This window comes from Paracoccidioides brasiliensis, assembly GCF_000150735.1.
Source record: "Paracoccidioides brasiliensis Pb18 unplaced genomic scaffold supercont2.3, whole genome shotgun sequence".
NCBI classification, from domain to species: Eukaryota; Fungi; Ascomycota; class Eurotiomycetes; order Onygenales; family Ajellomycetaceae; genus Paracoccidioides; species Paracoccidioides brasiliensis.
Window position 1 is genome coordinate 3,130,479 of NW_011371360.1, and position 70,134 is coordinate 3,200,612.

The window sequence follows — 70,134 nt, forward strand, 5'->3', positions numbered from 1 at the left end:
TACTCTACGTATCATTGGGTGTGAATGTCAAACCAACCATAAGCCAGTGCCTCTTTTTTTTTTGAATCATTGACTTTGGCAACTCACTTGTCCGCTTCCTTTTTTCTTTCTTTCTTCTCGTCTTCCTTCGTGCTATTTTAATTTTTTTTTTCTTATCGAAATTTTTTACCCCTGAAAGCTTGTATTGGCTGCAAAACTGACGGTATATTTCCATGTTCAGTGGGTACTATTTAAAATCCAACATGTCTAGTCCAGCACGGCCTCCAACCCCTGAACGCGGTTCACCCCCTGAAGCTCTTCCAACTGTTATAGAGAATGGCAACTCCAATCTCAACTCCCAAACCGCTAGACGAACGTCATTGGCATTCCTCCGTCGTTCAAAATCCACTGAACCTCTAGCTGGGGATGGCAAAGCTTCAGGAGGAAAAATGAATAAACGGCAGAAAGAACTGGCTAGGGAAGAACATTTGCGACGACAGCGCGAAGCTGCTGCGGTCCCGAAACACGCTCCCCGTCTCCCAGACTTGCCTTCACCTCCCCAGCTCAATACCTTTGGTGGTGAAAATGCTCGACAAGATAACTCTCGCATTGCGTTGAGGTCTGTTGGTAGTTACATCAATCCAAACGCGCCAGCATCCCTGCAACCTGGCTCCGCGGGAGCAAGAGAAAGCGAGTACGTTGACCCATATGCAAGAACAGAGAGCATGACGCACCGGGGTAGATACAGTTATGCGAGCAGCGCGGTCAGTACTATCAACAGCCCTCGAAGAGTGAGAAGACGTAAAGACCCAACTCCCTACAAGTAAGTATCCATTTTCTCTAACACTCTTGAAACTATATCATGAAACCCGCCCGCTAAAACCACCCCCCGTTAATAGCATCCTCGTTATTGGTGCCCGTAACTCGGGGAAAACATCCTTTCTCAATTTTCTGCGTACCTCGCTTCAACTGCCACCGAAAAAACGCCCCACGCGATCTCCAGATGAATTCGATGAACCTACGCAAGTGTCATCAGCCAACAACACTTTCACCTCACATTATCTGGAAACCGAAATTGACGGGGAGCGCGTGGGCCTGACGCTATGGGACTCACAGGGCTTAGAATCAAATGTGGTTGATCTGCAGCTTCGTGGCATCACGAGCTTCTTAGAAAGTAAATTCGAAGACACCTTTAACGAAGAGATGAAAGTAATTCGCGCACCTGGCGTGCGCGACACTCACATTCACTGCGCATTCCTGATCCTCGACCCTGCCCGGCTTGATGCCAATATTGCTGCTGCCCAAAAGGTCGCGAACGAGCCGGATAAGCTTTCAAGAATCCAAATTATTGGAGGACTAGATGAAAATCTTGACATCCAGGTCATCCGCACCATGCAGGGGATGACCACCGTCGTTCCAATCATTAGCAAGGCAGATAGTATCACCACGGCCCACATGGCTTTTCTCAAAAAGACTGTATGGGAAAGCCTGAAGAAGGCCGGCGTTGATCCCTTGGAGGTTCTCGCACTTGAAGACCAGGATGACCTCTCTTCATCCGACAGTTTCGACAAATTCGACGAGCATGATGAGGACGAGATGAATGAGAAGGAAGAAGCAGAAACAGAAGCTAACGCCACCGTTTCAACAACTGGCCGACGCACTCCGGACTCAGAGACTGTGCCCCTTCCCATTCCCATCACCAGCTCCACACCCCAATCGCCCCCCTCCCGCCGAACCGATAATAAAGGAACTCGAACATCCTCCCCACCCATCTCAAGCCTCAATGCCACTACAAACCCCAATATAACACCAGACTACCCCTTCCTTCCCCTCTCCATCCTCTCACCGGATCCCCATTCTCCGGAAGGTAACGATGGGCCCATCGGTCGCAGATTCCCGTGGGGCTTTGCGGATCCGTATAATCCGGACCACTGCGACTTTGTCAAGCTTAAGGAGACGGTGTTTGGGGAGTGGAGGGCGGAGCTTCGTGAGGCTAGTCGGGAAGTTTGGTATGAGAGGTGGAGGACTAGTCGGCTAAATAGTAAAGGGGTCGGCGCTGGTGGGGGGAAGAATGGAATTAGGGGCGGTTCGGCGAGGGGAGGAAGGGCGATGAGATTAGTTGAGAGCTGAGAGGTTGGGTGTGCCTTGTTTTATATTCGATTGGTGGATGTTTCGATGGCGGTTTCTGTGTTGAGGGGAGTTGGTATGTTCTGAGTGAGGTGACTTACACAGGAAAGAAGAAAAATATAAACAAAAATATGGTGATAAGTTGACGGTCGTTGGGGTTGGTGGTGAACATCATTTCTGTAGCTGTGTGGAGACCATCTAGAACCAACTCTGTGTGGTGATTGATGCTCCCGTTTATCTTTCTCATGTCTGCTGTGTCTTTCTCCATTCTGTTCCATCCTGTTCTTTGCAAACAAAGTATATCCCCTTCCCCTGATCTTTTGCACAAATTTTTCTTTTTTGATTTTTTCCCTGTCTTCATTTCATCTCTTGTCTTATTCCCTCTCATGGTTACTCAAGGTGGGCATGTTTCTTTTCTTCTCTTTTCTTAATTAACTTCGTTGATCAGGGCTGTACGTTTCAACATGAATTTTCCTCATCCATTTCCCATCCTCCCTTTGCGTCAGTCCGCTCGAATGGGTGCTGGTTCCCTCTTCTCTCCATATCCGCCCTACCAGGCGGGCGATTTGGTCTCCTAATCTTGAAGACATCTGTCCCACCAGACCTAACCCTTTACCCAACCAATTCAATACCCCTTTTTACTCATCCCACCAGATTTCATAGCTTAATTTGGCTTTTCAATTTTTGTCTTCTATGTCTGTCCGTCATTATTGTTTTGCTGTCAAAGTTTTTATCGATTATCACTTGTTACTTCTGAACCACTTATTACTTTTAACTTTTGAATTCAATATTCCCCTCCCCCATCGCCTTAAAATCGCCTTAAACCTCCTCAAACCTTGCCTTGGACCGCTTCTTGCCACCTTGAAATCAAAGAGAGAGAACTAAACTCGGATACGGCGTTGACTTCGCTGTTGTTGCTATTTCTCGCCCTTCCCGTTCTCTTCTCCTTTCTCCCTCCTCTCCTCTCTCTTTTTTTTTTGTTCGTTGATTTTGATATCAAAATATAACCGTTATTTATCAAGCTTCCATTCCATTCTTCCTCACTTCATCTTCTCAAACGAAGTGGGAGTTTTTTGTTTTGCCTTTGCTCCCCTCCACTCTCCTGACGTTCTTTGCCTTAATCCAACGTCTCTTGACCATAACCTTTCCTGCAGCTGCCATCTCCCTGCTCGGGCAAATATAAAAATAATAATAATAATAATAATACTAATTTAACATACCCTACATATATTCAGATCACAATGATATATAATTTTATTTTATTTTTATTCCTTTTGGATGTGCTTGTTGGTTTAATCCAAGTCTAGTTTAACTCGTGTTTCACAAATGTAGGCGATGCCCATTATACCGCAGGTATCTGCGCGGGATGTTGTTTTTAATCTTTCTTTGCTGCGTAGTTCAAATTCGAGTTTCGATAATGCTAAGTACGACGTTCCCGAACCCCACCCCTTTTTCAGCCTTGTAAAATATCTAACGCTGTTTAGACTGGCTGACTATCTGAGCAGGAATAATGAAATAATTTTTGACTGGTTTCATGGCTACAGTAAGCGAGAAAAAGCCTTTACGTTTTGTATCGGAGTCAATGTTTAGAATAGCTAAGTAACTCTTAATCATAAGCCAGCCGCCTTGAGCAGCATATGAAACAATCAGAAAGCATTCCCTCCACTCCTCTTTTGAGGGCCGTTACCTGACCCATCATATTTATCAAGTTTCAACTTCAATAAACCCAAAAGGAAAACAAAATAGGCGACTTAAAAGATGACCATTCATATGTTTTTACAGATTCAACAATGGCATGCCACCCCCATCTCTCTCTCTCTCTCCAGCCGGAAGCAATTTCTCCCCGCCCAGTCAGAGAGCATTGACTGCCCCTTAACGGATTGATTATCCCCAAACATCGAGCCAGCCCGTCATTTCCTTATAGGGTATACAGGTTGGGCGTTATTATCCAGTTAGCACTGGACTTCATATTTGCGAGGATTCAAGCGGAATTCTGGAGACGTTCCGAACATATCCCCTTTCCGTCCTCAGGGTAAGTAATGCCTTGACACGTTAAAGAATCTTCCCCAACTCACAAAACGATGGCATCTGCATTTGTCAGACCCATAACCGCTATCCCAGCATGTCGCGGAATTCTGTCTCAGCGAGAGTCTCCAGTTAGCTTACTAGTCTAGCAATTCAGTTTATCGACATACGATATAAATACGTGTATACATGGGGAATAATTGGGGAAGCGGATGGCATCTAAGGCATAAGGAGACATATAGAGAAAGGAGAAGTGAAAAAAGGAAATAATGGAACTTTACAACATCGGTAGCAGGAAGCATAGCGTCTCGCACAACGCGAGATGTGGACATTGTTGCCACTGCGCTGGTGAGGCCTGCGAGCCCCATGTAGAGTGTGAAGACGACTTTTTATGTTTTGATTTGGTCCGGTTTGGTTGATAGGATAGCTTGTTGTAGATGGGTATGTGACTGCATCAGTCCGTACTTGATTTGAGATACGGGAGGCAAACTTGAAATGATATCTTTATTAGTTCCGATATCGAAGGACTGATAAAGGGGGAAGAAGGCATGCAGATAAGAAGCGGTTAATTTTAGCCTGTATAGAATTTCGGAGCGTAGAATCCTGGGTAGTCGGTTGGATTAAGTAACTCTTGGATTGTTGAATTGCTAGCCATGCATACGTTGATACTGTGAGTAGAGTCGGTAAATCGTTGTTTGACTCTCTTTCCATATGTCATGATCGTAGATTTATGTTGGAAATCAAATGTCGCAGTTGGCTCAAGCATGCTTTACTTTCATCAGGTACATGTGCATTCATGGAAATTAATCAATCGGGAAAATATGGCTGCTCTTGAAGAACCAACATCCCCTCTCACACATTATGTCAGGGCATTAAATCCGCAGCAAATGATTGTGAAGGAAATGGTCGTGGGTCCCCGTTGAATTGGATCGTAGTCTCAACGTCGATTTTTCACTGCTAACATCTGACAGGACGACTCCGAAGGTGAGAAGAGCCGTCCGGCTCTATGCATCCATCCTGTTGTTAAAGCATGTCCTCAGTCGCGAATGGATTGGCGGTTGTTCCACCTGAAGTACCAGCTCTTGCTTCGTGCTTGCTTCTCCTTAAGAATGGAGTTTATCAGCTATTAACGGAACGACGCATGGTTATATGTAAAACATGCATATGATGACACTTTGATGACGTTCCAGAAAGTCGGGAGGATATTGCAGCCAAAACCATTGATCATTGAGAACATGAGAGTGGGAGGATTGAATCTGAAGAAAACTTGGAAAGAAGGCAACATGAGACGATAGAATTCGACCGTCTGCTGCGTGCGAGTGTGTATCTAAAATGGATATACAAATATTAACGAAGTTGAGGTGCTGGATCAACTCTTTGTTCCTTGACGCACAAGGAACCGCCATGAATCCTGCAGTACACGTCCCAGCCCATTGTGTCGAATTGAAAGTCGAGCATGACTTTCCCCCGGATTTCCCAAGGCCTTTGGACATATCCGCGACGGACATCTTGGGCTCTTTGTCCATGTTGAATTCCGAGTTCGTTCAAGGCTTCGCATTTCAGTTGTAATTTGGACGCAGATCGATCCTCTAGGACCAGTTTTGTAAATCTACCAACCTTTCTTAAAAACCTTTCAATAACTTAGCACCCTGGACCACCCTGATGTGGACGTACTGTTGCAATGGAGAAAGAATAACTACGCCAGCCATCCACAAAACCTGAAGAAAGAAAGCCAAGATTCCGATGCACAATGCCTTAGCTCCAGAGGCAAGGGGAAACAAAGCTTTAAAGAAAACCAGTGAAAAGCCTTGGTCACGATGCCACCACATACATACATATCATATAGACCAACGCGTCAATACGCCCATATATCCCGAACCTGACTCCCATCTCCAAACTGCAGCGGTAAATCCAAGCACCAAGCACGCGGAAATTCCATATCCCATTTCTTCATAAGATCTCTCAACTCCTCTTCCCGCCCAGGAACCACATTAACAAAGATTCGGTCCCCATGGCACCGGGGTTCCGAATGAACAGCCCCTTCTTCATCCCCGACACGGAAAAATGTGCACTCGCCCGGCGCTGCCTGTATAAACCCATGATCTTGAAATTCAGCAGCTAAACGCTGACGGACTGTTTCCGCCGCTGTGGCGCACCCCACACATCTCACAGGTGAACATATATGTCCTTTATTTTCGTCGCGAATGGATTGTTTTATTTGGTTGTAAATAGGTCTTGCGCGGGTGGTTGAAGTAAGGAAGAGCGTGCCAGGACCAAGAATGGTCGTGGCTAGTTTCCATTTCGTTTCGTCTGCCTGATTGGTGGGACTGGAAACCCCCTTGCTGTAAAAGAGGTCATCAGTATGCCACCGTGGTATGTCAAATTCGTGAGTGCCTTGAGAAGCTTTGATAGTGATCCAGTAGTGAGAGAGGTGGTTTTTGAGGAGGAATTCGTGGACGAAGTTGAGGAACGGGATAAGGTGAGGGAGAGGGGAGCCAACAACTGTTTGCTCTGCCCAAGTGTAGAATGAGGGTGGGAGAGTCTGGTTTGGCAGATTGAGGAGAGGTCCGCAGTAGGTCCAAGACGAGGAGAGTTTGAGGAGGAGGGCATCCAGAGGAGCGTTTTGGGATGACGGTATGTATGGTATCACTTTGAATGCTGGGAGTGATTCAACGTTCATGGCTTTCCTTAGCGAGTCAATACGCTACTAATTAGTTATGGGGATAATTATGTTATCCTCTCTCCTAATCAACCAGTTTGAATACAATGCTTGTGTGAGATGCTGAGCTTTCTTGCTGATAAAACCTCCTGCGATATATTGTTGTTGAAAGAATGGAGGCTGGCGAAGAGGACGAAGTCGATATTTAGTACTCTCACTGAGCACTAGCGACAGGGATTCCCTTCAAGGATCACCTGCTCTCGCGAGCGAAGATCTCACCTGTAACCTATAGTTCTGTCGCAAGTCTGTTTATGTTCCGAATCACAGTAACTCGAGCTAAAGTTGTTGGCAAAGTCTCACCGATTATTCGGCGTTTGCCTACTGAAGTTGTCGTCTGGCCCTATGCCGTGATGTTAGTGGTTGATCAACACCAGATGGCAGTTAGCCCTTGAACACTAGCATTTTACCCTTCATGAGGGATATGGTGGCGGGCACTTTTGGCGGAGTTATCAAAACATGTTCTTCAGCATGGCATGGAAAAGCGAACAGGTGAACCACAAAAAAAGTATTGTTTTGGGAGTTGGTTTGGATAAAGATTAAGCTTAAATCCGCCTGCTCTATTTGGACGTTGGTGGATAATGGGCTTCCAAGTTTCTCAGATCCGCAAGAAAGCAAGTAGTTAATCAGCTTTTGATACCAATGTACGAATGCATGTTTTGCTTCACTTGAATCACAATATTCCCAATGTGTTTAATGACATTGGACACGGTGTCTGGTATGCATACCATTGACCCACACTTGAAGTAAGTTTGAGTGCAAAATCAACAGTATTTTTGATTCGAACTGATGAAAGGGGCATATTATTGATAAATCGCAGAGAAAAGAAAGTAATAACCAAAACCAAGAAACAAAAATCAAAGAGAAAGTGAATAGAAATGTGGCAAAATCCAAATGAATATGACAAAATATCTGATATATAAAGAGATCATGACATCTCAGCACTTCAAACTACAATATCCTACTCCGTACAGAGATCGGAAATTGTACAAAAAGACGAAGATTGCACACACACACACACACACACACACACACCCCAGAAAAAAAAGTCTTTGTATCCATACTCATAACAGTTGGCATCACTTCTTTTGCCTTACAGCTACGCTGTTCCATTAGCAATATGAATCCTGGAGCTTTTAACCAGCCCGAGGCAAAACTCTGCCCAATCTTTATGATCCTTTTTAATGATTTCTTGGTCGATGGCGTCTTCGACTGATTGCCTATATCGTCTTTTGTACTCCGATTTGACACGTTCTAGGTGGAGTGGCTCCCAGTGCATACGGACCAGCCGTGAAATCAGCAATTCGGCGCGCTCACGACCCATACCTGATTCTGAAATGGCCTGGTGGAGAAGCAGAGCGTCGCGCATGGGTCGGTTTAGGGCTCCATTAAGCACATGCACAAGAGTTTCGCCCTGGAACAGCAAATGTTAGGTGTCATTTTTGCTTTTCTGGATGGAAGATGAGATAGAAAGCGAACGAAATAAAGGTTAAGTTTATATATGAACATGGACTTACGACTAAATTTTGTGATTTGCTTATCATTTCTCTAGCAAAGTTTTTGTGGTACGTATCTTCATAGAGATGGATAACTTCACGGAGATGGGCATCTCCCCTTACTATGATAATTTGTATCATTGCCGTCTCCCCTCCTTCCCGAGAAATTAATGCACGGTGGAGATCACATATGTCATCACGAATAAGCGAGTGGTCTAGGGATGCCGTATTAGACTGTCTTCTTTCTCCGAGAGCTAACAGGATAGCAGTGCGAAATTTGTCAGCCTTAAGCTCAGCTTTCATGCACCGCTCAAGATCATCTCCATATCGCTTATCGCGAAAGCACTTCTTAATCTCTCGGATTTCAGCATTCGATCGTCCAATAAGAGACTCAATGAGAAGCTCTCGACGTAAATTGTTGGATCGGTACCAGAAATTGGCCCAGTGTGCTTCAGACTCCCATCTCCCCAACGCTGTCGCATAGCAAACTTTACCAAAGTTTCCTGGAACGTGTACTTTGATATGCTTAGCCATGTTGATGCCCTTACCGCCTAATTTGACGATATTTTTATATTGGGCCCGAAGCGCGAGTATGTCATCAGAAGTAAGATAAGGAAGAATGTCAAGCAGGGGTTTGGGATCGACGTTAGAATGTGACAGGGAGGCTTTCAACTCCTTCGCGTCAGGCTTCGGATCGTAAAAGGACACTTTTTTGGTGGCGCCTGCGGGTGCAATTAATTTTATATTTGCATCTACCGTTGCTGACATGCTGTTTGACTTGCTCCCGGAATCATCTTTGTGTTTGCTTTTCTTGAATTTCCCTAAGCCTGTATCAGAGATTGTACTACCGTCCAATGGCTCAAGATCTGATAGGCCTTCGTCCATGTGGGAGGGCACGGATGTTGGCCATGGCATGGGAGATATGCTTTGGTAAGTTCCTTTGTAAGGCTCGAGTAGAGGACTGGGAGGAGGACGACCGGCATCTGGAAAACTACCAGGTACAGCCATATGATCATTGGAGGAGGCAGAAATTGACAAACTCTGCGGGCGCCTGGTTGTGCTTTTGGGCTTGATTTCAATATAGTTCGCTTCCGGAGTTTGGGCGTACGGTTTCACGAATTGGTTTTTGGAGCTTTGGGTATACGGCTGTGCGGACTTTGAAATGTATCTGATATTGGGGTCAGGTTGCGCGTATTGGAATGAAGGAGGTTGGGCATAGTATTGCTGGGTTGTTGGAGTTCTATCTTTCGCGTGCTCACGATGATGGCCTGAAGCTGCCGCCCGAACTGTTGTAGGGGTTGGAGCGGGGCGCCTTGACGAATGTATTTGCATAGTATCATATTGTTGTGGGTTATGCCCGCTCTGGGAAGCCGGAGGATACTGGCTTGTTAAATTTGGAGCATGAGGCACTGGAGACGGATCAGGTATAGCATAACTGGCGGCAGGAGCATTGAAGTCGCGTGGAGGCACAAAGTCAGGACGTTCACACTCTGGAACCTCCGCCCAGTCAATTGGGTATTGATTTTGGTTATTACCATATTTGTTTGGAGGGTCGGTTCCAGGTAAGTTCTGATGAAGAACGGGAGGTTGTGAATATCGGTAATGTTCAGGTTGCGCATAGCTTGGATGAGATTTTGAATCGTGATCGTAGCGGGATGGATTGGGGATTTCTTCGCCTCGAAGTTTGGCTAGGGGACGGCTATACTTGGATGAACTTCCCACAGAATCAGAATCATGATATTGCTTGGATGATTTGGTATACTTGTCCCGCAAACGTTCGTAACTGGGCACGGAGTGTGCTTGATGAATCTCCCCATAGGCCAATGCATCGTCCTCTGAATCAGTAAGCGAGTCGGAATACTGCTCGTATTTTGATATTGGCCTGGGACTCCCGGGTTGCTTAGAATATCGTAGGTCATAGTCTGAATGGTATCGGTATTCATCTGGTCTAGGAGGGTCTACTGGCCTGGTGTGCATCCGAAAGATCTGCTCTTCATCTGATATGTAGTAACCGGGAGGTTGTTTGGAAACAGGCTCCTTGTGTATCTCCGAATGTCGATATCTATCATCCCACGAGGAGAAGTTTTTCTTCGCCCGCGATGAAGCATAAACGGTCTCCTCTGCGGAGTCCGAATCATAGTACTTTTTAGAGGAGTTTTTGGTTTTCTCACTTGGAGGAGACGGTGCCCGCGGCCCACGCGACCTTGAGCGTTCCCGAATCCGCCCACTGGGGGATTTGGATCGGGTGCGAGACCTAGAGTCGTCAACGCGCAGAGACATGGTGTCGAGGTTGTCTAACTAGTTCCCTGTGGAGCTTGGAAGAACGGACGGTAACTACGTAACCCCTGGAGGAGCTCAATGCTGCCTCAATAAAGAGATCTAATCGCACGACGAAGATGAGAGAAGTGAAGACGGTTCCAAGGTGGTCGGGAACAAAGACGATACAAAAAGGATAGAGGGGCTAAGGAAACGGTGCAATCCTTCGCAAGGAAGGCACTTTGTGTGCCTGTTTCCTAATTGGGGAACTCGGCTCGAAGTTGAGGCCGCCTTGAGTGACTAAGCATGTCACCAGCCGCATTCCAAGGTTGGATCTGGAGTAGTCTAACCATAAGCGACTTAGCAAAATACTGCTCAGGACTAGCGTGATCTGATCCACCACTTTTAAATACACGTGACGTTCAGCCCCAGAGTGGATCCATCGGTGATTGGAGCGGAGCTTTTGATGAGTCAAAAACTTCATACGCAGCATCAAATTAGTTGAACTTCAACTGACGAAGCAAGGTAGAGAAAATGATTAGGCGGTTCCATCCGCTGCCTTTCTTGGATCACAAAATGTTGCAGAACACCCAAAGAAAGGAAAACGCCTAATTGATATCACAGGAACCTTGGAAACATTGAAGCAATAGCATAGAAGCAACATACTAAGGTATGGTATGGGTATCATCCATCAACCGAAAGCCAAAAACTAAGAGCACCAGCCAACCTTGCTCCTGTAACGCCCGCGAATAATCCCTCCCATTCCCTAACTTCCTGGGAAAGTCTTACACATCCTGCAACATTAAGATATTGTGTATGGATAGGAAAATATAATAGAAATAGGGACATTGTGTTTCACAAGAAAAGGGGTTTGGGAACCTATCATTGAAGGGATCCTCACGGCTTCTCCACACGACAATTGATTTACTCATCGTCAGGCAGATCTTCGAAAACCGCTACTCCCATATCTCGCAATTTGCGTTTGTCCTCGGTTTTGAGGGGGACCTTTTCGAAGTTTTCAGGAAGCGGCTGGCCGGCTCTGATGAATTAATCAGTCACTGATTAGTATTTTGGACATAGCATAATAACGATATACGTAATTTTGGACCGGGAGGATAAAAGTATGTACATACTTATAGAAATCAACAGACATCTGCCTGGCCTTATCTTTAAGGTTCACTTGATCCCGAAGACCCAGCTTCGGTTCCTCCAAACTGTCGTCATAATGTTTGATTTTCGACCACTTCGGCCCAAATCCTATAATCAAATTTTTAAGCTGGTTGCACTCGTCTACCGACCATGGGATCCTGCCACCACCAGGTTTTCGTATTCGTCGAGCCATTTGGGTAGGATCACATGATGGCTGTCCATCCTCCCCTTCGTTTCCAGCCTCAAACAACCTGGATTTGGCACGATTGTTCCTCCGGCGTTCGGATGGCTTTTGTGGAGTGGCAGATGCACGTTGCTCAGTTGAGCGTTCTTCAGAGGGGTTGCGCTGTTCGTTCTCGGTGCGTCGCCGTTTTGAAGACTGCAGTTTCGCTGTCGAAGCCCTTTTTCTCTCAGCGGGGATATTGCGGGTGTCCACTTCAAAGCCCTCTTCATCACTGGATATATCTTCTTCTTCAACATGGTCATCGCTTTGCTCAACCTCGGAAGCCTGACGTTTCCTGGAACGGCCATTCACCTGGCTTTTACTGGATGATAATGGACTTGAATCAATTGGGGATAACCGGCGAGCATCATCTTGACGATCGATAAATGCCGCAGGGGGGGTTTTAAAACGTGCGATTTGCTGTGTAGAAAGAGCAGCAGCGGGTTGCTTCTCAGTTACGTCATGTCGTGTTTGTTCTCTCTGCTTGGAGGGGGTGGCACTCTGACGCAATGGGCGTGAGCTGGACCGGTGGGAACTGCGACATACACTTGGTGGAGGTGATTCTGCATCAATATTGGCTTCTGCAGTCGACGAATCTCCAGACGTAGCTACAGAGGATTCGTGCGTTGTACTTTTTGAAGGATGATCAATGTGCAGGGTATGAGCGGGACCAGCCAAAGATGAATCCACGCGGGTCTGGAGATTCACCAAGTGGGATACGGAGGCCATAGACTTGAAAATTCTAGTACACAGAATCAGTATCCATGCTGGAAGCTTTGAGTAAATATTAAGTTCGAGGGGGAAAAATTGAGTGTTAAAAAAAAGGTAATATCTCTGAGCCCATATACGTAAATGTCTTACCCTTTTCCAATTGAGAACATGGATTTCCTTGTGCTTGTGGGTTCTATTTCCTGAGGTTCCCCAACTCCCTTCTCCTCATCTCCTAATGTGTTTTTGGGCTGAGCTACTGAATCTGTCGATTGTCGCAACGAAGAGATAACCCGCTGATCAAGGCTTGATCTTCGATCAACTTCAGTTTGCAGCATCTCAAGAGCTTCGTCAAGAGAAGATTGATCCTCTAGTTTCTCATCAATCTCATCCACCCTCATACGGATCCATTTAGCTGCTTGGGTGACGAAGTCCGACCAAGGGAACGCCGATTCCAGCTTCGCAAAATCAACAGGATTGATGACATCTCCAAAGACAAAACATTCTTGAATAGCCATCATACGTTCATGGGTTTCATTAAGAAATTGGTCGGAGATTTTGCCATATTCGGCGTCAAGGCCATCAAGTTGCCAACCCCTTAGCTTTTCGACTTCATCCCCTTCGTCCGTAGACACCATGAAAACCTCAGCCAACAGCTCGAAGGGATCAAATTTCGAGGATGATTCTTGTTCACTTCGAAGGTAAATAACGGCAAGTTGGGTGCGGACTTCAAGCCCCAGCTTAAAAGTTTCCGCCAGGAGAGCGCTCTGGCCTAGCTTGGGAAGTTCGTCATCTTCTTGAGATTCGAACGAACTGATGAAGAATGTCGGAAATAATTCATCAAGTTCCCAAAAGTGGCCCTCCGTAAAGGAAGTGTTTTTTCCACGAAAAGGAATTAAGTCCAAAGCGAGCTGGGCAAGGTTGGCCTTCTGAAAATATAGGTGTGGATACCATGGAACATGTTCTAGAGATGGCAGCATTTCTGCCGCAGCATCGATAGGGATGAAGTGCTGGCCACCAAAGCACTTCTTTTGCGTCTCAAATGTCTGCTCTACACGTTTGACTCTTGCTCGAAAGCTGGATGTACCAAGGCTGTTCAGCACGTTGGTGTAGGAAAACACGCGAGGAGCTAGAATCCGCAGAGCGTTGTTTGCCCAAGTTTCCAGGTCGGGCAAAGCTTCGACCATGATGCTGGGATCCATATCTCGCGACTCATGATCGGAGTCAGTGGCTAGTAAAGTTGTGCCGGTAATGTTGCCGTGGTCGACTGGTGATTCCGGGATAGATCGTTCGCTGCGCCTTGAGTTCTGCCTGGTAAGATTTGTATTGAAATTGGCAGCATTCCTGGCAGGGGTTTTAAACACAGGCGATAGTTCTGCAAAAACACGATTGTAAGCTTCATGGTGCTAACTTTGTCGTGTCGCAATTAGGATACGATGATATGAGAGAATTCTTCTCCAGAGATGCGACTGGGGGAGCACTACAACAGGTAATATCGGGAAAATTTCATTCGCTAGCCGAAATTCCTTAGAGAAACACGGCCCGAAGGAGTAAAAGGGATGTTCCATAGGAGCATAGGAGACAAGACAAAACACACCATTGTTACCAGACTTCGACACTGCCTTCCCACCGCGATTTTCCCTCGTCGGGGTGTGGGGTACGGCCTGATGCCGAGATTCATCCTCGTTCAATGGGGAGAACGGGGCTTTGGATGAAGAATTAGAATACTTAGATGGAGCCGCAAGCACATGGGTATTTTCGGGTTCTCGACTGCGACTCCTTAGCAGTCGTCTCGACCGTCGCAAAGTTGATGGTTGTTGGGACGCGCTTTTCAAGTGGGCGGCGCGTCCCCCTTTGGCTCGTGCCTTGACAGCCATCTGCTCTGAATCGACCCCCGGCTTGCGTTTCAATGACTGCGAATACCAAAGCAAAGAGCAGACGATACCATAGTTGTTGTTGTGGTGATGGCAAATGCCAGACTGTCTCTTTTGCAAGGTTAAACAGGAACGGCTCAGCCAACTCTAAAAAAGAAGCAACTGAATCAGTTGATGGAAGTAACAACCCTAACCCTAACCCTAACCCTAGTGCCAGTACATTAGCTGACTAATCCGACGCGAGGTGCGTGCTTATGTCACATGACTACAAAGATCGGCATCCTATTTGGGATATAGGCTATGGCCCCGTTTGAAGTCTCCCTTTGTCTGTTGCTGACAATCTCCCAGATCTTCTCCTATGTTTTGCCTGGTTTAACATTTCTCTAGATAATTTCTCGCGATCTGCATTGAGATTGTTGTTTTTGAGGATACTCCGAACCTGACTACTAAGGATGCCATGTTATTTTTCTTCTCAATTCTGTCTTATTATCGCTGATGAGCCTGTTTTGTCCCTTTGTCTGTATTCATTATTCCTTGACTAATCGCTTGCGCTGTTAAGTTTAGCAACAATCCTTGCCAGCTTGCTTGCTGGATATCATTGATAGATTGATTGCTCAAGTCCTTTTAACTTGGCCGGTTTCTCCGTTTTCCCCAGTCAACAACCACACAACACCTGGCCAGTCATCGAAACATATTCGGGTGGTTGTTATTTGCTTTCTATTAAGGCCTTCCGTTCCTCTGTCCGTCATGAAGATCAGACCCCTCCATTCACCCCTCCTACTCTTTCTCATCCCGACCATCTCGTCTACTTTGGCCAATCCCCTGCCGAATTCTGGAGGTCAATCTGATTCTAATTCCCTGACTAAGAAGGATGCCAACACACCTGCTCCCTCTCCGTCCGACTATTTAACTGATAAACTATTACTGAAAGCTCGACGCGCTGTTGCTGTTCCATATGATGGGAAGGATGGGAAACCACATGCCGGACCTTGGGTGGAGACAAATGCTGACCGGGATCGCAAAATATTGAAAGAATTATCGGATAAGCAGAACTCAGTGAGACCAGGTGGGACTGATGCCCCATTAGAAAACGTTGCCCCCGATGGAACGTCAATTCCTACCTCTAACGATGGGGTCATGGATGATCCGAATCGACCTGGGCCAAAGGAGGGCACAAGGGGCACAGAGGGTGGTGTTTCCGAGAAGACCAAGGAAGTAAAGGTTGGAATTGAGAAAAAGCCAGATCCCCCAAAAGCAGCTCCGCCATTGCCGCTCAGTGAACAGCAGAAGTTCACACCTGGAGATATCACTAAACCGAAGAAAGAAGCTAGTGACTCGAAGAAAGATAAAGTCTTGGAGGTTAGGGAGAATTTTCATTACGCTCAGTCGCATATTCGCAACTAATCTATCTCTCCTCTCATAGAAACCCCAGGATTTACCAGAATCACCACACAGTATTCCTCTGCCCACACCGCCCGGCCGATCTGGCAAGCCTCTGGGTTTTGACCAGTCAGCTCCTCCGACATCTAAATCTCACGACACGTACGCTGGACCTAGCAACGAATTCGCACAGCCTCTGCATTCGTTTGTCCTTTCCCTTACCATGATTATATTTTCCGAGGTGGGCGATAAAACATTCCTTGTTGCTGCGTTGATGGCTATGCGCCATCCTCGCATGGTGGTCTTTTCGGCTTCCTTCACTGCTCTTATCGCAATGACGGTGTTGTCCTCTATTCTTGGCCACGCCGTCCCTACTCTCATACCTAAATCCTTTACCAAAATTGTAGCCGGTGTCCTTTTCCTCTTTTTTGGCTTCAAGATGATTTTGGAAGCAAGGAAAATGGCGCCAGATGAGGGCGTGGGAAAGGAGATGCAAGAGGTAGAAATGGAACTGGAGGAGAAAGAACACCAACAACGACAAACCGGAAGGCATTCGCCTGCCGGTCCCTATGAGCTGGAAGCCGGTCGTGTCCCGCGTAAGAGTCGCTCATCAAATCACCGCCTTCCATCACCCGAAAGTCTCTCATCAGCATCATCCCGGGATGCCTCCCCCTCCCACGGTAGGTCTGTAGGAAATATCATGGTTGGCATAAACAACTTGTTTTCCCTCTTGTTGAGTCCCGCATGGGTTCAGACATTTGTTATGACTTTCCTTGGAGAGTGGGGTGATCGGAGTCAGATCGCTACAATTGCCATGGCTGCTGGCCAGGATTACTGGTGGGTTACTTGTGGTGCGATAACTGGACATGGAATTTGCACCGCAGCGGCAGTGATTGGGGGGCGGGCTGTTGCAGGCAAAGTGAGCATTCGCGTTGGTAAGTCTCGTAAAAAAAAAATAAATAAAAATAAACCCTTTGCTTCCCCTATGATGCTAAAGCTGACAATGTTTGTTGAACAGTTACTTTTGGTGGTGCTATCGCGTTCTTCATTTTTGGTTTCATATACATGTTAGAGGCGTTTGTTCTTTGAATAAAGCGATAGGTCTGGCCAAGCCTCATTTTAACGGCCCACATCGGACTCCCATATCTGCTTCATTCGTCTCCCTACATCTTCCTCCTTGAAACTCGAAACGACCGTATTGCATAAAAATAAAGGCACACGTATCAGATATGCTGGCGTCCTGGAACTACTTACTGTCTAACCTTTTCGTCCGACTGGTTTTAACAACCGTCTTTTTCACATTTTGCCGCCATTTTGATATCCTGCTAACTTATTTGTTCCTTTTTATATTGTTTGTTTATTATCGTGTTTTAGTTTGGTTTTATTTTCTTCCCATGTGAAACCATTGGCTTGCCATCCACCGGAATTTGTGGGCGGTCTGTACATGTTTCCTTTCCTTTTTCATCCTCTGCTCTGGATGGCATGAGAGCCCTTAGAGGATCCTTTTTTTCCCTCACCTTACTCCGCAAAGAATAATAGAAGCTTGCATTGATTTCCGAATGGGACTATTACTATGGCAAAGATTCCCGTGCTGGCATGGACTCTTCTTCCTACGCGCATTCCTACGTATTGTGTTCTCTAAACCTTTAATCCTTTTTCTTACTATTCCCTCCTGTGTCCCAGAAGAATCTTTGCAAATATTCTACACCTTGAAGAAGAAAGATTGTGTCACTATATCCCTCCTTTGTCTTCTCCATTTGTGATCAAGTCGTGTTTATTTTATTACACACATAGCTGTATTCAAAAGTACTTACAGGAACAACACCATGCATATATACACTGTAATAGTTGATTTCTTGTTACACACTTGTTGCCTGAGCCAATTCTATTTCAGCCTCTCTCTGTTGTGTTCTCAGTTGTTTTTCCTCCTGGAGAGCTATCTTCCATTAGAAAACAAATATATCCTAACCAGTCTGTTAAAAAAAAAAAAAAAAAAGAAACCTCTCATTTTACTAGTTTACCCACAGAGATTAGAAGGCCAAAATTACTTCCATCGTTTACCATACATTCCTTGGTCAGGACCGTTGTCTGATATATCTACGGAACTCCGAACTTCTCAATATTTAACTGGCTCTCAGAACTAATAAACAACTATCTCAACTGTTATTTTATATCTACGAGAACTTCAAAGTTGCGCGTCAACAGCTAAGCAAGCATTCCATTTTTCGATTACGTTTGAGTGTACCGCACGAAATCTTCTGTTGGCAATCCTCAATCCGCGATAAAAAAGCTTTGCGAGGCCAATATATGAAAGGATCAATCAGGGAAGAAAGAACGGCTGCTGGATATCAACTCCCTCCCGTCCACTCAAGGAACAAATAAAACAAAAACCATCAAAGCAAGGGGATAAAAGATATGACGCCATCTATATTTGGCCGTCGGCGCCGCTCAACCACTCCCTCCGTGAATTCGGAGAACGCTACCACCGGGACCGAAATCACTCAAATAACCCGCGATAGCAAGCGCGAAGTCCCAGTCACCTTCAGCGTCTTCTACGGCAAACCAGACCTGACCCATCAAGAGCTCAAACACGCCACCTTTGCGGACAACGCGACCATACATAAGGAGTTCTTTGAAAGCTGTGCCAGGGCTCCGCTGACGCAGGAGGGGAAGTGGGGGGGAAAGGGGAAAGGGAGGAGTGCTGTCCGTCTCTACCAGAAGGCGGAGAGCGAGTTGCCACAGTTCCAAGAGTTGGCATATTTGGCTGCGCGTTTTAATGACGAGATTTTGGGGCTTTGTGGGAGAGCCTGTGCGGGGTGTGGCGATGGTGCTGGTGGAGTGGGCGCTCTGGTGTATCGTCCGCTGTGTTGTTCGGTGGCTGGTTATGAGATGTTGAAGGATGGGAAGTGGATGCGTGGACTAATGATGGCTGTTGCGCATCTGGTGCACGACCTTGATACGAACGAGAAGATTATGAAGGCTATTGGGATTGTTGAGAGGGATGGAGAGGTGGATAAGGAAGAGCTAAACACATATGTGAATGTGCTGGCGGTACCTATATGCGAACCGGATGGGGAGTGCCAGCAGCTTGTGGAGAAATCTATTGATTCATTTATCCAGGGGATTCTCAAGGGGCTGGAAGGCGATGGGAAGCGGTCCACATCTAGGATCTCTTCTAGAGAATCCATTTCAAAAGGCGTCTTGAGTGGCAGAATCATGCGTCAGGGTGAGAGCGATAACAATAGATGCGATGATAGCGAGGATGAGCAGATCTCCCTTAAGCAAAGCAACAGAATCTTATCAGACCGCCACATGAGCCTGGAGAGCATGCAATCTGTTCGTCTTGTTGTCTTCTGTGGGGTCCCCATCGTCGACCCTAACGAAATACCTCGTCCAAAACGCTTATCCATGTTCATATTCACCTCAAGCTGGCCAATGGACATGCTTATTGTCTACGGCACGGGCACGGGCACCAGCACAGCCAGCCAACTCCACTACGAAAACTACCAACGCATTGCAGCATTTCACGAAAGAAGCATCCTTGAAGCGACAGATACTCGCTGCGCCACCTGTCCCGGTAATCCGGCAAGAGCAACAACCCTCTTTCACTGTCCCATTTCCTTTAAACACGACAGTAGCAGCACCAGCCCCTGTTCGAAAATCATTCGTGATATCGTCATGAGGCTGGCCCGGTTCGTAGGTGGTGAATGGAAGTATCCAGAGACAGCTGCCGCCCTGGGACTGGATGGGTTATGCCACATCAATGACTTCGTCGTTCCTATCTGCCAGAGCGGGTCTGTATGCGAAGAGACGGCATTAGTTGCGACGCAGGTGTTTCTGCATATATACCTTCCAGAAGGGGTTATACCAATATATCCGGACCTATATCCAACAACGGACTTTGCAGGATTGTGGAAAAAGGAGAAGGCAGGGAAGAATCCGAAGCTTGAGGTAAAGATGCTAGGGATGGGATCAATGAGTGACGCAGGTAACAAGATTCATGATGATTACTATGATGAGAGTGATGTGATCGCCGATGGGGAGACCAAATCACCTCCTCCCACCCCATTAGATGATTATGAGGACGTCCTAAACGTCCTCATCCCCAGCAAACCCAGGACTGGGAGCTGGATGTCGCCCATGACCATTCAAGATTTCCGCGTCGCTATTGGAAACGGCGCAACGTGGGACCAGCTTAAGGAGCTTTGTTTTGAAAGGACGAGGATTGTAGTAGATTTCCGGCCGCCCATTACGTCGAAGTTGGCGATAATGCCGACAACATCACCCATCACTGCTACGACTCCATCGTCTGAGAGGCTCTCAGGAGGACTCTTCTCCAGTTTTGGACCTAGCAGCCCCACGGCGGCTTCACTGTCATCTCCAGGTCTGTGTTCTCGGGACGACGATGATTACCTCACTATGAAGAGAATGTGATTTAGTGACGCAGTGATGGCAAGGATGCAGTGACTCTTTTGTATCTCGTGTTGTATGTGGTGTATTTATTAGTGAAGATCCATGTCTTAATGATTAATGTACATTCCACCCTGAACGCAAGCAATAGCTACAAAATGAAGGAAGGAAATAAAATAAAATACAATAATCAACGCAAGGGAAGAAAATTCAGTGCGGTTGCCCGATATTAAATCTTTAAGGAAACATGAAAATAAAAACATGATCTACACAAACCCATCAAATAATAAACCTTACATCCTCCAGGTGTCCTCCAGGGATCCACGTGTTCAATGCTTCATTCACCTCTCAATTATATCCGGAATATCAACCACATATTCCTTTAGGTCAAGATCGAGATCAAGCACAGGAACCACAAACTGCTCGTTGTAGAAGCTCAAACAAGATTCCCCACTCCGCTCAACCTCATACGGATGAACATCAACATGATCAAACCGCACCATCTTTTGTTTCATCTTTTTTGCTTTGCGGTTGATAGCGCAGGAATCTGATGCCCCACGTGCCCCGATCTCCGTACCCATACCAACATTTTCACCAGGCCCCCCACCGCAACTGCTTGCGCGCTTCTTATCCATCACCCCTCTTTGCGCTTTCTCAACTTTGGCCTCTTGATTATCAAAAGGAGGCTCAACGGTTGTCTCAGTGATCTGATCGGGATCATCTAGAGATACCAGCGAGTGTAACGAGGTGAATGACAATGAATGGCGGCTCATATGAGTGGAGGGCGATTGACTGGTGGAAAAGCGCCGAGGTGGGGGGACCGTCTCATCCAAGTTGGAAACATCGTTCAGTGTCAAGAAGACGTTCCTAGATGTGTTGGCTTGGGTGTCTGATTGGGAGGTGTGGCGGTTGTTGTGTGGGAGGCTTTCTGAGATTGCTGTTTTGAGAATTGGTTTTACTTGCGTTGGGCGGTGGGTGGAGCAGGTGGAGCGGGTAGAGTATGGTTTGGTTCGTGTTGGGGAGGTGGATGACAGTGAAGACGACGAAGGGGATAAGGGACTGTTGGGGTGGATTATGGTTGGGAGAGGTATGTCTGTGTTTCTTGTGGGGGTCTTGATGGTTGAATCGAAGAGTTGTCTCTTTACTGAGGGTGGAAGTCTGCATATGTTGTCGCCGGTATCATTTGCAGGTTTTGCGATGGGCATAGAGGAGATAGATAGATCGATAGCAGGTACAGTCCATCCAACACTTCCCGACAAAGCGGAGGAGAGATATCTAAATGTCCAGGACTGTTTCTGGTTATTTGGATGGGGAGGATAGGGTGATTTATCTTGATGGCTCCCTTGCAGCGGGCTGTCACCGTCTGGCATTTGAGCGGGAGAAGTTGAAACAGTAGCTGTTGTCTGTGGTCGTTTGTTCCTACGCAGGATATTTGGAAGACGGAAGACGACCATTTGACGCGTGAGGAGGCATCCGAGATTGCAAATTCAGTAGAATCGGGTAGCCATAGGAGTTGAGTGGCTGCGGTATATGTTGGCTCTATCAAGTGCGAGTTTTGCGGGTGATGGAGGTTATTGGTGCTGGAGCGGTTGACAAATTAAGCATGTGCACAGAGGTGCCGCAAAGGATGAAGCCTAAAGGAGTTCTGTTCTTACTAGGATGGAGATGTATCTATTTATCTGGATATGAGTGGAGCTGGAGGGAGAGAATATATATCCTCACCGGAAATGTACAGCTCTTAAGAGTCCACTTGATGAACAGATAGGGAGGCGAGTAACAATACAGCATATAGAGTATTGTAAGTAGAAGAAAATAGAAGAACTAGAAGACAGAAATATATATATGAGATAGCAGCAGTACATGACAAGAAAGAAATCATGCATCGCGAAAAGCCACAGTCATGTTCTCTTGGGAGTCCTGAGAGAGTCAAGTCGTCGTGTTGTTGGTGTGGAGGTCAACTCGCGGCTGACTGAGCAGCGACGACACTCATCCACCAGAAGCAAAGGGTGTATGTACCTTTCGTGTAGTTTGATCGAGGCATTGAGCTGAGTTTTTCATCTCTCTTGACTTCTGATTCAATCGCTCGTGATTCTTCTATCTGATTCAGTATGGCTTGGGTATCATTATCAGGTGAGCTAAAAACGCAAGAAGAGGTACGTCCTGCGAGGACCTACTATACACATCGAATAACTGAAAGAAACACGACATCACACCTGGGGAAATATTCTCTAACTTATAGATAGCTCAAGTTGGTAAGTTGAGTACGTTCAACTCCGCTAACGCAAGGCAAGAGAGGGTTGACATGTCTTATGAGTTGAGATATCCTGGAACAGCTGCGGGATTCCTGCATGCAGCCACCAGCCAGCGTCGCTGAGATGCAATCACCTACGCACAACGCAAGCAAAACATTTTAAGAAAGGGGTTGAAACAAAGGAAGCAAAACGAAGCGTGACAGCGCCAATGAAGGCTATTTCGTGAAGAGAAATTGAGCGTTAGGTTGGAGGAGACAACCACCCCGACCATACACAATGACCGCATCATGCCGGAGAACTCTATCAGATGATGGATGAGAGGAGCATACCTCACGCAGCGGCGGTGATTAGTCCCTGCATGCCCCCGAGTCAGCAGATCAAACTGTGGCTCTCTAGCCGCAGCCTGCAGATAAGCGATGCGGGTGTCCACCAATGCTCACATTGGAGTGCCTTGGGCGGCAAGATAGATACCCGCGGAGTCAAGGTGCATATAGACGTCCCTCAACGTCTGTAGCAGGGGCAAAAGATCGGTTTCTACATGCTGTAACTAGCGCTCGGTTCTGACAACCCGTAGTTACGTTTGCCAGGCAGAAGGGCGAGAGAACCCAGCTTCAAATATCACGTGAAAGCATGTGGGCTAGAGTTCTTATAACTGGCCCAAGGCTGAGCCAAGGAGCTTGTATTAACCAACAGATCGTTGATTTACTCCGAGTCTCCAGCTGGCACATAATCTACTCAATTTATCATGAGCACCTAGTTAGCACTTCTTGCTGTGGATGGGGGGACTCGGTGGATACAATACAATGGACCAAGCTACAGCCAAGTCCAAGTCACAAGCTCATCCCGAGGGTGGCTCTGCCCGAGCTTTCCCAGCGCTGCGCCATCTCCCGCAGCGGCAAATCTCTTGGGACCGGTAAAACCTCATTTTAACAATGATTTATATTTATCTCCTTCCCTCCGCCGACTTCATTCATCCTCTCCCTCCTCTCTATCTCTCTCTCTCTCTCTCTCTCTCTCTCTCTTCCTTTCTTCCTTTTTCCTTTTTCCTTTTTCTTTCATTTTTCATTTTTCATTTCTTTTTTCTCGCGACTGTGGTTCCATCATATTTCCTCTTTCCCTCGTTTCCCACGTTAATCTCCTGGTGGTGTACTTCGAGATATCTTGCACGGTGTGCAGCCTTTCCCGTTAACTGGCCCGCCTCAATTGCGTTTCCTTGGGGGCATCTCACCTCAAATATTTTATAAAAACGCTTTTTGCTTTTTTTTAAATTTGAGATCCGTGAATATCCTCTTTTCTCTCCGGATCCCCGTTTCATTGATGATCGTGTATTTTTCCTGGTCTCTGTTCCCCCGATCTCCTCACAACACATTCATCGATGCCCCGTTGTTAAGTGAGAACAGTACGACGCTAGGACACTCGCTATATGAAAGGCTAGACTTGACGCATTCCTCATGTCTTCTGATCCAACACCGCCTCGCCCCTCCTTGACACTAACTTCTGGCGATATTGATGAATCTGCAGCCAATGACTCGGACCATCCAGTCCAAAATAAAGTTAGATGGAAGAAGCTACTGGGAATAAAGACTGGTGGCAGAGAGGATGGATCTGATGCGCTGAATGATCCCTATCCACAACGGGAGAAGTGGTCTCTGGGTATTCTCAATGATAAGGAGACTGAGGAGGTGCCTGGTAAGTATTTCAAAAAATGCGTTGTATGCAGCGTTCCCAACCCAGAAAAAAAAATTTTTTTTTTCTTTCTTTCTAATTTTGCTTGTAAATAGGTACGGTGCTTTTACTCGCTTCCAACAGAAACGAGCCCCTTGGACTTCGACAGCAGCCTGCAAGAACGTCTGCGTCATCTTTCCCTTCCCCGTATCCTCCCTCTCGATCCTCCTCTCGTACTCCGGTCCCCCAGAAAAAGCGGACAGCCGATGGCGCGATTGTGCTAGACCCTCAGCCGGACGATTCACTTAACGATCCGCTTAACTGGCCCGCTTGGCGTCGTGATCTGTCCCTGATGTCCCTGGGCTTTTATTCCATGATTGGAGGAGGCATGACGCCCATTTTGGCTGCTGCATATAACGATGTGTCGGAATCTTTTGGTATTACCTCACATGAAGTGGCATTGACCACTGGCTTATATATGTTGGGCCTTGGCCTGGGCTCAGTGATTATGTCCCCAACGGCAATTCTTTACGGCAAACGTCCCATTTATATTTCGGGCTCTGCTATGTTTATTGTTTCAGCAATTTGGTGTGCCGTTTCTCCCAATTATACGAGCTTGCTTCTAGCACGAATTTTTCAGGGCATCGCTGTCAGCCCCGTTGAGTGCCTTCCATCTGCTACAATTGCGGAAATTTTCTTTTTGCATGAGCGTGCATATCGTGTTGGGATTTACACTCTCCTATTATTGGGTGGGAAAAATTTGGTGCCCTTGGTAAGCGCTGCGATAACACAGAGATTGGGTTGGCGCTGGGTATTTTGGTGAGCCCCTTCCTCCTTAAGTTTATACAGAATATCTGGCTCATTTTACAGGATTGTGGCAATAACGGTTGGGTTTGGCCTTGTTTTGGTGTTTTTATTTGTTCCGGAGAGTTTTTGGGATCGGACTCCGCGTCCCCGCCACAAGCGTCCTGCCTATCGCCGGAGTCTGTCTGACCTAGTGACTTCCGGGCGTCGAGGACGACCTTCAAATCCTTTAACCCCTTCGGTGGAAAAGGATCAAAATGCACTGATGCCGCAAAGATCGTCAAAACGTACGCAAGCCCGCGTCGATTTTGTGGAGGATATGCAAGAGAAAAGTGAGGCCAAGGGGGGAGAGGATCGTCATGACGATGGGACAGCCCATGCTCACATACATAAATCTTCAACTGCCAATACGGACAGACCCGCTCCAGAGGAAAAGGATCACGTCGGAGAGGGACCTCAGCTGCAACCTTCTTTACTGGTCGACGATCACACTAGCGCACCTAATGATTCAAGTCTACGAGGCGAAAGTGCGGATATTGAAGCATCTAGTTTCGTATCAGCTTCTCGTCGGGATCGATCCGCTGCACCCTCCTCTTCATCGGTTCCTTCAATCCACCCCTACACGAGCAATCTCCAGGCTAGTCCTCCTCAGGGATATATCCAGTCTCTTCGTGTCTGGAATGGACTCCTCTCCCAGGATAAGTGGCTGCGCGTCATGATCCGTCCATTCCTCCTTTTCGCCTACCCTGCTGTCTTGTGGTCATCTATGGTCTATGCGCTCTCCGTTGGATGGCTGATCGTCCTGTCGGAAGCTGTGGCAGAAATTTATCGAGATAAAGATAGTTATAATTTCTCCGCGCTCGCAACAGGCCTCGTATATATTTCCCCCTTTGTCGGTGGCATCTTTGGGACAGCAGTTGCGGGCAAAGTTTCGGATATTATCGTCCGGTTCATGACACGCCGAAACGGTGGGGTGTATGAGCCCGAGTTTCGCCTTGTAATGGCTGTGCCAATTACAATTACGACAGCTATGGGCCTCATGGGCTTTGGATGGAGTGCTCAAGAAAAAGACCGGTGGATCATCCCCACCGTTTTCTTCGGCATACTCTCCTTTGGATGCTCTGTCGGAAGTACCACTGCCATCACCTTTTGCGTCGACAGCTACCGTCAATACGCTGGCGAGGCTCTGGTTACGCTGAATTTTTGCAAAAGTAAGTCGACAGTTTCTACGCATCAAACAAATTCCTTCACAAAATCAAACCACTTGCTAACAGGTTTTCAACTCTTTTCAACTCATAGACGTGTTGCACGGTTTCGTGTTTTCGTTGTTCTTCGTTCAATGGCTGAAAGCTGATGGAGCGCGCGATGTTTTCGTCGCATTGGGTGGCATTCATATCGCCTGCATGCTCGCCTCGATTCCGATGTATATATTCGGAAAGAGAGCTCGCATGTGGACGGTCCGCAAACGATTGATAGAGAAGTTTTAATGTTTGATACTATAGCATCAGTATGAATTTCAACCTGATGGTTTTATGGGAAGTCCTCCGTTCTGGTGTTTTGTTTCCGGAGGTTTCCTCATTTCCTGATCAAATTTCTACAATCTATATATGTCTTAAGCCATACTATTTACTCTTGTAGATTGATATCCTCCTTTCTTTGCTGCATTTTTTTCTTTCTTATAGCATTGTTTCATTTTGCATCTACGCGAGAAGGGTTTGTGTCTTTTATCAACTTAAGAGTCTGCATTATTTTCTCCGTAATATTAATTCAGGTGGTATATCACATCATCTTTGTATAATTAGCTACTTATAATTTCAGTGCTGAGAAGGCAAGTCAACTTTCATACAGTTGAAGAATAGATAATGAGCAACTGCAAGTGAGACTGTTAATACTACAGACTGAGCTTTGTCTGCTATGATTATACTTAAGAGAGTTTCATCAGGTCTTACGATTTAAGCAGCTGTCAGTAACTAACTAGTTAACTAGTTTAGTTAGTTACCTGAGTAATTGATGTTAGTAAGAAGAGTTAAACAGCAAAGCAGCAAGATCAAATATTATATAATTAGATATTTTTCATAACTGACAAATTTCATTAATTAAAGTTTTTATTTAGCTAATTAAAGAATATCAGCTGATTATACACAGTACTAATAAAAATAAAAGTAACTTTATAAAAATAAAAAGTTATTAACATAATTCATCACTAAATGCATCTCATTATTCAATATATCACTTTTCATTTTAATTAATAAATCATGAAATCAAGTAATTAGAATTTCCCATATTAAATATATATATATTTTTTTTAAATTTGTTGACAGCTTCTAGCAGTATGACTATGTTACACTGCAGCAGTATGATGAAACTCATTTTTTAAACAGCAGATTTAAATTCTCTACTCTCTTCTATACAGCTTGATCAATTGCTTGATTTTTAGCTATTTCTTTCTCAGCTGTTAGAGCTTCACTCTGAGTTATAAATGTATGAACTTGCTTCTTTCTATGATTTTTGTTTTCAACTGCAGCTCTTAGCTTTTTATTTTTCTTGCTATAATAGTAGTACTATGAATAATTAGTCAGCTGATATTTATTTTTCAGCTGATTAAGTGCTTGTTCAATTGAACTGAATAGCAGATTTGTACACTGTTTGATTTTTCTACTTTGACATTCTAACTGTCTTATTCTTAAACATTTTCAAGAGTATAAAATAACTCTGATTCATAAGAATTATCTGAGAGAGTAGAGATATAAAGCTGAGTATATATTTATATAAGAACTTCATCTATATTATATAATATGATATTTATATTTTAAATTTATTTTTAATAGTAAATTCTTTGAATATCTTTTTTTGATTATAGAATAAAATTTAAGAAAATCTTTCTTATCAATATAATTTATCTATAATTTTATATAATTCTTAATTCTTTATTTATATATTTACTTTATAAGTTCAAAGTAGCTCTTCTCAAGTAGATGAGTATCACGGCTTCAATCTAGGTGCAGGTAAAACGGGTGTTTGATTGCCAGCCAGGTAAGCAACTTCAACGAAATACTAAGATGCTCTACGAAATGGGGGTCTGGGGAGGCCTCTGTTTATACACCCTTTTCCACTGCGGTTGCTTGCTGTTGCTAGGCAGTTTCTGTGGGGTATTTGTTTACAGGGTAGTTGCTTGCGCTAGGCCGTTGCTAGTACCCTTTTCGGCCAGTAGCCAGTAGCCATACGCCGTCATAGCGCAGAAGCCAGCGCCATAGCCAACACCATCACAATGAGACGAAGAAGCTGATATATAAAAAATATATAATAGACTGTCATATAATACTGATCAAATTCAGAAATACTATGACTATTATATTTATTCTTAATTAATAGTTTATATTAAATAATTATATAAACTTTAATATACTTCTCACAGATCTTTTTAAAATAAATTATATTTAGTTTATTTATAATTTAGTTATTTTTATTAATTTTAACTATTTAGTCAATTAATAGCTTCTTATATTATAAGATCTAGTTATTTATAATGTTTAGTATAATTAATATAGATAAATTTAATTAATTGAATTAATTTATTCAATAATGATTATTTATTTTTAATTTTTTAACTATAATAATATTAATTTATTATACTTTTTAAACTTAATTATTATTTTAACTATTAATATAATATTTTCTTAAAAGTCAGTTTTATTATTAAAATTATAAATATTTTTATTTACAATATTATAACTTTTATTATAATATTCTTTAATTATTAAAATTACTTTAATATAATTTTAAAATCTTTATACAAAGCTTAATTATAGTTATATTTATATAAGAATCTATTTTTTATATTTTATAATATTTAATAAATTTACTTACTTAATATTTACTTATAGTAGTATTAATTTAAATTATTATTATTATTATTTATTATAAATATATACAGTCAAAGACTATAATATCTATTTAATTAGACTAGAATTTAACTATTTTATAAATTTAATTAATAAATATAGTTTATAATATATAATTATAATATAATATCTTAAAGTGATAAAATATTTAATAGATCTTATAGTAGATAATAAAATTATACAATATTAATTTAATAAATTATCAATAAAAAAATTAAAATTAAAATTAAAAACAAAGAAAAAAAATATTTTAGAGAAAATATTAACAAGTAAATAAACTATAACTAAAATAAAAAATATTTTAGAAAAATAATTGATAAATAAATTAAATTCATAAAGAGTGATATAATATTAAACTTTAATATTACTAATTATAGACTTTAAATATATATCTTATTTAAATTTGAAATTTATTTTTTAAAGTTAATTTTTATTTTTTTATAAAGAAAAAATATATTTAACTAATTAATGAAATATTTTTCTTTTAATTTCTTTTAAATATTATTATTTAATAAGTAGTTTATTGAAATATATTTTAAATTTTTAACTAAATTATAAAACTTATATCTATTTAAATTTTTTAAATTTTTTAATTTTTTTTTCTATATCTAAGCTTTAATTATATTATAAAATTTTTTTTTTTATATTTTATTGATAAGAAATTTTAATTTAATTTTATTTTATATTTTACATATTGACTATTTTTCTTTTCTTTATTTTAAAGCTTTAATTATTTATTAAGATATAATTTTTAATTTTTCTTTTATTATAAGATTAAGAAATAGTTTTTTGAGTTATTTTTTTAAAATTTTAATATTATTTTTAGTCGCTAAATCTACTTTTCCATTTTTTAAAAATATCTATAAAAGCGTGTATTCAAAATAAATAAAATTTAATTTTCTTATCTTTTAGTTTAATTTTTTTTACTATTTTTTAATCAGTTTGAAATTAATTTGATCATTTTAAATTTTATATTTTTGAAATTTTTTTAAAGTTATTTAAGTATTTGAAAATATTTAAATACTTTTAATATTAAATTCTTAAATGATAATTTTTCTTCTTATTATAAAAATCTTTTGAATTATAAGTAATTCAATATTATATATTTTATATTTTATTACTAATTTCAAGAATAGCTTATACTTAGAATTTAATTTAATATATTTTAAAACTATACTAGCTTTTAGATACTTTTATTCATTTCTTGAACCATCTAAATATATAAGTAAAAAATCTCACTTTTTAATTTTTTATTGTTAACTTAAATAAATAGTAGTAAATTTATTATATTTTATATAACATTATAAAGAAGGGCACAGAGTTTTATATAATAGAAGAATAATAATTTAAATTAAAAGTTTTAATTATGAAAGATTGGTATTAATTTATTACAGTGATAAATTATATTATTTTATTATATATAATTATTTTTTATAGTTAATTATTTATTTATTTTATAATTTTATTTATTAAAGAAAAAAATATAAATAAATAGATAATATATATATATATATATATATATAACATCTTCTTTATTTTAACTTATATATATTTTTATTTTAATATTTAAAAATACATTTTCAGTCTCTACTATGAAACATACTACTGTTATTAAGAATTCATATTATTTTAACATCTCTTTAGGATGAGATATATTGAATGCAACTTAAATATGATTTTATCAGAAGTTCAATTTTCTCAAACACACTATTAATAACAAACAAGCATTGAAAGAATGCTGGGATATAATCTTCTTGTAGGAGACAGGTTCAAGGATAATAATATCAAATAAAAGCATCATGACCTAGTTAGAAACACTTTACAAAAGAGGAAAAGAAAACAGCCAAGATTATTTCGTCATTTTGTGACTTAATAATCAATACCTCTCGATTAGCCAATTTCTCCTCTCATCCTCGCTCATCTTGTTCAACATTTGCTGTTCCCCTCGCCGGACCCCAATATACCTCCTCACAAAGTCTCTACCCATGAGATTTTGAAGATCGATATTTCCTTCGAGGGCCTCAAGAGTCTCATCTAGCGACGATGGTAGACGGGTGGTAATTGATAATGCCTCGCGTTCGGATGGAGACAAGATTGCGGTGTCAACTAAAATATTAAAGAGTTACGGGGTTAATAGATGAACGCAGAATGATGAGGAGGGCGGGTAATGAAAAAATGGGCTACAAGTTCAAAGGGGAATGGGATGCCGGTTATGACTGTATATGGGAGGGGAGGGAAATATTACCATCACAGCCCTTGATTTCCAGTGGCAACCCGGCTTTCAAACCTAGATATCCTGCACAAATAATTGCTGCAACCCCCAGATAAGGATTCGCCAATCCATCCATGGACTTGACCTCCCAATGACCCGGAGAAATTTTTCGAATGGGTGTTTCCCGATTCTGATAGCCCCAGGCTAGCCATACACCACCAGCCCAGACCCCCTCTGCAACTCTCGCGTAGCTTGCCTCTTGGGGAAAAGTAAAGGCTAGAACCGATGGGAGATGCAGAAGCATTCCTGCTAGAAAGGAATCTTCTTTAATTGACGGGGTAATCGAGATATGCGTATGAGCTGCAGTGCCTGCTGCGAAGGGGTAAGGGCGAGGATATAACGTGGCTCGTAACCCATATTGTGCAGCTATGTTGGTGATTGTTTGGCGAGCTTTGATGAGTGTGTCAGTAGCAGCAAGGGGGGTTGATGGTGGTAGAATAAACTCAAATTGGCTTGGACATGACTCGGCATGGAACTGCTCAAGCCGGATATCTATATCTTTCAGTTTATCGGCAATTTTTTCAAGCAATGGCAGAGCCTGAACCGTTTCTGAAGTCATGCCGGACCATGAGTGATTGGTAAGCCAAGGGGAGTAGGTGGTTGAGCCGTCTTCCTTGGTTGTGGGTTTCAGGAAAACCACTTCTATTTCAAAACCTATAAGCGTCTCAACGCCATATTCTGTTTGACATTTGTTCGCAATGCTTTGGAGAATGGTTCGAGGACATCCTTCCAATTCTCCACCTGCTTCATTCCTCCAGAATGTCATAACCGTTGCACTGTTTGAGGATAGTCCGATGTTTCGGCATAAGGTAGTGAGGTCTGGAGTTAAGATGAATTGGCCAACAGGCCTCGCGTCAGGGGGAACCAATTGATCGGTTTGTAGCATGTTCAACACTGCTAGAGTAATACCTACTGTTCGCTTTGAACTGACAATCTTATTAAACTCCCGAACGGGGAATATGCGGACATGGAGGGTGGCAGTATAATCAATCCATTGCATCCATATAAAGTCCACAGACGAATTCTTATGTAGAAACTTTTTAAGTGTTTCTTCTGGCGTACTCACCCCCGCTGATTGAAGCAACACTGTGGTTGATATGGGAGTTTCGACAAAATTGACTCCGGAAATCTCAGGGGACTGGTTCAGGTTGTAAAGACAATTTGAATTGGAAAACATTATATCCCGAGCAGCCTCGATAGCTTGGGCATAGGTGTAATCACCTTCGTTGACATATTCTGTAAAAACCTAGTGGCACTCTATTAGTTGATTGAGAAATCAATAGATGGTATTTTTCTTACAGTGTCTAGAGCTTGTCGGAATTGCTTGTTCGCAAGCCAGAAATTTTCGGGATGGTAATGACCATCTGTGCTCCAAAGGAGCTTGGTGCTCGGGACCAACTCAAGGCTCTGCCGAAGGATCGAAATTTGAGCATCCCGACTGAGCATGGGGAAGACCTCGCCGATATCTAGATACACGTTCGCATACACGCTAGCCAGGTATCCTGCCTCTCGAGTGTATGGATATGATGAATGCAACAGAACAAAATCAACATTGGGATAGTCTTCCATCAGTTTTTGTAGGTGTGCTGGATTTGAACGTAGCAAAATTATATCGGAGTCTCCTAGTCCAGTGTGGAATTGAATTGGTTTTGAGGTGCCCAACTCAGTTCGCCGCTGGGAGAGCTTTTCAAGAACAGATATGACAAGATAATCGTTAAATGGCTTATCCTCGATCCTGGCTTCCGCGCTTTCCATAAATGTTCGAAAGTACGTTTGAAAGCTGGTGAACAACTCCGCTGCAGAGTGGATTTGGATCTTGAGTCCGGTTCTGTAGCAGATAACAGATTTAAAACCCACAACTTCAGGATCATCCAGTGCATTCTCGATTGCTGTGCTAAAGCTATATCGGAAGTCGTTCCACAAATCTTGAATGACCTCCTGCCCTGCTGTGAGCCAAGATTCCAGTGGTTTATGCTCCACCCGTAGGAGGTCACGGAAGAGAGTGACAGCAAGAGTCTCAATGCGAACAATTCTCATCGATGGTGCATTCGTGAATCCGTCGTGCCACGAGTACGGCTCTACGTCGTCTGCAGTTAAGCCATCATCTATCAATAGCGTATGGGTTCCCGTGAGACACCTTTTAACCAGGCCAGCATAATCGCCCTCAATTTCCTTGTCCCGGGCAGATTTGATGGCACTCAATTCAGGAGCACATCCGAATAGCTCCGATAGCTGGTTGATGGCTCTGATATGAGCGAGGGACTTGGAAGAATGTTTTACAAGGGATTCGCCCTGAGCTTCTGAAGTTATATACTCAAAAGGATATCTGTCATAGTCGACAGCGAAGTCCGCTTTAAGCAAATTGTGGGCATGATTGTCAATGATAGGATGGGTGTAAATGAAGCGCTGCAAAGCTGATATGTCCGCCATAGCCCTGGAGGATAGAACTGAGTTAACCAAGGGAGTTTGTCTTCTAGGGGAGAGGGTCTAGGTGGGTAATGATAGAGACGATCTTGTTGTGCTGTTTAGGGGATTCTAGGAGAATGATGATGAAGATGAAGGAGGAGAATTGATATATATAAACGAATTCTAGCCGCAAATATAGACTGCCTGCGCCCCGACTTTCTCACTGCAACGGCGACATAACTACGCAATTACCGTTTCCGGTCGGCATCAGCAGTGACAGGGATCACCTAGCTCCGTATCACCTAGGAGTGTAACTTCCTTGAATAATGTCCAATGTCCAAACATCGGAGTCGCATTTTGTCTCAGCCGCCGTTCCTGAGCAGAGGGCCATGATTGAGCTGGGATATCATGATCACGTATCAAGTCTCTCGGGGCCTCATAACTGAATGAGAGACCACGTCCTTATGGCCGCGGTGGGTTGCAAAACCTGGTGTGAACATACTTGAAGGCTGCGCGATCGCCATATGATCCGAGAACTTATGCCCCCGGAAAGTATCGTTCCTATATTTAAATAAACATGTAAAACAGGCTGACTGTAAACCCATACTAATCCACTACTGGGCATGTCCTGACACCTAGCTAGTTACATTCAAAAAGTAAGTTATTATGTAAAACTAGACCTGTCGAATGGTTGGTCCTGGAGATGTATGTATTGAACTTTTAGGCTTTTACCCAACCTTTTCCGCTGGTAGTGCTTCGTCCTAACTGGTTAGTTAAGCTGTTGCTCCACTTCTACTTATAGATGTTTAGTTATCCATAGTATCCATAAAGGCGCCGATGAGATATGTACCGTATACCCCCCCCGGGATCATATGTCATATTTACCCATTCGTTAGCATAGCAAAACTATACCAGTGTTGAAAAAGTCTGCCTCTGGACCGTTTGATAGCATGTCCTAACCGCAGAATCTCTTATAGGCTGCTATACGGAGAAATCACAAGTAAGACAGCATAATCAGAAAGAATAATTGCAAATAAAGGTTGCCATGTCAATTTTCTTTTTGTCTGGAGCTCTGAAGGCAATGGGTGAATTAATTGGAAACATATGTCGTTAAAAACAGAAAAACCCGGTTCATCCAGGCTAGTTTTCCGAATTCCTTTGGTCAATTTCATCAGGCATCATTACGCCACACAAGCTGAGAATTATTCCGGATAGCGTTGCCCGTCTGATATAAGAGGAGAACCAGCAAGGGCTGTATGTATACCTTGACCTTGCTCTTTTGTTGTTTCCCTATTGCTCAACTTTTTTTATTTTACAGCAGTTTGATCAAGGATATGTTACAGAGGTAGCAATGATGGACTGCTTTGACTTAGGGGTTACTGGTTGTGTTTTAAATAACTCGAAATCGTCGGAGAATATTATCTAAAATGTTAAAGCCATTGATTGCACTGGTTTAGAATTTTGCACCGCGGTTTCGGGGGTAAACAAACTAATTTAAGGTTTCAGTAAGCAGCTTATTATTGGTCAACCTAAATATAAGCCATTGTAAGAACGGGGTAGAGCTTAACCTTAATTTTCAGGGGAACCCAAGTCGGGAGGTGCCAGCAATATAATAATGATAGGCTGTGCACTCAGTTATCTACTCTGTGCTCCGCAAATGATCGAATGAAATTGCATGGATTTCTTGCGCAAGTGATTGCTCTGAAAAGTTGATTTGTCTCCTGTTCAGGGATTTGACGGATCGTGTTTCCCTATCACTTTACTTTCTCTGGCAAAAAGATGCAGATGAAGATGGCCAGAGAAGATGTTTTTATAAGTAGATAGGAATTTGAATACTTACTCAATCACCAAATGAGGCTTGGTTCATTATCATATTGTCGTGAATTAGAGAGCGTATTTGATCATTATCGAGATATCATTATGGAGATATCTTCACCTAACAGTCATCAACAAAACTCTCCGCAAAGGGATTAAGTCGAATTCAATCGCCCTGGTTTGCCCAACTTAATATTGCCCTTCTAGAGTAAGGGTCCCAGTCTTGGTAATCAGATACTCAGCAACAGCGACGTCTTTACCACTCTCTTTTCCATATCCGGACTCCTTAATACCACCAAACGGTGACTCAGCGGCGGATGAATTGCCTATATTTCCCAGTAAGTCAGCAAGGGAACGGCAGAGATTCTATCAGGATTCTACCAGGACAGAAGGAGAAAACAAGGACCGTGAGCATACCAGTATTCATCCCAATCATCCCCGCCTCCAAATTCTCCAACATCCTCCACATACGATCCACATTCTTCGTGAATGCATAACTAGCCAAACCCATACTCGTGTCATTCGCCCACTTCACCACCTCCTCCTCCGTCTCAAACTTGTACAGTGCTGCAATTGGCGCAAACGTCTCTTCGCGCGATATTAACATTTCTGACTTCATATCAGCGATAATCGTCGGCTCAAAGAAATATCCACCCCCACAGCTCGTGTTCCGTGAGCCGCCTAAAATGACCTTCCCACCTAACTTCACCGCATCCTCCACCTGGGTGATGGCCTTAACAAGACTGCGCTGTGTGGTAACAGGGCCCATGGTAGTGGCTTGCTTGGCACCGTGACCGACAACAAGGGAGCTGGTGCGATCCTTGAGCATGTCGGTGAATTTCTCGTACACGCCGCTTTGCACGTAGATGCGATTGGCCGTGATGCAGGCTTGGCCGGCATGTCGCCATTTGAGAGTCATAAGTTGGCTGATCGCTTGCTCAAGGTTGGCATCATCGAAGACGATAAAAGGGCAGTTGCCGCCCAGTTCAAGGGTAAGTTTTTTGAGGCCTGAGGCGCAGTGAGCGGCAATCAATTTGCCGACACGTGTGGAGCCAGTGAAGGTCACTTTCTTGACGAGTGGGTGTTTGCAGAGGGCTTCGCTGAGAGGCGGGGTGTTATTCAGATCGGTTGTAAGAACATTGAAGACGCCGGGAGGAAATCCAGCCTTTTGAGCGAGATGGGCAAGGACGAGAGCGGTAATAGGTGTTTCGGGGCTGGGCTTGACGATCATCGTGCATCCGGCGGCAAATGCAGCGCCAGCTTTTCGCAACACCATAGCAATGGGGAAGTTCCATGGCACCAGCGCCGCTGCGACGCCAATTGGTTGTTTAAATGTGAACACGCGCCTGTTTGGAGCCGAGGCTATGGAAATTCCACCCTGAATCCTCTCTGCCTCCCCGGCAAACCACCATGTGAAGCCTAGGGCATAGTCGATTTCAGCGCAAGCCTCCGCGATGGGCTTCCCAGTTTCGTGGGTGAGGATTTTGGCGAGATCGGAGCGGGCCTCGCGGATCAGGGTATCCCATTTCATCAAGAGCTGCGCTCTGGTGCGAGGGTTCACTTTCTTAAATTGTTCGAAGGCAGTATGGGCGGCTTCAACCGTCCTGGGAACTTCGGCAGCGGAGTTATTGGGGCAGCTGGCCCACGGAATCGCGGTGCCGGGGTCTGTGAATCAACCATGGAATTAGTACTTTTATGGCTTTCCCTATTTCTTGGAAGATTTATACAGGTTTTACCTATGACTTCAAATCGACTTCCGTCATCTGCCGTAACCCACTCATTGTTGACAAAGGAGTCAAAGTGCAGAAGGCTTGGGTCGTCAAGCTATCCAACAGGAGATTAACAACAATAACTCTTTTTCCCTGGGTCATCCACAGTGCGGAGAACCCAGCTTCTGAAGGTGAAAATTGACATACCTCAAAGGGAAGCTGATATTTAGTCATGGTGGAAGAGGAGATAAGGACTGGGAGATGAGAAAATGCAAAGACAAATACGTCGAAGAAACTTAATCAAGAATTTAAATTAAAAATGCAACAAATTCCTGTCCATCATGGGCGGGGACTCTTTGTGGTATGACAGACAAATGCGGAGATATAAAAAGTCGGCGATAATATTGCGATTGTGTGGTAGACGTTCAATCCCGGGGGGAGTCGGATTCGGCATTCCTGCTCATTGCCGGGAGGAATAGCCGAGATCGGGCTGTTGGTCCGGTTGAAGCATTAGTTACGTAACTAATTTCGGCTATTAACTTGACTAAGCTAACTTAAAACCCTTTGGGGCTTTGCTATGGATTTTCTGACCTTTGAAAACGGGTAACTAACCGTGCATGTTCATCAACAATTTTGCTAAACTATTCACTCCAGCCTGTTTACATCAGCCTGCCTCTTTTTATATATTAACTGGTTAGATGGTATGAAATTCTTATATTAGATGGAAGCCTCTTCCGTATTTATATATTCCACACATGATCAGGCGATTGGAGAAGGCATTCAATATAACTGCCATACGTTCAATAAATACCCAACCCACTATATACCTCTCTGAACTTTCTGATGTTTTCCGCGAAATAACAAAACTCTCCCTCTTCACTGCCAAACTTGCCAAGCAGGGGACTTGAGAAACCCCCGGTGATATGGTTTTAACTGAAAAGTTGTCCGAAAATAAGTTTGACATATGCGGTGAACAAGCTAGTTTCAGGCTCCCTCGCTACATATGCTAGGACAGCGTCTTTAAAGAACAATAAGGGAGATTAATTAATCTCTCATGAGACTGTGCGACATGATACATTGAATGTGGGGCTTAAAATAGGCCTGCGACTTGATCGATAGATGGATGTCTTGGCGGATTGCCAGGGCGCGTCATAACTTCATAGTACGGTGTTTTATTAGCTTATCTCGAACCGAACCCATGGATCCGATGGAAGAAAACGTAGAAATCGATAAATCGTTTCAACTGTGATGAAAGCTTGATTCGATAGTAATGAGTAAATTAGCTCCGTGTTGCAGGATAGTTATCTAGTTTTGGGTTCATGATGGAAGATGTCGTTATATTTTCAAGATGGGCTGGTAAATTGCAGTGAAACCGAGATATTTGAGACCAAGTAACTACCGTCGATCCAAATTTCGCGAGAGTGGGGTTTCAAACACTCATCCGCAGAAGATTTGGATATATGGCAAAAATGACACAGGAAGGGAAACAAATCAACACGCTACTTGGTTATATGCATCTCCAATAAACTCCCCATGCAGAAAGAAGGAAATAGACATCGTAAGAGAGAAAGGTAATTAGCACAGCTCGACTTCGCAAAACTCAACATAACTCTTTCCAACTCTCTTTTCATCACTGTCTGCTGTAGGGACTGCAATAAGTCGTCTCTCCGCCCCAGAGAGACGAATAGCCCGCTGCCGCCTCCACCACGAGCAATTTGACCGCAGCCACGACAATCCCGATCTGGCAAAGGTCCAGAGGAAATCCGTCACCTCCACAATTAGAACTGAGATAAGGAAAAGAATTGCTAGCGTCGTGATGATGAGAAATGTGGTCCATATGGGACGGCCGGATGTAGAGCGAATGAGGGCGTCAATACCATCTATGGTCCATGAAATGAAAACGTCAGTGACAGCAGCAGTTGTTGTTCCTGACAGCAATGAGGGTGCCAGTGTTATATAGTTAGTGGTAGTTGCAGATGATGCTGCGCGTGGGACGATGCCTTGTAGATTATTTGAAATGAATGCTGGCTCCAGCTGTGATTGAATGTCTAATGTCAGAAAATCTTGCCTCAGCGCTTCAGAGGCGTGATTTCTAATTCTGGGGCCAGATGTCAATAGGGAGGTCTCGATTTTGTCCTCCAGTTGCATAAGAAAGGTGGACGGTAGTGGTTTCTCGGGAAGTGTCGAAGACTGTGTCGATAGCGATGATAATAGATTGGTCTTGGGAGCTTCGATATCAGCCAACTCCTGCAGGCATTAAATCAGACCCTCAGCCGAGGGCCAAATTTCTTGAAGCCAAAGCACTATTTTGCGCAGCTCCTTGAGGGAAATGCGGCTGAAATTTAGATCTCTGAGCTGTTAGAGCCGGCGGGTATCGAGGCTCTCTTGTGTGGAGAGGCTGCTGAGTCGCCTCCCTTCCGTTCTGAGGGACTCTAGTTCATATGGTGAAGTGAGTGCGAAGACATCCTGGCCAGGCGCAGCATCCGAAGTGTCGATTCTAGACAATAGAGACTGTGCGAATGGCAAAGCGGTAGCACAAAGGGTGAATTATCGAAGAATAAGAGACGGAAGAAGGAGGGCGATTGGTCTCATTATGTATGTGTGTATGTCACGCAGGTATCCTTCATCTCGGTGGTGGTGATTCTCCAAAAGTTGATGCTCACTACCCGACGGTAGTAATACAGATGCCCAAGCGCTGTGCCGATTTTTTCCCCCCCAATGCAATCTACCCACACCCTGTATAGTTTCTCTCTTTCTTTTCAGGTTTTTTTTTTATTGAACTTATATTGTGCTTCCGTATTCCTTTTGGCTCTTGGTTGTGTTAATAGAAAAAACTAGCAGTGTGGTGTTTTCTAGTTCAATTATGGGGATACCTACAAGACGAACAACGGCAAATACGATTGTGAGGGAGGAGGTGATATTTAAAAAAAGAACCCACGACGCGGACGAAACCCCTTGCTACTGGCGATCAATGTGCTGTGTTTCCATAATTGGCGAGGACTGAAGGGGACGGGAATCACGCACGGATTATGCCGAACAACGAGTTTTCGGGATGGATTCGCACCATTATTTTCCCATGGCTGTCAAGGAAAAGCGTGGATGCCAGAACAGAGGGAAAGCAGCTCATTTTAGCATTTTAAAGCAGATAAGATGGCAGGGATGTATGGCCGTCCATCCAACCGTACACCAAAGGGGGACATCGTGAGTGCGTTTTATAATTAGGCGACTGACAGATCGGCTACGTCCAATACCACCACTAGTTAAATAGTGCATCGTTGGAAGCAAGGTATCTGCGGCATTTGTTAACTCCAAATCACGGAAAACTAAATTGAACAGAAGTAATTGGGTAGCGGACACATTCGGTATTGGGGGTTTTAGGCTGACCATGCGTCCTGGAAGAACACCTCCTTGACTGGCCAATACGGTGTCCAGCTCGATATTCATATGATAATTGTCCATCGATCAGTGATGTGTTAAGTTGTCACATAGTTGGTTACTTGGGGGAGAGCAACTATTGATTGGCTCGGAAGATGCTGAGGTTGTTCTGGATTTAACTCAGCGGCACCAAGGATATCTCCCTCGTTCGCAGTGAAAATGCCCAATAACTAACAACGACTGGTTAGACGAAATCAAGCTTTTGATGCTGCCTCTTGGCTTGCGACTCGCATCCATCTCCAATCACATCCATATCATATAGATATTAGCTTGGAGCGGTCGCAAATACTCACCTGAATTGGGCGGGTATCTAACCAAAACATGGCACAGAAAAACTACTGTCCGGCGTAAAATGCACCGGTATCCCATCGGGTGAAAATCCTTCGTTGGTTGCCAGTTTAGTCTTTGATGTCGCCTCCCAGAATGCTTGATGTAATTGACCGTCTTTGGTCCTCTGGGACTCTGCTAAACACTATGAGCGGCCTGGTATTTTTACATATGACCATCAAGGTGCTGTCACCAGTGCTTTGGAAGACGTATGCTCAGAGCCTCAGCGCTGCTTGAAAATATCTTTTCTACAACTTTGTCCTTTTTTTCTTCTTTCTTCTTTTCTTTTTTCTCTCTCTTCCCTCCTGTGTCCCCTTCTGCCTATGACGCTCCGAAAATTGTAAATGTCAGAGCTGCTAGAGTCTGTATTGAATAGAACTACGGGACAAAGATAACTGATTCTTTCACCAACGTGTGCTCAAGGACGGATTATTGAAACCTGCCGGTGGAAGTACGGAGACCGACCTCAATTTCACATTGAAAAATTATCATTGGATTTGCCGGGGAATCTGATGACTGTCTGTCTTGCGTCTCATGATCTTCCCTGATGGATGCTTGGAAGAAGGAAATGACGTTGTTAGACTAGTTAACTGACTGTCTCCATCTTCTCTCAAAAGTCACCAGTTCGACTGCGAGTAAGCCGCTGTGCTCAGTCCACGCTGAAATGGTGATAATGTTTGTTCCCTTTTAACTAAATATCAGCCTAGTGGAAACCAGGAAATGATTTGCCAGAACGGCGTCCTTGCTGCATGGTATGTACGTAGTTCTCAGTTGGTACCTAAGGATTGTGACAGAATGGCAAGTTTGGTTGATTGCAGAAGGTTGCTAAGCACGACTAACTGGTTAAATTAGTTAACTACTCTGTAACTAGTTAGTTATGGTGGAAGATAGATCACGTGACGGAATTACCTGAATTGCTCATGGTGTGAAAAGCCTGCATTTTATATATATATATATATATATACGTCTCTATATCTCTATATATTCAATCCGCCGAGGGCAGAGATAGAATGTCTAACAAAAACAACAAATTGGACACAAAATTCGATTTTATTTAACACGGCTATTTGAGCCATTTTAATACATCCACAGAACTACACATACGGTCTCCGAGGACGAGAGACAATTTACATCTATGCATATATGTGCGTGCAAAAACTGATAAAGTCTTCCGCGCTCCGGCCACGACGATAAACCTGGCTGAATGGACAAAAGGCATCCCTCTCTTAATGATATGATGAGAGTGATTATTTACCCATTGAGAAGAATAAAAGGAAATCAGAGTGCATCCAAAGTCACCATCACCTCACCAAACCACACTTCATTAGGCCCAATATGATATTTTCGTCTACACGCTTATCGTATCACAACAACGACAGTCAACACTCCAGTATTTTAATGAAGTGTCATTCATATCCTTCACATTATCTGGCAGCGCAAACGGGAGGGAGAATCCACCAATGAATGCCACCTATACAAACACGCAAGCGCATTCACGATTCGCATCCAGCCGCACATGAAGAAAATAACCCAGTCGGATCCCAGATCGCCCACTAGGAAGGTGTGGTAGAATTGCGGTAATGTATGATAGCGACGAGAAATGAACGAACGAGCCGACCAGCGTGCTGAATGCGGTCGTTGAGCCGACACAGATGCAGCCTAAGTTTGTTATGAGGCAACCGCAGGTTACCGTGGCATTGAAGGTGTTGTGAAAGGTGCGGCTGAATGGCGTGGTATTGTCGTGGGCCAGGGTCCAGAAAGTGCGGCCGGCCGTGATGTAGCAGCCGATGCAAGGTATTTGGGGTGGGGGGAGGAGACACACGACAATGAGAAGGCTGATTGCATCTCCGTGGTGTGACTTCTGGCTTGTCAATAGTACTTAGCGAGGGGAAAGGAGAATTTGTGTTCGGGAACGAGGGAGGGGTCATAAATGGCATAGAGAATGGCGAGCAGGTAGGTTATCGCAGCGACGAATCCGACGGACATTTGGGCTAGGAAAAAAATATTGGGTTTTATGAGGATGGTTCGGAGTTACAGAGAGTTACAGACTTGGGAATTTCCTCCTAGTCTAAGACGAAGCTATTGCTCGAATAACCTGTTTGATATTCCAAGCCCCGGCAAACGAAGCTATTCGATGTATATCACCGCCTTTTTACATGTGGCATGTTGGCTCACACCAGGCTCAAAACGAGGACGCTGCCGATAATGAGGGACATACGCAGATTGCTGATGGCAGGCAAGGTTCCGTTGGCGAGCAAAACGATGCAGCGGCATAACCACGTGCAAATGATATAGCTGATGAAGGAGCGGCAGCCCTGTGACTCAGCTCTGGATGGAAAAACATGTACATCGATACAATCTTGTTGGCGAGAACCGAGGACATGGAGGCAGCGCCAAATACCCATGCGAGGCAATTCCAATAGCCGGCGAACCAGCTGACTGGACAGCCGAAACGACCGGCTGTTGTACTTTGCCAATGATAGAATGGAATCATAGCATTCTTCAACTGTCAATTGGGCGTAGCAGAGTCCAAATGGTTGTGCGACATACCTCCAGCCTGACGGTATTGAGGAAGCCAATTCCTCAATGGAGGTGGAAGAAATCCAGTAACAAATCGCGACAGCAATACTAAAAACATTCTACACTAGGAAATGCATTTTCGGTTTTGCTAGATGAAGGCAAGGGGAGTACAAAGCTTACAATTCATATGTTACATGATCTGGTTCATGTCAACTAATATCAGAATATATATTTACGGCAAACTTGCAACAACATGCAATGCTTCCACCCATTGCAATCCATGTGTTTCCCTCGTGATCTCGATAGCACAATACTCATACTCATTAAGTTGAAGTTGCACTCCAGCTCCTGTCATGTCCAGAAGCATTGATAATCTCTTCAGATGGTCGCGTCCCCACGGGATCTGTGGATCGTACTCTCACATCCTTGTTTTCCATTAATGGAGGAGACCTAATTTCAACACATTTACCCTGAGTCACGACTGTTTGGCGCTGGTTAAGTACCGGTAGAATGCTATCTAGGTAGGGCGGTACAGCAAAGTATATGGATTTGAAATTACCGCGGTAAGTCTCCTGGACACAATAAAATGAAAAGGAATAATTAACAATCTAAGAACACTTAGTTACCTATAATGTTTCGGTAGAATTGTGAAATTGAGGTAGCTAGAGGGCAAAAGGCCCAGCATGCAGAACCTTGGTGATTTTCTATTATCATGAACTTAGGGCTTGAAGGCTGTTGTTTTTATTTTAACTTGTTCCTTGGCCAAAAATACCGCTGGAGTCCAGGCTCCAGAGCTCACGGAAAAGATATCGACAACCAATCACAAGGACTAATAGGATGGGCGAGGCAATGATCCAACATTATCAGAAGCATCGTCGAAATCCTTCAAAGCGAGTAAACCCCTGCCATCAGAGGATCTGGATACAATCATGTGGGTCTCAGAAACGGGGACCCAGGTTTTGTCCGCGGCATTATTTACGGTGAGCCAGGGTCCACTCCATCCCCCGTGCTGATAGTGGTCCAGTGGACAGGTTTGACGCATGTTCATGGAGGAACTGCGGGAACACAGATTGCTAAATCCACAGAGAGTTCCCATGCAAAAGTTTCAAAATCAGTTACTGTTTTTCAAAGTGTTTTAATTTTTTTTGAAGCCTGTATACCTTTATAATTATTTTTTGCCGAAAAATTAATTTAACATCTTTGAGCATACTTTCTTAAGAAGTTATGTATTTTAAATATTTTAAGCAATTTGAATAATTTAGTTTAATCTTGTAAGCATAGTTTTTGAGTCATATTTGAGCCTGTTGTTTTAATATAAGAGAATTTATAAATTTTATTGTAAAATTAATTCTCATTTCTAACTTTATCTATTATTTCAAAGTTAAAAATAAGATTTTTATTTAAATTTAAACGTTAATTTAATGAATTTATTTAAGTTTTATCTATATAAAAATTTATTTTATTAATTTACTTAATTTAATTTTAATTTTATAAAATTTAAATTATAATTTATAAGTTTTATTATTAATAATAAATTTATATATAATTAATAATTATAATAAATATATAAATATAAATTGAATATATTAATAAATTAATTATATAAAAAATTTAATATTAATAATGTATTTATATAATAAAAAACTATATTTAAAATATTTATATATTTTTTATTTAACTATAACTTATATATAAAATAAACTTATAATAATTTAATAAAAAATATTAAAATATAATTAATATTATTTTAATAGTTATTTTAATTATTTAATTATTAAAAAAAATAGTTAATTTATATAAATTATTTTTTTATAATAAAAGAAAAATTAAAAATTATTTTTAATATATTTTATTAAAATAATTTATTTATAATTTAATAAATTTATATGAATTATATAATAATTATAAATAATTAAATATTATTTTTATAACTTTAATAAAATAATTTTTAACATATATATATTTATTATTTTTTAAAATATTAAATCATTAATTAATTTAATTTTATTTACTTTAACTATTTAAATAAATAGGACGTATATTTTTATGTTGATATTTAGCATTAGTTAATAGTGTGTACAGTGGCGTGAACCAAAAGTCATTTGTAAAATGATTATCATTAAAGAGAAGAGGTAGCTAACTTATCTATATCCGTTTTGCCACGTCCGAGTACGGAGTAATTCTCCGTGCCCATTGCTGAATAGAGATTTATATCATGTAAGTGGCGCAGTAACTAACTGGTGAAATAGATTTCCCCTGTCTCATGACCCACCTGGAGAGATAATGAGCGTTAAGGCTTGAAGCCGCAGGCCAACTTGGTCTATCAAGGAATGCCCTTTCAACATATCCTCAAAGAATCATACATGTAGAGAAGTACGTACTGACCAAACAGAATATTATTGTTCTCAGAGCTTTTGATGCTTGGATGTCAGTGAACACTCTACATTTTCGTGCCTCTAAACAATCCCTGCTTTCATTGTCGGGTCAGGCACTGATGAACAAGTGTGTCGCGTGCACAATGGCCTTCGAAAATCAGATTGTGTGCCAGTGAGGAAAGCTATTCTTGCCAAGCATTCCCTTTTTCTGGAATTTCCAGGCTTTCAAAATATCACGCATGGGTTCTCAGAACCATCGCGATATGATGGCCCACCCCATGGCCCGCCAGATGTGCTGTAGCGGGTCGGCGGTCGCCTTGACGGAACTTCCCCTATTATTGAAGGAGCGCTATGCTCTTTCGACCATGGCCAACCAACGCCACTGGAGGTTCCCTTGAGTGTTCCAAGGCTAGATGTCCTTGATTTACGTCTGCCGATCCCAAGTTATAAACCTCCATGGACCCGGACGTTATGTCCTTTTCCCTTTTCTTTTCACGCTTTCGCACTCTTTCTACGCTTAAACGTTTTGTTTGCGTCCCTTCGTCAACCGTTGTTTTACGATCACGCTCATTTTCAGAGAGTCTGATATCTCACGACCCTTATATAGTTTCAGGCCCCTATATAACATATTATTGATAAGTCCATTGGTGTGACAATGGTTCTCAAAAGACTCTTTACCGCCGTAGTTGCGGTTTTCTCACTTTTGCATTTTGCAGCTGCTCTGGATCTTTTATCTAGGACAAACCTTGTTGTTTACTATGTGGGTTTCATCCCTTGAATATGACGGTTCATTCATGCTGACCTTTCCCACAGGGTCAAGCACCCGACCAACCGCGCTTACGTGATATCTGTTTGAATGACAGATTTACGAATGTCATTATTTTGGCATTCGTCAATGTCTTCCCGGAACAAGGCAAAGGAGGCTACCCAGGAACCAATTTTGGGAATCAGTGCTCTGCCCAAGTGTTCAAGAATGAGGAAGGTGTCGACACAGAACTGTTAAGCGGTTGTCAAAATCTTATAGAAGACATTCCAGTATGCCAGAGTGAGGGAGTAAGGGTCATGCTTTCATTAGGAGGAGGTTTGGGGTCCTATGCAGTTACAAACAAGCGAGCAGCAGAGAAATTTGCCGATTTCCTTTGGGGTGCTTTTGGTCCCAAAACGCCAGCATGGGCCAACAAACCCCGCCCCTTTGGTGATGTTATTATTGATGGATTTGATTTTGATATCGAGCACAACAGATTTTTCGGTAAGAATGTTATCGCTCTATCAATAGTGAGTTGAAAACTAATTGGATAGTGTATACTCCGTATATTTTCATGGTCGATCGGTTGCGTCTTCATTTCTTAGGATACCCAGCGAAGGAATTTTTAATTTCTGCCGCCCCCCAATGCCCCGTTACCGAGAGAGAACTGGACTCAGTTATTAAGTACGCTGATTTTGATTTCATTTCCATCCAATTTTACAACACATATGAATGCTCCGCGAGGAATTGGGTGATAGAAGGCGATCAATCTGGGTTCACCTCTACCCTTGATGAATGGATGCGACTTATTTCTGATAGCGTCAACCCTGGTACGAAAGTGTTGTTTGGCCTCCCAGGGGCTCCCGACGCCGCACAAGCTGGCTATTACCTCAATGAACGCGAAGTGGGAGAGCTTTTCGACGAGTTCATGGTAAAGTACCCGGACCAAATTGGCGGTGCTATGCTGTGGGACGCGACTTATGCCTTGAGGAACGTAATTCGCAATATTCCCTATATGGATCACGTAAAGTTGGCATTGTTCGACGCCAATTTCTTAGTTTACAGGAGGGAAGCAAACATGACCACCACCACGTCGAGCACTTCAACGAGCACTTCAACGACTTCCAGCTCTACAACTATCACTCTGTCAACTACTGGGTCGGGCTCCACCATTTCGTCGACAACATCGCGTAGAACTGGCTCAACCAGTGCATCTACTATGAGAACTACATCAACTGCTTCATCAACAAGCACTTCTTCAACCAGTGTATCAACTATGAGAACTACATCAACTGCTTCATCAACAAGTGCTTCTTCAACCAGTGCATCTACTATGAGAACTACATCAACTGCTTCACCAACAAGCACTTCTTCAACCAGTGTATCAACTATGAGAACTACATCAACTGCTTCATCAACAAGCACTTCTTCAACTAGTGTATCAACTATGAGAACTACATCAACTGCTTCACCAACAAGCACTTCTTCAACCAGTGTATTAACTACCAGAACTACATCAACTGCTTCATCAACAGGCACATCACAATCAACAAGCACTTCTTCAACTGGTGTATCATCTATGAGAACTATGTCAACTGCTTCATCAACAGGCACATCACAATCAACAAGCACTTCTTCAACTGGTGTATCAACTATGAGAACTACATCAACTGCTTCATCAACAGGCACATCACAATCATCAAGCATTTCTTCAATCAGTGTATCAACTATGAGAACTACATCAACTGCTTCATCAACAAGTGCTTCTTCAACCAGTGTATCAACTATGAGAACTACATCAACTGCTTCATCAACAAGCATATCACAATCAACAAGCACTTCTTCAACTGATGTATCAACTATGAGAACTAGGTCAACTGCTTCATCAACAGGCACATCACAATCAACAAGCACTTCTTCAACTGGTGTATCAACTATGAGAACTACATCAACTGCTTCATCAACAGGCACATCACAATCAACAAGCACTTCTTCAACTGGTGTATCAACTATGAGAACTATGTCAACTGCTTCATCAACAGACACATCACAATCAACAAGCACTTCTTCAACCAGTGCATCTACTATGAGAACTACATCAACTGCTTCACCAACAAGCACTTCTTCAACTGGTGTATCAACTATGAGAACTACATCAACTGCTTCATCAACAAGCACTTCTTCAACCAGTGTATTAACTACCAGAACTACATCAACTGCTTCATCAACAGGCACATCACAATCATCAAGCACTTCTTTAACAAGTGAATCAATTATCATATCAACTGCTTCATCAACAGGCACATCACAATCAACAAGCACTTTTATCAGTTCATCAACTACTAGAACTACATCAACAGACACATCAACTACTAAAACTATATCAACTGCTTCATCAACAGGCACATCACATTCAACAAGCACTTCAATCAGTGCATCAACTACTAGAACTATATCAACAGACACATCATCTATCAAAACTTCTTCAACTGTTTTATCAACAGACACTTCTTCAATCAGTGCATCACTCATTAAAACTACATCAACTACATTATTAACAAATACATCACATTCAACAGACACAGCATATTCAACAGAAACTGAGCTAAGTGGTGCGTCATATTCAATAAGTATTAAATTCATAGAAATAGTCACTAACAAATCTTATCTATTATTCTTAGAATCTACTATGAGAGTTACTACATTTTCAAAAGATCTGCCAACAGCAACAATAACCACAGTAATCACCACCTCTTACACAACAACTTGCTCAACAGGAGTCACTACAGTCACAACTTCATATACAACAACTTATTGTCCAAGCACAGTTTATGCTATTACTTCTTCACCAGCGAGTCAGTCAAATGCAACTCAATCAAAATCAACTGCAATTGTCACCAGATGCTCTTCTTGTGCCTCAACTCCGGCAGCACTACCACTTTCATCAGCATCTCAATATTCTGAAATGAATATATCAGTTACACATCAGTCTGCAATTTCTACTACAAAACTTTGCTCTATGAGACAATGTTCATCTGAGCATTTGTCTACAGATTCAGCTCCAGTTCCTAATCATTCAGACACTTTAAAATTTAAAAAATACTCAACAAGTTCAATAACATCAATGTTTACTGGTACTGCTTCTACAACATCATTTAGTGAAAAGTGTCTAATAACTTTTGCTATTGGTATTTATGTTCTTTTTTTGAGATTTTAATTATTGTTATTTAATTTTTATATTATTTTTTTTCTTTCTAATTTATAACTTGCACTTCAGAAAATATTTATTTTTAATATATTTTTGTTAAAAAATATTTTTAATTTTTTTTAATATAAATACTTTGAATATATTTTTTAGTTTTATGATGATTATAATACTAATACTTCTTTTTTGATAAATTTCATTAAAAAAATTTAAGATTAAGAATATAATCAATATCAGTTGCTAGTTAGTTAATATATCTTTCAAGTAAGTATAACATTTAAATAAGTGTAATATCAATTCAAAATATCTTCTAATTTAACTACTTTTCCAATTTATCATGTAATTATATCATCAATTTGCAATAAACATGCTTTAGATTCACTAGAAAAAGAGAAAAGACTTGAATTTATAATAAAAGCTTTTAAAAATTAAGAAATTACTTCAATTTGTAAAGTTATTTACTTATTTAATATCTTTTATTTTTTTTAATCTATTAACTAAATAACTGGCAATCAAGGATAAATTTATATGCAAATTCATACAAATCATCTTCTGCTAAAGAAGAAAAACTAGTTGAATAAATGCTGAATTAGAATAAATAAGAATTCCTCTCATAATCAGCATTGATTAAAAATACAGCTAATTATCTTCTTACTATATAGAATTCAATCATCTCCATCACTTCCCCTCTTTGTATTGGCAAGAACTGAGTGTCAAATCTAGTGACATGCTGTTCAGAGCTCCGAAGCTGCTATTCCAGACACTATAATCATGAACAGACTAAGTGCAAAGATTAGTAGATTATAAGTGATTAATTTAATATCTTGAGATATATCAACAACGCCTTTTCAAAACTTAGCTAATTTTTGGAATTTTGATTCAAGAATACTCTCATTTGAAAGCCCTTACTGAAATTGATCAGTCTCTCAATTTCCATACTATTCAGACAAGATTTGAAGGGTTGATTGTTGAAAACATGCTTTTTTCAAAAAGTGAATACTCAACAACAATTTTCATCATCAACCCACAACACTTGATCTAAAGAGTGTGAAAATTGAATGACTAAGAGATTGATTAGGGGTCAAAACAAACCAGACAGTTTTCAAAAGCATTCATCAAGTCATTTTTGAGAAAAGACACATCTGAGCTCTTTGAAAACTCTGTCAATTTTGGTTTTCTTCTCACCACACCAAGTACCTCCTCACGCCACCCTCATCAAAGTTTGCCTAGACACGGTAGAAAAGATACCTGTGGAAAGTGAAGAGCACATAGTCTAAGGTCCCTGCACCTAACCTCCGTAGACTACAGGCTAAAGGTTAGAACTAGCTAGGTATAGCTGAGAATAGGGGCAAGCTAGAACTAAGTGCATACTTATAAGACATCTCATAGAGTTGAGCTTTAACAAATTCTTTAGCAAGCTTAATAGAGCTCAGTTAAGACTCAGTTAAAATCAACTGAAGCTTTAACTGAATCAGATTAAGCTCTAGTAGAGAAGGTGTTTTAGTGAGATCTGCAGATGTCTTTTAGAATGTTAGTTTTTTCCTGATTTCTCTTCAAAAAGTCAGGAAAATCTTACTTAAATTCAACTTTTTCTTTGATAAAGAATAATTTAGATATTGAATCTACATCTATTTTGAAAAATTGAACTGTACACTAGTTGCATGAGGAAAATTTCTTTAATATAGATAGAATCAATCAGTTTTTAACAATTTCTTTATAAAAAATTATATTTTTTTAACTAGTTTTTCTATCAAAAACTAATATTTCTTTTCTGACTTAATCAGAATTGAAACTATTAGTATCTCACCTCTTTTGTATCCTAAGAAGTGTTTGTAAAGATTTTATTAATTTATCTTAAAAACTGATCTCAGTTTACTAGATTCTTTTAAAAAATCTAGTCTAGTTACTAAACTAGTAGCAAAATCAGAAAGATTTCTATCAAAGCTTGTTAAATCAAATATACAAGAACTATAAATAAAAGTTGAGAAATGGAAAAAACACTCTTTACATCTAAAACAGAAAGAGACTCAGAAAGAAACATATTAAAAACTCTTTGAATGAGAGATTAAAAAAAGAAATAAAAGAGACAAATTGATAGATCAAGCAAAACAACTTGATAATCTAGAGCTTGCAGCATCTATCTTGAAAAATCAAGTAAATGAAGAGGAAAATCAAAAGATTATTAATCTTCTAATTTTTATATCAAAGCAAATTTATAACATTATCAAGTTTAAAGTGAATATAATCAACTCAATTAGATATATTCTACTTTAGTCTCAAACTAGTCAGTTTAGGCAGGAAACTCTCATTCATCTCACTCAAAATTAATCAAAAGTAGCACAGAGTGCAGTTAAGAAGTCTACTTTTGCACAAATAGCTGCTACTACTATTACTACTTCTGCTCAATTAGTACCTTTGAAAGTTTTAGAGGAAAAAAGAGCTTAAAATCAGAGAAAAGAAAAGCTTTAAAACAAGAAAAGCTATATCAGTTAAAGAAACAATACTGTTAGGGTGCGAATGCGAGCTGCATAAGAAGGAAACTCTCTGCGTTGCTAACTGCTATATAACAAAATACTAAGCTTGATGGGATAAAAGAAGCCTGCCCAGGTTATAATGACCTACATGGTCACGTGGTCACGTGATGAGGGTTAGGCCTTATCGGAGGCCGAGCTTAATCCGACGTCGAGTCTAATCGGGCGCCGGGCCTCGGTCGGCTCGGTAGGGCGCAGAGCCTAACACAAAGAAAATATTTGAAAAAGAAAGTAAAAATCTTATTTAATTTGACATGGATAAAACTAAATTGATTCATTTTTACTCTAAAAAATATAAATAAGAGAAAATTATTATTCTTTAAAATAAAGGTATAAAATTAAAAACTTCTATGAGATGGCTAGGAGTATAGTTAGACTCAAAGCTCAACTTTAAAGTTCATGTATAAAAAAGAATTGCTCAGACTGAGAGAACTTTGAATAGTATTATTAGACTTTCTAATACAGAAAGAGGTTTATCTTTTCAAGCTATAAGATAATTATATATAGCTGGAACAACTTCTGTATCAGATTATACAGTAGAGATTTGATGGAAAGAGTAAAAAAAGCTTTATAAATCAATTTCAACTATAGAATAAAGCTTTAAGAAGAATTCTAGAAGCTTTTAAAACATCTTCAGTCAGAGCTGTTAGGCTCAGCGTCCGACCGAGCCCGACCGAAGGCCGGTGCCCGGTTAAGACTCGACGTCGGATTAAGCTCGGCGCCCGATTAGGCCTAATCCACATCACGTGACCACGCGACCATGCGGGTGGTTATAATCCACGCAGGCCCCAGCACCCCCTTTCATCCACACAACCAACTGTTATACAAAAACGTCTTAATCAATCCTGATCACATCCCTATAAGCTCTCTCCCATCCCCTCAGGCAGCAAGCCTGATGGTGTGCTGACGCAGCGCCGCCAGCGCGCCCAGCCCCCCAACAACACTGAACGCGTCCCGAGCCTTGACGCGCATCTGCTCCCCCATACGCCGTCCACCCAAGAGACCCCATCTCCTCACCCCAATCACCCGCCGCACATGCGAACTGAATGACATGGAGCCTCCAAGCTCCCCTACACCAGCAGGCAGCTCAAAGAGCAGAAATGTCACACCAATATGTCTCAACCTACGTGGCCCGATGGCTAGCGATCTCCTAGCCGCCCACGAGGCTGAGGCACAGAAATCCCATGCAGAAGCACTAGCTGCTGCAAATATGCTTGATCAGATTGAAGAAGACCTAGATGTCATGAAGGCAAAAGGCCTATCAAGGGCACTGGCCCTTGGAGCTGCTGTGAAGGCACTAGTCAAGGACTGGTACAATGGAAGTCTAGAAACAGCTAAGCAGTCCACCACAATCAAGCCTGCTGGCTCCACTGGTGCAAATGATGCAAGAGCTCCTATCTATGCAAAGACAGCTGCAGACAGCACCAATGTAACAAAAACACCAGCAACCATACTGCAGAAACCCCTGCTTAGAAATAACCTCAGAGAAGGAAAAACATCATGAATTCTCATGCACCTGCCTTCAGATCATCTAGCTTGCAAAGCAAGCTCAATTGCTACTCTTAGAAAGCTGAAGGCTGAACTCCTGGGGTCTTTGGCAGCAGTCATCACAGCAGTTCAAGCCATCCCCACAGGCATTGCCATCATTTCTAGAAGCTTGCAAGACATGAAGGCTCTGCTAGTCAAAAAGAATGTTTTAGCAGCCACTCTCACCAATGCTCAGATAGAGAAGGAAGAACATTGAATCATCTGTCTGATTCCTGAGCTGCCCATGAAGATTAGTGTCTATGGTGGTGGAACTCTGCATCTCTCAGCAGAATCCATGACAGAAGAATTCACACTTCAAATCAGAATCAAGTCTGTCCAGAGTTGCTGGGCAAAAATACACTCTGGAAACCCAACAGTCACTCTTATATTACACTTTTTGCAAGAGACAGCAGTAAACCTGCCATCAAAAGTGGAACTATATGGATATCAAAGACCAGTGATCAGAAAGACATCTAAGGTCAAAATACAACAATGCAGCAAATGCTGGGGATTTCATCAAGAGAGATACTGCCTCTGCATCCCTCACTGCAAAAAATGCAGTTCTAAGAATCATGTGAAAGAAAATCCATTCTGTCATAAGGAGAATGAAGCATGTGGATGCCTCAATTGCTGCACTAACTGTCTTGAACCACATGCTGCGGATGATCCATCCTGCCTCACCAGACCAGGGATAAAGAATGAGACTGTTCAAAAAGACACTCAAGAAACCAGCTGAGGGATATCTGCAATGCACAGAGTAAGGCATACTTGGCCAAGGCAAGTAACAGCAAATGTGGTGGTTGAGATTCATCAGCAGACCTGAGGTTGAATGATTCTACTGAGTGTAGATCTAACCTCACACTGACATCAAACACAGCATCAAGCACAGCATTGAGCACAGCATCAGACACAGCATTAGGCATGATGCCCAACTCAACATCTAATGCAACATTCAACATGTCATCTCACACAACAACACCCTTCTTTCAGCTACTCAATGAAGAAGAACTCTAGGTCTCCACAATTCCTGCAGATTATGCAAGTCAACATAGGAAAAGAGGGTCCAGCACATGAGACAGCCCTCAATCTAGTGTTTGAAAGAAAGACTGACATCCTTCTCATACAGGAACTCTGGATTCACAGGAACTTAAGTCAACACATCTCTAAAAAGCATCCAGCATTCAACTGCTTTGCCCCAATTGAAAAGTGGGACAGGAAGCCATGAGTCCTCACCTATGTGCATAAACACCCACAAATCCATGCTCATGCAGTCTCAGGCCCCTGGGCAGAAAACTGAGACATTCACATGCTGCACATACAGGCCTGGGGTCTACAGCTTCAGACAGTCAACATATACAATGCACCCCCAGGCACAGAGGACCCTGGACAAGATGTGAGCTGTCTTCTCTCCTGGTCTGTCCCAGCACTCCTGTTGCTCCTTGCTGATGACCTCAATATCAAGCACCTCATGTGGCAACCAGAAGTGCCTCCAAGCATGTGGGCAGAACCATTCCTGCAATGGACCATGGATTTCAACTTTACTCTCACCATGGACCCAGACACCCCCACACGTGGGCATAACATGATAGACCTGGCCTGGGCCACTCTGGAATTAGTTATCAAAGAAGTGGACACACAGGTGGACAGATCCCTTTACACCTTCTCTGACCACCAGACTCTTCTCATCAAAATCAGCCTTCCACAGAGTGCAAGGCCTGACAGGCCACCCCATTTTTTCTGTCTTGACACCATGGATGAGAAGGTCTTTAACCAGATGCTGGAGGCCTATAAGTCAAAACTAGACAAACTATGTGATATCCCAGAGTACCCCAATACAGATCAGCTGGATGCCCTGGCTAAAGATATCACAGATGCACTAATAGCTTCTCTGGAAAGTTTCACCAAGAAGAGCACTGGGCAAGGCACAGGTCAGCCATGGTGGAATGAGGACTGCCAGAAAGCAGTGACAACACTACATCAGACACAGCACCTAGGCTCTAGTTTTTTATGAGAAGCAAAAAGCAATGTAGCCAGGATCACCAGAAAAGCCAAGAGAGAATACTGATGAGGCAAGATAGCAGAGGCCTCAGTGGGGAAAGATATCTTTAAGATGATCAAATGGGCCCATTCAACTGGCTCCTTTCATCCCCCCCCTCTTGTAGATGAAGAGACTGGGCTAATGTGAACAATCTCTAGAGAGAAAAGAGACCTTCTGCAACAGATGCTCTTCCAGAAGGCTGCAAGCAGAGAGAATATGCCAGTTAGCTGGTCCAACTCACCATCTGTCAAATTACCATTTCCTGTTGCCTCAGCACATGAGATACAAAGTTCTCTGCTGAACATGGGTAATACCACTTCAGGAACTGATGGAGTGCTAACAGAGGTGCTATGAAAGGCATGGCCACATATTAAGGTATCAGTGGAAAGGCTGTTCAGAGCCTGCCTTAGAGTTGGCTGGCATCCAACCTCCTTTCAAGATGCCACACTGGTTGTGCTGCCTAAGGTCAACAAAGATCCAACACTCCTGTGATCCTACAGGCTTATAGCCCTTCTCTCAACATTGAGGAAGGGACTGGAACATCTGGTAGCTCATAGACTGGCCTGGACAGTCATACAAGAGAAGATTGTCCACCCTCAGCATTTTGAAGCCCTCTCTGGGTGGGCTGCCTCAGACCTAGTGACAGTGATGATTCATGATATAGAGAAAGTCTGAGCCCATGGAAAAGTAGTCTCTCTTCTTACTCTGGACATCAAGAATGCTTTTGATGCTGTACTCAGAGGAAGAATGCTGCAGAGATTGCAAGAACAAAACTGACCATCAAATTTAATTAGATGGGTGGAAAGCTTCATGACAGGACACACAGGCAGGATCAGATTGAATGGACTTCTGGAAGAGCTCTTTGATATCCCAGCAGGGCTTTCACAAGGCTCACCAGTCTCACCTATTCTATTCATGCTGTTTATTCAGCCTCTGTTCTTTCTAGGAACTATACAAAGATGTGCATACTCAGACTACACAGATGATCTAGGACTGCTTAGTGCTGGAACCACTCTTGAAGGAAATGTTGTTACTCTCCAGAAGGATTTCAAGTTGCTAAATGATTGAGCCAGCAAAGAAGAGCTAACATTTGATTTTGTCAAAACTGAGATAGCACACTTCACACAGCACAGAATTCTTTCAAACCTCTCAATTGATCTTGAAACAACATCTGACACTCACTCTATTACAGCAAATGCAGTGAAAAGCTTCATAAGATATCTAGAAATCTGACTAGATAGAAAACTGAGCTTCAAGAAACACATGGAGACCATGGCAGCTAAGACATGACAGATGTCTAATGACATACAGGCACTAAGCAACATGACAAGAGGCGCTCCAGTACAACTACTTAGACAATTCATTCAGATCTGTGTGCTCTCTGTGCTCTGCTATGAAGCAGAGGCCTGATGGCCTGAAGTCACATGAATGGAGAAGAGAAAGAAAATCTCCAATTGAATGAATTGCCTAGTCAGAAAGCTAGATCTAGCCCTTAGAGATGCTTTGTGAGAGGCACTGCCAGTCTACAAGACCACATCCATTTCAGCTCTACATCATGAGCTAGAAATCATGCCAATGAAAGAGACACTAGACAACTGGTGTGCTGTATTTGCAGTAAGAATCAAAAAGCTTGACAAGAGGCATCTGCTAGTGAGGTGCTCTAATAAAGTAGCTATCACCAAGCTCTATACCACATGTCTGTCTAGAGCATCCAGTCATGCTGATGGAATAGAAGCATATGACCCTCTACTCACACCTTCTTGAATGAGATTTCCCAGGAAAGAAGATCTGCAGATTGAGTATGAGACAGACCACACAAAGAAACAGACAGCACAAGACTTTAAGAGCTGGCTACAACAACACAATCCTCTGGATCTGGTGGTCTTTATCAATGATTCACAGATAGAGCACCCTCAGTGTGTGACTGGCGCAGGATGGGCTATATGCTGGGGTAGTGAACACTGTCTAATCTCCACAGAAAACCTGCCAATGAATAAAGCAGAGGTCTTTGACACAGAGGCAATGACAGCCCTGCAGGGCCTAAAGAAAGTCACCACCTTGCCTCAGGTGAAGTTTGCCAGCAACATCTACATTTGCCTAGACAATTTGGAGATAGCATGAGCTCTTGAATCCATGTCAAACACCTCTAGCCAGCAGGTCTTCATGCAGTTTCTGAAAGTCATAAAGGCCTGGCAGAGCAGAGATAGGCTCCCATTGACCACCCAGAGCAGAGTGGTCATTAGATGAGTCCCAGGCCACACAGACATGGCTGGTAATGAAAAGGCAGATCTTGAAGTCAAAGCAGCTGCAGTGCAGGCAGCAAGTGCAAGCATGATATCTCAATCTGACAGCATAGACACTCTAGCTTATATAAAGTGGCACACTATGGAACAAACCACACAGGTCTTTGAGAACTACTGGGCCAAAAATCAGCCCAAACACTATATGAAGCTGGAGATCTCACTAAAGAGAGTCTCAACAGAGGTAAAACTTTCACACTTCACATTAGAAAAGCTCTATGTCATCTGATCAGGTCATGGAGACTTTGCAGCCTATCACAGCCACCTTAAGCATGAAGATGCAGAGTGCTACTGCTGGTGTGGACATAGCAAAACCTCAGAACATTTCTACTATTGCACTCTTGCAAGAAAAGCAGCAAAGTGGCACCAGCCTATCTACAATCTCCATGAGACACTGGCAGGCCCTAGAATTCAATAACTGGCTAAGAGAAACAGTCTTCTATCAGAATATCTGTCCAATGCACTGTTGCACACCTTCAGATCAGATCTCACAGACCTTCCTCTTCTCTGTCTTGCCTCTGTCTTCCTCATCACCTTCTCCTTCTTTCTCTCTTTCCTTCTCTTTCTTTCCTTCCTTGTCTTTCTTTCTATCTGCCTCCTCTACCTCCCTCCCACAAATCTAAAACCTCTCAAAACCTCTGCTCTATGGCAACTGACTCATGGGCTCTGCCAGTGCAGCAATACGCAACTCTTTTGCCTCATTTGTAAGATAGCTACTAGATAGATAGTCACCTACAGGCGCAGCTCTACCCACCCTATAGTTTGACGCAGACTCTACTAGATCATGTGCTCATAAGGCACATGGACTAACTGGGTGTTAAATAAAAACACACACACACACCCTTTCATCCCATCAAGCTTAGTATTTCATTATATAGCAGTTAGCAACGCAGAGAGTCTTTCTTCTTATGCAGCTCACATTCACTCCCTAACAAGAGCTATGGAAATAGAGATATTAATTTCATCATCAGCTATTAGATTTAATAAAAGCTATATAAATTATACTCTAAGAATCATGAAAATGAATGTAAACCATTCAATTCAAATGAAAGTATCTACTTTATATCCCTCAGGTATATCTGAAAAAGACTTAAGTAAAGAAAGATTTCTAGATTAAAATGAATACTTTAGTAATTCAAAGAAGATATTACCTTCTCAGCTATATAGAATATATGCTATAATTAAAGATTAATTATCAAACTTAAATATGAAAAGTATAAATTACAATAAGCTCTAATTCTTAGAAGAAAAATCTAAGATCATTAATAGATATTACTATTAGTGAACTGTTAAAAGAAGAGGAAAAAAACTACATATATTTAAAAACTTATAGAAATAAATAAGAAGAATTTACTATTATTATACTCAGATAATTTAAAAAGTGAACAAGAATATTTAAAAGCTAGTATAAAACTTAAATATTCTGAATTAGTTTCAGAATATGAGATATTTATATAGAATTTAAAAAAAAGTATGAAGTTTTTAATACTAAATTATTTGTAATTTAAATGACTTTTATATTAGCTTATAAAATAATCCCTTAAAAAGTAAATATTAATAATATTTAAATATTTCTAGATAGTCAAATAATATTAAAATAATTTCAAAAATTTAAAATTTAAAATAATCAGATATATTTTAAATTAATTCAAAGAATAATAGAAAGAATTAAAATTAAAATTAAAAATATTTAGATTTATTTATCTTAGATATCTATTTATATAAATATTTTAAAAAATAAAAAAGTAGATTTAGTAGTAAAGATTGAAACTAAAACTTAAAAAGTAACTTAAAGAATTATATCCTTATCATATATTAAAAGAAAGATTAAAGAATCATATCTTGATAAATGAATAAAAATCTAAAAAAAAAAGTACTTAGTATATAAGATATAAAATGAAATCAAAGTAGAATCTACATCAATAAAATATAGAAAGAAAATATTTTTATTTTTAATATAATTAAAACTTGAATATAACTATTTTAAATTATATATAAGAAGATTGAAAGATTTTTTAAAATTTAATAAGTATGATTTCTATGATATAGTTAAAAGTTCAAATTATATACTAATAAATTGCTTATTAAACAATTAGATATAAAAGAAATGAAATAAAAAACATTTAATTAATTAAATACAATCTTTTTATTTAATATTAAATTAAAAAGAAAGTTTTTAATTAAGTTTATAGAGAAAATAAAAATTATCTCTAAAGAATAAAATTTAATATTAAATAAATTTGATATTTAATCTATAAAAAAGCTGAGAATATTTTTAAGAATATTTTTATTAAGATTTTTTTATATTAAGTTTATTATTTTTTATTTTATTTTTATTTTATTTTTATTTAAGTTGAAAAAAAGACTGGATTAAAATTGAAACTATAAATATATCTTTTGTTAAAAGATTATTAAATACTATATTATTTTAAGATAAAACTCTATTAGTACATAGATTGATTACTATTTATTAATTAAATTAATAAAATAGTTAAATTCTAGTTTTAACTAGATAGATATCATAGTTACTAAATACATCTTAAATAAAGAATAATAATAATAAAATAATAATAATATCTTAAGAGATACAATTGCTAAGTATGAGATTCTGTCAAAAGATATATATAACTTTGATAAGACTGAATTTGCTATGAGAGTTTGTACCACTACTAAGGTTATTACTAGTAGAAAGTGCTACAGCAGAGCAAAGCTTTGATCAAATCATCAAAATCTGTAAATATGAGATGGTCAGTATCACTATTATGAAAAAGTAATACTAGGATATATTCAATATGAATGAGATAAAAAAGCAAAAATGCAAGAGATTTAGACACCAAATTCAACAAGAAGTAGGAGATTTAACTAGTGAAGAAGTTCAAAGTCTTCTAGCCTCACCTGCACCACCTGCGGAGCCTGCAGCACCTGTTGAACAGCCAGTTATTCAATCCTATAGGTCCTTACTACCTGTGCCTGCTCCATACTGACAAGCTCCACAATGCTGCAGCAATTGTAATAATCTCAGACATACAAGATTAAGATGTTCTCAACCTCATGTAATTTAATTTAATTTAATTGAGTGTTGTAGTGTTGAGATAATTTGAATTAAAATCTAATAAGTTGAGCTCTGGTGGTTTTGGTGTTGCGCTCGCTTGGGAAATACGTTACTCAACAATCAAGATGACTAACCTCATTATGGTTTTAACTATGTCTTAGAGGACCGTTATCAACCTTGTTGCATTGTGTGACTCTAAGCGAGCTAGCTACTAATCGTGCCCCGCGCACCCACATCTGATGTGGGTGCGCCACAGCGTAATGATAAAAACAGCATAACAATAAAAATATGGATAATTAGAACTTCAAAACTTAATATCTCATCACCACACTGCTAATCTATGATAATTAATTTATCTATATCATCTGTAGTAGCTGTATTATTCGCGAGATGTTCATATATATCATTAACCTCTTGTTGAGTTGAATCTGTGATATTTTTCTTCAAAGCTCTCTTAACATGTTTGACTTTCTTATAATGTTCTTTTTCTGCTTCCTTCTCTTTACATTGTGCAATCTTTCTATTTGCATCTCTGACAGTGAGTATACCTCCTACTTGAACCTGCTGATGTGTATTTTTAGTGCTGCAGTGTTTGATTGCAAGATAGTAACTCTCAATCTCACACTCTCTTATAGCATTGAGTTTTGTCTGAACAAGACAGCCTTGAAAAATCTTGTTCAATCAATTGCTCAAATGAGGTGATTTGAAATCAAGTATATTTTTCATATCTTGCATTGTCTTCTTTGTCACTTAAATATGATATTGTAGTTTTTCAATTGTCTTGAGTGAGAATAGCTGTGATAAAGCAGTATCTGAATGACTTGATTGCAGTGAAAAGAAGTCTTCTTCATATATTTGTAACTTAAAGTAGTCAGAGATCTTTAAATCTAGCTTAAGCAGTATAGATTGCAGATTGAATGAAACAATATCACAGTCTGCAAAGTCAGTCTAAATAATAAAAAATTGAAAAGTCTTTTTACAGACATCAATTAGATTCTGTAGAAATTGATATTTTTCATACTACTTATATCTATATCACACAGTTTGATTAACTGTTTTTGAATGATAGTGCTTATATTGCTGAAAAGATACATCATCTAAAGATTATAGTATATGAGTTAAATGTGAAGAAAATTCATATAGAATAATCTTGTGAAGATCACAGTATTGTAGAAATTCTTCAGTAAGATGAGATTCATGATTGTCAAGAAGTAGTAATCAATGACTGCTTTACTGATATTTTTTAAAGATCTCATTAAAGTGCTGAATTCATGCAAAGCTAATCTCATCATTGATATAGTCAGTATCTGATGTCACAATTGTATATTCATCTGGTAGATTACTTTGTATATATCAATCTTCAAGTTGAGTTTTGAATTTTATGATGATGAAGAGATTCAATATCTCATCATCTGCTGAAACATACTCAATCACAGTGATCAATTCTTGAGAATATAATGAAGTTATAACTAAATTAAAGTCTTTAAAAGTAGTAATAACTTATTCTCCATGTCTTTGACCCTCTTGAAAGCCAATCTCATTGAAGTTATAGATATTGCAGGTTTGAAATGTGTACTTTTGAAGTAAGATTTTCAAATAGTCAAATCATATCTTGATGTAGCTAATATTCTCAACAGCAATTCTCTTCAGATTCATTGTCTTCTGCTTAACTCTTTTATACTCATTCAAGCTTTGTATATATTGATAGGTTCACATCTTGCTAATCACAGATGAGGAGGTTGAAGAATCAGTATGATGATATTTGAAAATGAGATTCATATTATCTTGAATCTACTCTGCAGTCAGTGGACAATTATTTCTGTCCATATGAGCTATTCACTCTTTTAATGTGTCCTCCTGGCTCTTGCTAAGCTTCTTGTTCAGTGCAGTCTTTGCATTGTATGTTTTTCTTTCATTGATTCTTACTTAAAGATATTGATAAGAAATATTGAATTTGCATGTTAAAGATAGACTTTTCTGTTTTCAATTGTCATTATAGACTTCAATGGCACTCTGAATACATTTTTCAAGATCATCTATCTTATTGGTCATGGTGGTGGTGATATATTAATATTTGAAGATTGATTAATGAAGAAGTTGATATTTTTATCATTACACTGTTTTTATCATTACACTGTGGCGCACCCACATCAGGTGTGGGTGGCACGATTACTAATTAATAAATACATAGGTGCACGTGACCTCGGGTAGCCGGGGAATCCTCTAACATTATGCTTACTTTTATATTGCCGAATAACTATCTAGAAAGACAGATATTTTGAGATATCTAGGCAAACGGCAATCAGGACTTTCGAGGCCAAGAAGGTGTGCCATTAAATTAAGAAATTTGAAATAAATGTCTAATAAAATTAGCTCACACTGTCACGGTAATCTAATCTTTAAGAGACACACGACAAATGAAACATTAAATGGCAAATGGCACGCAACAAGTAAGTAATTCTAGTACAATTAGATATTTGAGCTTACCAGTCCATAGCTCTTCTATTCCCGGGCCCCGTACTTATTTACCCTGAGCCAGCCTTTCACATCTGAGGAACAGACTTTAACTTTAACGACCTTTCTGCTATCCTTTTCAAGAACAAAAACCCCGCCATACATTACCCAATCTGCAGTCTGCCATGACGAGCAGACCTCTGACCTCCACAAAAAGCACCCCTGGAGAGGGAAGCTTCGACATTCTCTTGTCCTCGTGCGGCACCATGTCAATTTTGATACGCTAGTGCTCTTTGAGGAGTTTCTTCTTGGGCTTTTTATCCTTGAATGAGAGATTCGAGTAGACATTTTTCTTCATTTGCAGGTAATGGGACTTATATTCGGACAAGTGTTGTTTGGGAGGTTTAAAAACATGGTTTAAAATTTCAGCCGGAAAAACCTTCAATATCATTTAGTTACCCTACAATGAATAAAAATGATTCAAGGATTTAGGAAACATTATCATAGCCCAACCGCAAGCACAGATAATCATTGTTGCTGAATCAGTTAGAAGTTAATATTGACTTACGCTATAGTTCATACACAGGAAGGTCTCCAAACATTCCCATGCCATTTCTCTATTTCCCCCCAGAATTTCTTTTTCAAAACAAAGAGAGAAAAGAGGTAAAACGTATGCAAAAAAAAAAAAAAAAAAAAAAAAAAAAAAAAAGAGAGAGAGAGAGAGAGAGAAAAGAAAGAAATTTTGATTAATATTAGGATCCAGCCTATGCCATCCACCTACAACTAAGCCCTTTTAATCCCAATGCCGCCTCAATACTGGCCTGGCCGGATCCCAAGGACCCGCTACCACATTCTTATATTTTTGTAAACTAATCAACCACCAACTACAGCCACCCATTACCAACGCAGTCGACAACCCCCCGATAATCGCCCCTAATATCGCAGACATATACCCACCGCGCATTGTAATCCCCACCGCTGCACCGGCAAAAACCACCAGCAAACCCGTAAGCAGCACATGGCCCCCCCAGAATGTGGCACGCAGATGACGACGGAAAACGGGGAACAGGCCAAACACCTCAATGGAGAAAAGCGTAAGGCTGAAAACGTGGGTGGTAGATTTCAAACGCGACGCGAGCACTGTGGATGCCATTACGGCAGCGTTTGTGGACAGTGAGGCCGGGAATTTCGCAGCGGTGGCGCCGGTTTCGCTACTAGCGCCCGTTCCGCTGCCGCTGCCGTTACTACTATAGTCGAAGAAGAAGATATTGATGACCATGAGCCAGCAGCTCATGGCCCAGATGGAGTCGCTGGTTGTGGACTTTGTGAGGGATTTGAGGATTGGGCTAAGGCCAAGGAGGGCACAGAATATTAGGAGGGCGGACTTGGCCGTGGACAGGCGCTGGCGGTTGCGCGGGGAGAGAAGGAAGGTGGGGATAGGGTTGGTAGGCGGCTGGTGGTTGGTAGGTAGAGGGTAGGAGGGGAAATGGATCGAGCCGTTGCCGTGGCAGTTTGGTGACACGGGAGAGGATGAAGCTGGGGATTGAGGGGAGTTTGCGGAATGGATAGAGGCCGTGGATGTGGTGTGAGGGTTGATGCTGAAAGTGCTCAGGCCTATGCTCCGGCCTATGCTCCGGCGGCGCGGTTTTTGGCAGTCGAGGTTTGACGTGGATAACCGCAAACCAAGGCCTGGCATTTTATATTCCTTATGGCTCCCATTTTGATTCGATGTTTTGAGAGAGCTCGTGGAAGAGCCGGAGCTTGACCCTGCATACCCTGTCTCTGCCTCTCCAATAAACACTAATCGGGCTTCTTCTTCCTGCTCTTTCCCTACCCAGAAATCCCACAGCACCCATCCGAGAATAGTGCATATACTCCCCCATCCCACAACCGACACAGGACTGATGCGTTCCTGGAAAATCCCGGTGAAGCAACAGGCGAATATGACAACCGAACACACATGCTGTACAATGACGGTGGAATCCGCTACCAATGGCCAAAAGTCATACGGTCGAAGACGTGGATTACGTTGTAGATGGTCAAGAAATGTTTCTGTATCGGTGTAATTATCCGGATCTAGAAGGCAAACGGGCACGAGGGGAGCGGTTAGATTCTGACCTTGGTCCTATCCACAACGTGGAGAGGAGTACACGCGTAGAAAATAACGTACAAGATTGCTTAACCCACAACAACTTCTTCCACGCGCCCTTGGGTCTTCTCCGGCTTGATCCAAGCCTTCTCTTCGAATCTCCGGTCCATTTCGGTTCAGTCCCCGGCACTGCAGGCGGTGGTCTCAGCGCTGCAACAGCCGCTGGCAGACGTAGGCTGGCAGCATGGTTGTTTGCGGATACGGAACGGAGCCGGGGTGGAGAAAGGGTGTAGTTGGAATCTTCAGGCGCAAGCCGGTTTGGGTCCGGAGGAGGGCGTTGGGATGGAGGTGGTTTTAGACCGGCACGATTGGGATGAGTTTCAACGGGGACGGGAGGGGGGATCGGAGCTAGGGAATGCCCTGGTGCGCCTGCGCTAGCTGTTGCTCCTCTTACCGCTGACGATGTAGAGTGCGGTGGTGGGATGGCGGATGTTGGTGCTATCGGACGTGGAGAAGGAGACACAGACGAAGGATAAGAGGGGCTAGCGGGGCTTTCGGGAGCCATGTGAGGCATCCGTAATCATTGTAGGGCCATAGTCACTTGAGACATCTGACGCGAGATGGAATTGAAGCTCTTAATGGCCAGAAGAGAAGAGCTGTTCTTTTTCTTCCAAAGTTGTTCCTTTGAAGTGAGTTGAACAGCGGAGATTAATCAGCGATGACTAACCGAAATCCCAAGACGCAAATTCACATGAACGTTGGTGTAAAAATCTTAGCCACAAAAAGTAGTCATACGTCACATATCCCAACAACCACATTTCCATATCCTTAACTAACCCTAATCCTAACCCTGGTGTTGAGGGCGAGGTTGAATAGAGATGTATTTGTGGTTGTAGGGGCAGAGGGTGAAGACTGTTTGATCTTGGTTTTTGGAAAAGTGAACCCAGCCTTTATATCATGTAGACTTTTTTGAAATCACATTCAACTGTAACCCTCATGGATACATGCTTATTTATTTTCACATCAGTGGAATTTCGTTGCAATCCTCAACAGAAAGAACAGTTAAGAAAACTTCTATCCAATAAATCAATGCAGTTCATGGTTAAAAACAGTACATATGTGTGGATTCACTCCAAACAACAAAAGGAACAACAAAGCCCATGGAACATGCAGAACACATTAGAAAAAAAGTTTAAAGGTATAATGCATGATTAATCAACATAATAATTGTGCAGCAAGGAGAGTTGGAAGGATTCACCAGAATTGGATGGTGTTGATGTAGGAAGAGTCCAGGGGAAGGAGAACTTCAAGCTCTGTGTTGCAGCGTGTATATTTATATAGCAAGAAAGGACAAGACAATACCAAAACATTAAACTCGCTGGGAACTTGGTTGGGTTCAGGTTACCACTCTACCTGCTCGTTCTTTTCTAGCAAAGCGTCTCAAATCCTCTCTGAATTTGGAATATCGAGCAGCAGCGGCTTCCTCGATACTCCTTCTACGGCCCCAGGTTTCGGGTTGTCTTTTGAGGAATGCGCCGACAGCGCCCAAGTAGCCTTCATGCCGTAAGAAATACGCCTGCTTTTCTCCGTTGGACCAGAATCTAATAGCGTAGGAGAGAGTGTTCATCGTCTGGCGGTGTCCACGAATAAAGGATCCTCCAAAGTAGATGTGCTTTATTTTGTGTTTTTCGGATTGTAGGTAGGCGATTTGGCCAATGTTGTTACTATGTGGAATATCAAATCAGATTACAAGCCTAATGACGGAAGGGAGCAGCAGGTGGGAAGAATGCATACCTGATTGCGTATAAAAGGCTCCTACTCATATCTTCATGACTGAACTGAGAAGGGTCTGAATCCGAATCACTGTCGTGGTGTGCCATCCCTCCTCTATCCTCAGCATGACGCTCGGCGAGCCGCTTCATCCTGAACACTTTTCCAAAAGTGCTAGCAATGGTAGTAGCCTTCAATCCAATCTTGCCATAGTCGGTGCCGTAGATATCTCCAACGAGCATGTCGACACCGCTGTTGTCGCCTCGATCCGCCATGGCTAGCATTTCATCGAAAGTCCGCACGCCAGTCAACAGAGACATTATGCCCCAAAAGGTACCACCTCCTAGAGAGGTGCCTCCAACACGCTGGAACTGTCTTGGTCCGGATACCTTGACCATCGACACCCCCGAGCCTATATTTACAAGTAGATACGGGTAGACGTCCGGTCGAGGCTCCAAGAACTCGGTTGGAAGGGTTTCGCTGTAGCTGAACACTTCGTTCGGGATTTCGGTGATAAACCAGTCCAGACCTAATGAAGGCGCCATGGTTAGAATCAATCCGTACCAGAGGGTCAATGTATTCATAGGCTGGTAATGGGAGGGAAAAAAAGAAGGGGGGGGGCTTACCGATTATTAGACATTCCATCTCGTCCTCTCGAAGCACATTGATGCCAAGTTCTTCTTTCATATGGTCGTAGTATTTAAACGCCCCACCTCCAGTGGCCATGACACACAGCTCACTAGGATCTGTAGCATAATTCTTCTCGTGAGATTCTTTCAGTTTCTTTATAAATTCGATGCAGAGGTCAATCCGATCAGTTTCGAAATTAATGAAATTGAGGCGTCCTCCGTTGTCTGGTGAATCAATTTCCTTGGAGAAGTAAACCAGCTTTGCCAGCGAGCCTCCGATCTGCGAGAGAGGTCCGGAGTTAGTCTCTGTACAGGATGAACATTATTTCCGTAAAAGGGGTGTCTAATTTCTTCAGTTTTCTTTTGGATTTCCCTTCCTTCTTTCTGGGTGTTGACGGGCTTATAATGCGGGGAGAGAGGGAGGGGAGAATATTATAACATACATCAACCGCAACATGGCTGACGACGCCAGTCTGATGGGGCAGACGGATGTCCTTCCGTTCATAGTAGACACCATCCTTTGCCACGCCATTATTCGGAGAAGACCCCAATTCCTCCTCCTCGTTGACAATGAAAGCGCCCTTAGCATTGATTTTCACGGAGCCAGGGTTCGTGATCGCCTCCTCGATGCATCCTGCGAAACCGCGATCCTCAGAGTACGACGTGCGATGCCTGAGCTGCGGGGCGGGAGCCAGCTCAGTGTGGGATCTTTTGTCGGGATACATGGCGGCTCAAAAGCAGGAGGAAAAGCGATGGATGGTAGTATTGGGCGGTCATTATCCAGAGATCTTTCGTCGGGGCTGGTGGTTGCGGATCGTTTAGTTGGTTGGTTGGTTGGTTGGGTTGGGTTGGAAGATTCGAGTGTGGTTTCGCCGTGCCCACGCTTACGGCGTATATCTCCTTCTGGCCGGGTGTCCATTGAATCGCGCCGAGGAAATCGGAAGTGGAGGAGGGATTGGAGGCCGAGGAAACGACGTCTGGGACTCGGGACGGGACGGGACCGATTTGCGGCGACGCTGCACACATCGAGGAATGCAGGTTTCTGCGGAGAGATATTTATGTTGAGATTTTGGCTGAACAACCCGTGGGTGGTCTCTTGCGTGCGACACATATAACTACTACTTACTCATCCTGAGCTCCTCATTGGGCAACGGGCCAGAAATAATAAGTCAGCCACGAGCTTCAACTATGGATTGGTTAACTAGCTACATTATTGACTGATAAAAAAAAAAATATCAGGTATTGGTGTCTATGGTTAATTCAACAGCAGCAGGTATAACAAATGTTTTTGAAATTGTACAGTGCCACGGTACTTTTTCAATGCTCCGAAAACTATGCCAACATGAAGAAAAAATTCTACAGGGCCCTGGAGTTGAATAACTAGCTGGAGATGTATCCATTATCTGTATCTATATCGCGGATGTATGCATAACACGTACATTTCCTGATATAAATGTGCCGCTATTTGCTTAGTTACTGTGGCTGGTCTCAATCTGCTCCTCTGTCGTTTCTCAGAACAAATCCCCCCCGGGGGCTGATATTCGAAATGATCCCCCTCTTGTGTTCTTCTGCTTGTTGTGTACCTCGCACTTGGCTTTTTGTTTTGATATCTCCCCTCCATCGCGGCTGCTTTCCCCTCCGCCAACTGAGTAACACGCGACTGCAGTTAGATGTCTCCTGCAAACGGATGATTTGATGGCGTTTACAAAGAAACTGTTGCAGGTGTGCCAGAGGATCAACCATGGATGGAATTTGGTGCATCCTATGGCATATGAATATAAATCATATAATTCTCAACAACAATCACAACAAACAACAACAGGGCTCATCCATGCTGTCTCTGCTATACCCAAAGGACCTTCTGGCATATCCCCTTTTAGATGCTTTGCAAGGAGCTGCAGAACTCGACATACCTTTCTGAGAGCTCTTCTAGACCGCTTGCCTCTCACGTATTTTTATCTATCTAAAT

At 42.0% G+C, this 70,134-nt stretch overlaps 15 protein-coding genes across 15 annotated transcripts; 5 read left to right on the forward strand and 10 right to left on the reverse strand.

Moving 5' to 3' along the window:
* Positions 1-242: 242 nt before the first annotated feature.
* On the forward strand, positions 243-2,109 carry PADG_03333 (uncharacterized protein; the record flags this gene model as incomplete). Its single annotated transcript, XM_010760524.1, has 2 exons — positions 243-802; positions 879-2,109. The coding sequence occupies 2 exons, from the start codon at positions 243-245 to the stop codon at positions 2,107-2,109; spliced, it is 1,791 nt and encodes a 596-aa protein (XP_010758826.1).
* A 3,877-nt stretch (positions 2,110-5,986) lies between these two features.
* Positions 5,987-6,811, reverse strand: PADG_03335 (uncharacterized protein; the record flags this gene model as incomplete). The annotated part of the gene is made up of 1 exon (XM_010760058.1): positions 5,987-6,811. One exon carries the CDS (start codon positions 6,809-6,811, stop codon positions 5,987-5,989), a length of 825 nt encoding a protein of 274 aa, XP_010758360.1.
* A 1,135-nt stretch (positions 6,812-7,946) lies between these two features.
* On the reverse strand, positions 7,947-10,623 carry PADG_03336 (uncharacterized protein; the record flags this gene model as incomplete). Its single annotated transcript, XM_010760525.1, has 2 exons — positions 7,947-8,261; positions 8,365-10,623. The coding sequence occupies 2 exons, from the start codon at positions 10,621-10,623 to the stop codon at positions 7,947-7,949; spliced, it is 2,574 nt and encodes an 857-aa protein (XP_010758827.1).
* A 900-nt stretch (positions 10,624-11,523) lies between these two features.
* Positions 11,524-14,556, reverse strand: PADG_03337 (uncharacterized protein; the record flags this gene model as incomplete). The annotated part of the gene is made up of 4 exons (XM_010760059.1): positions 11,524-11,638; positions 11,733-12,713; positions 12,833-14,054; positions 14,277-14,556. 4 exons carry the CDS (start codon positions 14,554-14,556, stop codon positions 11,524-11,526), a joined length of 2,598 nt encoding a protein of 865 aa, XP_010758361.1.
* A 744-nt stretch (positions 14,557-15,300) lies between these two features.
* On the forward strand, positions 15,301-17,022 carry PADG_03338 (uncharacterized protein; the record flags this gene model as incomplete). The annotated part of the gene is made up of 3 exons (XM_010760526.1): positions 15,301-15,912; positions 15,977-16,868; positions 16,952-17,022. The coding sequence occupies 3 exons, from the start codon at positions 15,301-15,303 to the stop codon at positions 17,020-17,022; spliced, it is 1,575 nt and encodes a 524-aa protein (XP_010758828.1).
* A 1,326-nt stretch (positions 17,023-18,348) lies between these two features.
* PADG_03339 (uncharacterized protein) lies at positions 18,349-20,367 on the forward strand (the record flags this gene model as incomplete). The annotated part of the gene is made up of 1 exon (XM_010760527.1): positions 18,349-20,367. The coding sequence occupies one exon, from the start codon at positions 18,349-18,351 to the stop codon at positions 20,365-20,367; it is 2,019 nt and encodes a 672-aa protein (XP_010758829.1).
* A 317-nt stretch (positions 20,368-20,684) lies between these two features.
* Positions 20,685-21,797, reverse strand: PADG_03340 (uncharacterized protein; the record flags this gene model as incomplete). Its single annotated transcript, XM_010760528.1, has 1 exon — positions 20,685-21,797. One exon carries the CDS (start codon positions 21,795-21,797, stop codon positions 20,685-20,687), a length of 1,113 nt encoding a protein of 370 aa, XP_010758830.1.
* Positions 21,798-24,046: 2,249 nt separating this feature from the next.
* Positions 24,047-26,551, forward strand: PADG_03342 (uncharacterized protein; the record flags this gene model as incomplete). Its single annotated transcript, XM_010760060.1, has 4 exons — positions 24,047-24,284; positions 24,377-25,079; positions 25,131-26,275; positions 26,364-26,551. 4 exons carry the CDS (start codon positions 24,047-24,049, stop codon positions 26,549-26,551), a joined length of 2,274 nt encoding a protein of 757 aa, XP_010758362.1.
* Positions 26,552-30,842: 4,291 nt separating this feature from the next.
* Positions 30,843-33,668, reverse strand: PADG_03343 (uncharacterized protein; the record flags this gene model as incomplete). Its single annotated transcript, XM_010760529.1, has 3 exons — positions 30,843-31,072; positions 31,212-32,484; positions 32,538-33,668. 3 exons carry the CDS (start codon positions 33,666-33,668, stop codon positions 30,843-30,845), a joined length of 2,634 nt encoding a protein of 877 aa, XP_010758831.1.
* A 1,980-nt stretch (positions 33,669-35,648) lies between these two features.
* On the reverse strand, positions 35,649-37,402 carry PADG_03344 (uncharacterized protein; the record flags this gene model as incomplete). The annotated part of the gene is made up of 4 exons (XM_010760530.1): positions 35,649-35,785; positions 35,877-37,124; positions 37,196-37,283; positions 37,376-37,402. The coding sequence occupies 4 exons, from the start codon at positions 37,400-37,402 to the stop codon at positions 35,649-35,651; spliced, it is 1,500 nt and encodes a 499-aa protein (XP_010758832.1).
* A 1,341-nt stretch (positions 37,403-38,743) lies between these two features.
* On the reverse strand, positions 38,744-44,498 carry PADG_11589 (uncharacterized protein; the record flags this gene model as incomplete). Its single annotated transcript, XM_010760742.1, has 6 exons — positions 38,744-39,415; positions 42,408-42,791; positions 43,149-43,390; positions 43,481-43,558; positions 43,791-44,022; positions 44,310-44,498. 6 exons carry the CDS (start codon positions 44,496-44,498, stop codon positions 38,744-38,746), a joined length of 1,797 nt encoding a protein of 598 aa, XP_010759044.1.
* A 1,982-nt stretch (positions 44,499-46,480) lies between these two features.
* Positions 46,481-47,505, forward strand: PADG_03347 (uncharacterized protein; the record flags this gene model as incomplete). Its single annotated transcript, XM_010760061.1, has 3 exons — positions 46,481-46,585; positions 46,639-47,074; positions 47,390-47,505. The coding sequence occupies 3 exons, from the start codon at positions 46,481-46,483 to the stop codon at positions 47,503-47,505; spliced, it is 657 nt and encodes a 218-aa protein (XP_010758363.1).
* A 124-nt stretch (positions 47,506-47,629) lies between these two features.
* On the reverse strand, positions 47,630-49,102 carry PADG_03348 (uncharacterized protein; the record flags this gene model as incomplete). Its single annotated transcript, XM_010760062.1, has 1 exon — positions 47,630-49,102. The coding sequence occupies one exon, from the start codon at positions 49,100-49,102 to the stop codon at positions 47,630-47,632; it is 1,473 nt and encodes a 490-aa protein (XP_010758364.1).
* Positions 49,103-64,470: 15,368 nt separating this feature from the next.
* PADG_03349 (phosphatidylinositol N-acetylglucosaminyltransferase) lies at positions 64,471-66,331 on the reverse strand (the record flags this gene model as incomplete). Its single annotated transcript, XM_010760063.1, has 2 exons — positions 64,471-65,753; positions 65,848-66,331. The coding sequence occupies 2 exons, from the start codon at positions 66,329-66,331 to the stop codon at positions 64,471-64,473; spliced, it is 1,767 nt and encodes a 588-aa protein (XP_010758365.1).
* An 831-nt stretch (positions 66,332-67,162) lies between these two features.
* PADG_03350 (pantothenate kinase) lies at positions 67,163-68,890 on the reverse strand (the record flags this gene model as incomplete). The annotated part of the gene is made up of 4 exons (XM_010760531.1): positions 67,163-67,490; positions 67,561-68,065; positions 68,163-68,445; positions 68,609-68,890. 4 exons carry the CDS (start codon positions 68,888-68,890, stop codon positions 67,163-67,165), a joined length of 1,398 nt encoding a protein of 465 aa, XP_010758833.1.
* Positions 68,891-70,134: the final 1,244 nt, after the last annotated feature.